Source organism: Gorilla gorilla, chromosome 2, assembly GCF_029281585.2.
Source record: "Gorilla gorilla gorilla isolate KB3781 chromosome 2, NHGRI_mGorGor1-v2.1_pri, whole genome shotgun sequence".
Classification (NCBI taxonomy): Eukaryota; Metazoa; Chordata; class Mammalia; order Primates; family Hominidae; genus Gorilla; species Gorilla gorilla.
The window spans coordinates 85,425,405-85,497,493 of NC_086017.1; the positions used below are offsets into that span (position 1 = coordinate 85,425,405).

General features: G+C 44.7%; 2 pseudogenes; one reads left to right on the forward strand and one right to left on the reverse strand.

The window, feature by feature from the left end:
• Positions 1–24,302: 24,302 nt before the first annotated feature.
• Positions 24,303–24,990, reverse strand: LOC115934036 (small ribosomal subunit protein eS1-like; annotated as a pseudogene).
• A 14,045-nt stretch (positions 24,991–39,035) lies between these two features.
• On the forward strand, positions 39,036–42,790 carry LOC134757975 (endogenous retrovirus group K member 5 Env polyprotein-like; annotated as a pseudogene).
• Positions 42,791–72,089: the final 29,299 nt, after the last annotated feature.

The following is a 72,089-nucleotide window of genomic DNA, read 5'->3' on the forward strand; positions in this document are numbered from 1 at the left end:
CCCAGGTCACTGCCTGTTTCAATAGGTACAGTCCTCGGCCCCACCCACAAGATTCTGACTTGGCAGGTCAGAGTTGGAGATGGGAAGCTACCTCATTACGAGGGATCCCAGTGCATTTTGAGGCAGCTGGTTGTTAGACTGCATTGTAAAAATTACTCCCCAAAGATGTGAAGGGAAACAGAAAGGCCAAGGCAGGCTAGAAAACAACACAAGTAAAACATGAACAAGTTCATTCCAGAAGGAGATTCTCAACCACAGCTGCACGTCAGAATCAGCTGGGGAGATTTTACAAACCCAGTGCCCAGGCTGTGCAACCCAGATCAATTATTACAGAATCTCTTGGGGATGAAACATGGGCATCAGTATTTTGTGTGTGTTTGTGTTTTTTGCTTTTGTTTTTTTTTTTTTTTTGAGATGGAATCTTGTTCTGTCACCCAGGCTGGAATGCTGTGGTGCAATCTCAGCTCACTGCAACCTCTGCCTCCCGGGTTCAACCCATTTTCCTACCTCAGCCTTCCGAGTAGCTGGGATTATAGGCATGCACCGCCACGCCTGGCTAATTTTTGTATTTTTAATAGAAATAGGGTTTCACCATATTGGGCAGGCAGGTCTCAAACACCCAGCCTCACGTGATCCTCCCGCCTTGGCCTCCTAAAGTTCTGGGATTACAGGCATGAGCCATTGCTCCTAGCAGTATTTTTTTAGTGAGGCAAAATTCACATAACATACAAATCCCTGTATGAAACCATACACTTCAGTATCATTAAATACATTCACAATGTTAAGCAATCATCATCTCTGTCTAGTTCCAAAACATTTTCATTAACGCCCCCCGCCCCCCCCCCAAAAAAACCCTGTATCCATCAAGAACCCCACATCCCCTCCCCTTTCCCCCAGCTCCTGGCAACCACTTACCTGCTTTCTGTCTCTATAGATTTGCCTATTCTGGAACTTTCACATAAATGGAATCATGTAATATACATAATAACCAAAAGGTAGCAACAACCAAGCTGGCCATTTGGTTGACGAATGAATAAACAAAATGTGTTGTATCCATACAGTGGAAGTACTGGTGCCTACTACATGGGGATGGACCTTGGAAACATCATGCTAAGTGAGAGAGAGCCTTGTTATTATCTCATCTCCCCAGGAGATTCCAAGGTGCAGCAAAGGTTGAGACCCACTGACAAGCAATGGATATGGTTGGGTGCAGATGAAATAAGGCAGCCAGGGGCAGGAGGGACTTCTCATTGAAGATGACTCTTTGTGGATGCCTAGCAGGGATGGGGAGGAGGTACGATAACAGCAACCCCAATCTCAACACAGCGTGACCGATTTTATCTTCAGTCAGCTGATACATCTCATGGGGTGTGGACACAGGACACTTCTGCCTCCCAGGCTCAAGTGCCTGCCTCAGCCTTCTAAGTAGCTGGGATTACAGGCATGTACCACCATGCCTGGCTAATTTTTGTATTTTTAGTAGAAACGTGGTCTCGTCATGTTGCCCAGGTTGGTCTCAAACTTCTGGCCTCAAATGAACCACCCACCTCAGCCTCCCAAAGAACTGGGATTACAGGCATGAGCCACAGTGCCCAGCCTCCAAATTCTACTTGAAGTTTGACTTTCCACCTCCAGAAAATCCAAACCTTTGCCCAAGTCTCAGTGGGACACCCCGGAGTTAATTTGAGAGAAATGTGCTTTTAAAAACAACTCCAGGCCAGGCGCAGTGGCTCACACCTGTAATCCTAGCACTTTGGGAGGCCGAGGTGGGTGGATCACGAGGTCAGGAGATCAAGACCATCCTGCCTAACACGGTGAAACCCCGTCTCTACTAAAAGTACAAAAAATTAGCCGGGCATGGTGGCACATGCCTGTAAGCCCAGCTACTCGGGAGGCTGAAGCAGGAGAATCGCTTGAACCAGGGAGGCAGAGGTTGCAGTGAGTCGAGATCACGCCACTGCACTCCAGCCTGGACAGCAGAGTAAGACTCCGTCTCAAAAAAAAAAAAAAAACAACAACAACAACAATGATAAAAGATCACCTTTACTGAGCACACACTATCTCAGTCCATCTCTACATCAGCCCTGTATTTCACCAGTGAGGAAGCTGGGACACAGAGTAGTTACGTGGGATGCCCAAGGTGGAACCACTCCTATGAAGTTTCAACACCCTAATGTGAGACCCTTCATGACCTAGCCCCTCTCTTTCTCCAGCCTCATTTCCTGATTCTCTCACTTGCCCTGCAGGCTTCAGCCACACAAACTTCTTGAAAGTCCCTTAAATCTGGCTGAGCGCAGTGGCTCATGTCTGTAATCCCAGCAGTTTGGGAAGCTGAGGAGCATCACCTGAGATCAGGAGTTCGTCAGGAGTTCGAGACCAGCCTGGTTAACATGGTGAAACCCCATCTCTACTAAATATCCAAAAATTAGCTAGGTGTGGTGGAGGGTGCCTGTAATCCCAGCTACTCGGGAGACTGAGACAGGAAAATCGCTTGAACTCAGTAGGCAGAGATTGCAGTGAGCCAAGATCACACCACTCCACTCCAGCCTGGCCGTCAAGAGCGAAACTCCTTCTCAAAGAGAAAAAAAAAAAAAAAAGTCCCTTAAATCTGCTCTATGCCTATCAACCTCAGGGACTTCATTGTGCTGTTCCTCACCCTGAAATGCTTTTCCTCATTTTCTACCTAGTGAATTCATCCCACCCCCTAAGCCTCTCCTTAAGTGTCATCTCTTCAAGGAAGATTTTACTTTTTTAATATAACTATTAAAATATAATTCAGGTACCGTATGATTTGCCCATTTAAAGTGAACAAATCAACGGTTTCAGTGCATTCACAGAGCTCGGCAACCACCATTATGATCAATTTTAAAACATTTTCATCACCCCAAAAAGAAACCCTGTATCCATTATCAGGTACCTGCCATTTCCTCCTCCCACTAAGCCCTGACAATCTACTTTTTTTGAGATAGAGTCTCTGTCACAGGCTGGAGTGCAGTGGCACAATCTCGGCTCACTACAACCTCTGCCTCCCGGGTTCAAGCAATTTTCCTGCCTCACGAGTAGCTGGGATTACATGCATGTGCCACCACGCCCATCTAATTTTATATTTTTAGTAGAGACAGGGTTTCTGTCTTCATAGATTTGCGTGTTCTGGACATTTCATATAAATGAAATCTTATAATATGTGACCTTTTGTGACTGGTTTCTTCCACTTAGCCTAATATTCTCATGGTTCATCCGTGTTGTAGCACGTGTTAGTACTTCATTCCTTTTGATGACTGAATAATATTCCATTGCATGGTGAAACCATGTTCTATTACTCCACTCATCAGTAGACAAGCATTTATGTTGTTTTCAATTTTGCGTTATTGTGAGTAATGCTGCTATGAGCATTTGTGTACAAGTTTCTGCATAGATATATATTTTCATTTCTTTCATAAACTGGAGTGGAAGTGCTGGGTCATAGAACTCTGTGTTTAAGCATTTGAAGAAATGCCAGACTGTAAGAAAGAAAGCTTTTCCTCACCCTGCAAGACTGAGCTCCCTCTCTCCATTTATACGTTCTCTTTATGCCCTTTGCTTCTCTTTCAGAGCAATTCACGTTGACCTGGGTCACCCTCAACTTAAGGCTCAGAACTCCCCTAGACCCTCAGGGCCCACACTAAATGTGATGAAATATGATGCAAGCCACACATTTACTTTTGCATTTTGTAGTAACCACATTTTAAAAAGTAAAACAAAAGAAGTGAAGGTAATTGGAATAATATCACAGATTTAAATAAATCTATCCAAAATACCAGGTCTACGTGTATAAAATATTTTAACATTAGTAAAATACTTTGCTTTCTTTTTATATTAAGGCTTCACAATCTAATGTGTATTTGACACTTCTCGCCCATCTCAGTATGATGGCAGCACCCCATATGGGAGGCCCTCCCATGATGCCAATGATGGGCCCTCCTCCTCCTGGGATGATGCCAGTGGGACCTGCTCCTGGAATGAGGCTGCTCATGGGAGGCCACATGCCCATGATGCCTGGGTGCCCAATGATGAGACCTCCTGCCCATCTCATGATGGTGCCCAGTCAGGCCAGAATGACTCAACCAGACAGATAAGGATAGAGCAGAAGCCTCATTACATCAGTGTTTTTTTTTGTTGTTGTTGTTGTGTGTTTTTTTGTTTTGTTTTGTTTTTGAGACAGAGTCTTCCTCTGTCACCCAGGCTGGAGGGCAGTGGCACGATCTCAGCTCACTGAAACCTCCACTTCCAGGGTTCAAGTGATTCCCCTGCCTCAGCCTCCTGAGTAGCTGGGACTACAGGTGTGCACACCATGCCTGGCTAATTTTTTTTATTTTAGTAGAGACAGGATTTCACCATGTTTGCTGGGATGGTCTCAATCTCCTGACCTCGTGACCCGCTTGACTCAGCCTCCTAAAGTGCTGGGATTACAGGCGTGAGCCACTGCGCCCGGCCTATATGAGTTTATATTTACCTGCTCCCTTCACCAGGGGATCATGCGCTGTGATACTGGGTTTTCTTAACAGCATAAGGAACACTTGCCCCCTTACCCTGTCAAAGAGAATAGTTTTGGAGGGGAGAAGTGGGACCAAAAAAGACGCAGTTTTCATTTGTATTGGGAAATGTGAAAATAAAATTGTCAACTCTTTTAGTTAAAAAAAAAAAAAAAAAGAAAAGAAAACAAGATGTGGGGCTGCCATGTGCAATACCGTGGTTTCCAAGGATCTTCTACTCTGGAGGCAAAGATTATCTTTGCTGAAGCCAGACCAACCTGACAAAAAGACCTTTTGTTTTTTTAATGTGACTGTGTTTTATTTTACAATGTGTAATTCACTTTAGAAGGGCAAAGTACATGTTTGGGGAAGACTATTTAATTTCCTGCATTGATTTAGAATGTTGGCTGATGTTACTATGAAGGGAAACAGCTCTAACAAGTGAGTGCCCCCCACATAGACACAGCTCATGAGTTCAAGGGGAAAAGGAATTGAACAGCAGCTTCCTAATAGCCGGCCTTCTTTGTGGTATGGAAATAATTATCAGCATGTAAAAGACTATATATATATTCAACAATTCTGACCCCCTGCAAAATTCAAATCTACAACTGATTTGCTTCCTGGGCTCCTGAAAACAACTTTGTCAAAATTGTTCAGAAATAAAATCACCCAATCGTTGCACCTTGGGGACGCAGGATAAAGCAAGTCAGCCATGACCAATGTGGAGTCGGCCATACACAATTACATGCAGACCTGCAGGGCATTGAGTCCCTGCTATGGTACCTCCCCAGTCAGGCCCCCATTGCCTGGGCTGCAGCCAGAAGGATTCAGGCACAAGTGAATTCAACAAATACTTATTTAATTGTATTGGTGGTTAGAGGGTTGCAGTTGATTAAGGCACATTAATGGATCCATGTCCTCCCTGTATCCAAGACTCTGCCATTTGTCTCTGCAGTTCCTCCCAGTGAAGAATCAGAGTATATTTCTCCAGCCCCTAATGTTGCGTTTAGTCATGTGTCTAGCTTTGACCACTGGAATATTAATCTGCATGACCAAAAACTTAGAAAGTGTGCATTCATTTGTGCTCGCTCACTCCTGCTATCACCATGAGAACAAGCCGAGGCCAGAATGCTGCTTCCAGAAGAAGACAAGAGACATCAAGTGCAAAGTCAAGCTTCCCAGCCATGCTCATGCCAGATTAACCAATCCTCAGCTGACCCATAGATCCATGAAAATAAACAATTGTTGTATTAAGCCACTGAGATTTGGAGTGACATGTTATGCAGCATTGTGTGACAACAACTAACTGATACAAGGGTCGCCATCCTTTATCTCTGTAGATTTTAACCAAGTTTAATAGCTAGATGGAGATCTTCTAGTTGCCCTTATTTATAATGAATATGACTGTAGAGCTAATTTGGCCTGACACTACCAGTAACCTACCCAGAAATTCAGAAATACTTTTTTCTCCAACCCGCCCCAACCAACCTTTTTTCTTTGTTTGTTTTTGGGTTCTCCTTCTTTGCCTAGGCTAGAGTACAAGTGGTACAGTCAGAGCTCACTGTAACCTCAAAATCCTGGGCTCAACTGATCTTCCCCTTCAGCCTCCTGTGTAGCTAAGACTACAGACATGTGCCACCATGCCTGGCTAATTTTTTTATTCTTTGCAGAGACACGGTCTCAGTATATTGCACAAGTTGGTTTCAAACTCCTGGCTTCAAGCAGTCCTCCTGCCTCATCCTCCCAAAGTGCTAGGATTATAGGCATGAGCCACCACACCCAGCCTCTTCTTCTTTTTAAATAGAAACCCTATTTTATTCTGACCCTGGGTTGCTTTCTTTTTTTTTTTAAGAAAAAGTTGACCCAGCCCCAGGGAATAAATTCTGACTGTTCTAAACAGGGTTGGCAAACTATGGACCAGGGGCCAAATCTGGCCCTCTGACTGTTTGTATAAATTAAGTTTTACTGGAATAAACCCAGGTCCACTCATTTATGCATTGTCTACATATGCTTTTAGGCTACGATGGCACCACTGCGTCACTGCAACAGAGGTTATCTAGACCAAAAGCCTAAAATATTACCGTTTGCCTCTTTATGGAAAAAGTTTGCCATTCCCTAGTCTAAGGTTTAGAGCCTGAGCTTATCAATTTAGCCTAATCCTCCTTACCAGTGACTGGCTCAAAACAAGTCTGTGATTCCATTCTGACTGTTCTACTGAGGGAATTCCCCCTTCTTCTCATGCAGAGCTGATGAGGGTAAGTTGTATTAATAGGACATATGCTCAGGTTTTCTGAAAAATACTTTTATCTAGAAATGCTTAGGAATATGCTGGTGCCTGAATGTAGTATCTGGGGGCCTGGAGATTGACTCACACTGCCTCCAGAGCTAGTGCTCACACTTACTACTGAGAGGCCTGAGGAAACGCCTGCCTACCCACCACCAGAACCTGCACACATCACCTGGAGAACTAGAGATCAGACTGCCACACACACCACCCAGGAGCCCAGTGGCGCACCTGCCCACCTGGCCCAGTGTTGCCACTGCCAGCAACCAAAGAAGCCACCTGGGGGCCCAAGGATTGGCACATGCAGACAGGCTATCATCAGTGCCCATATACACTGCCCATGGTCCCTAGTATTGACAAACCTGGTCCACCACCACTACCACTGATGCTGAAGGACAAGACTTCCTGGCATCCCCATCCTCAGCAAAGCCTCACCACAGCCTCCAGCAACAACTGCAGTCTGGCCAGGCATGGTGGCTCACCCCTGTAATCCCAGCACTTTGAGAGGCCAAGGTGGGTAGATCATGAGGTCAGGAGTTCGAGACCAGCCTGGCCAACATGGTGAAACCCCATCTCTACTAAAAATACAAAAATTAGCTGGGCATGGTTACACGTGCCTGTAGTCCCAGCTACTCAGGAGGCTGAGGCAGGATAATCACTTGAACCCAGGAGGCAGTGGTTGCAGTGAGCTGAGATTGTGTCACTGAACTCCAGCCTGGTGACAGAGCTAGACTCCGTCTCATCAACCACACAAACACACACAAAAACAAACAAACAAAAAAACTGCCGTCTAAGCCACTGAATGACTCAGAGACACCACTCATGCCAATTACAGCTGAAGAAATCATATGCAGACTATACCACTGTACCCACCCAGAATCAAAGCCAAAGTGTGATATCCAATGAACATTGTAGATACAGCTATAAGAAAAGGTCTTTCCCATATAAAAGCCAATCCATAAAATTGGAAGAAGTGACTGTTATGACAGAGGCACAGATAGTCACATAAGGATGCAAGAAATATGAAAAAGGAAACATAACATCTCCAAAGAAGCACAATAATTCTCCAGCAACAGATTCCAATGAAAAGAAAATCTATGAAATGCCTGAAAAAAATTAAGAATAATGTTATTAAAGAAACTCAGGGAGATACAAGAGAACACAGATAATGAATACAAAAAAATCAGGAAAACAATTCATGATCTGAATGAGAAATTCAACAGAGATAGACAGCATAACAAAGAACCAAACACAAATCCTGGAAGAGAATAAATCATTGAAAGAAATACAAAAGATAATTGACAGCTTTAACAATAGACTAGATCAAGCAAAACAAAGAATTTCTGAACATGAAGACTAGTCTTTTAAAATAATTCAGTCAGACAAAAAGAAAGAAAAAAGAATGAAGCAAGGCTACATGACATATGGGACACATATGTGACCAAAAGCTGAAATTCTGGGAGTTCTGGATGGAAATGAGATGGGTAAAGGCATAGAAAACCTATTCAATAAAATAATAACTGAAAACTTCCTGAAAGCTTCCAAATACAGGAAGCTCAAAGATTACCAAATAAATACAACTCAAAAAGGTCTTCTCCAAGGCACATTATGGTAAAATTGTCAAAAGACAAAGAGAAAATGCTAAAAACAGCAAGAGAAAAGCATCAAGTCGCTTAGAAGAGAATCTCCATCAGACTAACGGGATTTCTCAGCAGAAACCTTACAGGCTAGGAGAAAAGGGGATGTATACTACAAGCAAAAATAAAGAAAAAAAAAGTAAGCCAAAAATACTATACGCAGCAAAGCTATCCTTCACAAATGAAGGAGCCTGGCACAGTGGCTCACATCTGCAATTCCAGAGACTCAGAAGGCTAGGCAGGAGGATCATTTGAGCCCAGGAGTTCAAGGCTGCAGTGAGCTATGATCATGCCACTGTACTCCAGCCTGGGTGACAGAGTGAGACTCCATTGCTAAAAAAAAAAAAAAATACATAAATAAAAAAGTATTTCCCAGATAAGAAAAAGACTGTTTGTTTGGGTCTTGTTTGTTGTGGTCCTAGGGGAAATGCTTAAGAGAATCGTACATTGGGAAGCAAAAGAACAATATCTACCATCATGAAAATAGATGAAAGTATAAAACTCACTGGCAGAGCAGACACACAAAGAAGAAAGGATTCAAACAACACCACTAAAGAAAACCACTGAACTGCAACCATAAATAATGAGAGAAAAAAGGAACAAAGGTGTATTAGTCTGTTTTCACACTGCTGATAAAGACATACCTGACTGAGACTGGGCAATTTACAAAAGAAAGAGGTTTAATGGACTTACACTTCCACATAACTGAGGAAACCTCACAATCACGTTGGAATGCAAGAAGAAGCAAGTCATGTCTCACCTGGATGGCAGCAGGCAAAGAGAGAGCTTCTGCAGGGAAACTACCCTTTTTAAAACCATCAGACCTTGTGAGACATACTCACTATCATGAGAACAGCATGGGAAAGACCAGCCCCCATGACTCAGTTGCTTCCCACCAGGTCCCTCCCACAACATGTGGGAATTCAAGATGAGATTTGGGTCGGGACACAACCAAACCATATCATTCTGCCCCTGGCCCTTCCCAAATCTCATATCCTCACATCTCAAAACCAATCATGCCTTCCCAACAGTCCCCCAAACTCTGAAATAAGTTCAGCATTAACTCAAAAGCACCATCCAAAGTCTCATGTGAGACAAGGCAAATCCCTTCCTCCTATGAGCATGTAAAATCAAAAACAAGTTAGTTACTTCCTAGATACAATGGGGGTATAGACATTGGGTAAACACAGTCATTACAAATAGGAGAAAATTGCCAAAACAAAGGGGCTACAGGCCCCATGCAAGCCCAATATCCAGTGGGGCAGTCAAATCTCAAAGCTCCAAAATGATCTCCTTTGACTCCATGTCTCGCATGCAGGTCATGCTGATGTAAGAGATGGGCTCCCATGGCCTTGGGAGAAAAAAGGCCACAGCCCCACTCCTGTGGCTTTGTAGGGTATAAACCCCCTCCTGGCTCCTTTCATGGGTTGGCATTGAGTGTCTGCAGCTTTTCCAGGCACACAGTGCAAGTTGTCAGTGAATCCACCATTCTGGGGTCTGGAGGATGGTGGCCCTCTTCTCACAGCTCCACTTGGTGGTGCTGCAGTAGGGACTCTATGAGAGGGCTCTGACCCCACATTTCCCTTCTGCACTGCCCTAGTAGAGGTTCTCCATGAGTGCCCTGTCCCTGCTGCAAACTCCTGCCTGGATGTCTAGGCATTTCCATACATCTTCTGATATCTAGGCAGTGGTTTCCAAACCTCAATTTTTGACTTCTGTGCACCCATAGGTTCAACACTATGTGGAAGCTGCTAAGGCTTGGGGCTTGCACCCTCTGAAGCCACAGCCCACGTTGTACCTTGGCTCCTTTTAGCTGCAGCTTCAGTGGCTAGGACTCAGGCACCCTAGGCTGCTCACCGCAGGGGGGCCCTGGGTCCAGCCCAGAAAACCATCTATTTTTCTTAGGCCTCTGGGCCTTTGATGGGAGGGGCTGCCATGAAGATCTGTGACATGTCCTGGAGACATTTTTCCCATTGTCTTGGGGATTCACATTGGACTCCTCGTTACTTAAACAAATTTCTGCAGCCAGATTGAATTTTTCTTGAGAAGATGGGATTTTCTTTTCTATTGCATTTTCAGGCTGCAAATTTTCCAAACTTTCAGGCTCTGCTTCCCTCATAAAACTGAGGGCCCTTAACAGCACCCAAGTCATCTCTTCAATGCTTTGCTGCTTAGAAATTTCTTCTACCAGATACCCTAAATCATCTCTCTCAAGTTCAAAATTCCACAAATCTCTACAGCCGCGGCAAAATGCCACAAGTCTCTTTGCTAAAACATAACAGGAGTCACCTTTGTGCCAGTTCCTGACAAGTTCCTCATTTCCATCTAAGACAGCCTTGGCCTAGACTTTATTGTCCATATAACCATCAGCATTTTGGGCAAGTCTCTAGGAAATCTCTTCCTAATTTTCCCACATTTTCCTGTCTCCTTCTGAGCCCTCCAAACTGTTCCAACCTCTGCCTGTTTCCCAGTTCCAAAGTCACTTCCACTTATTCAGGCATCTTTTAGCAACACCCCACTTCTGGTACTAATTTACTGTATTAGTCCATTTTCACACAGCTGATAAAGACACATTCAAGACTGGGAAATTTACAAAAGAAAGAGGTTTAATGGACTTACAGTTCTACATTGCTGGGAAGGCTTCAAAGTCATTGTGGAAGTCAAGGAGAGGCAAGTCACATCTTACAGGGATGGCAGCAGGCAAAGAGAGAGCTTGAGCAGGGAAACTCCTCCTTTTAAAACCATCAGATCTCACGAGACTTATTCACTATCAAAAGAATAGCATGGGAAATACCTGCCTCCATGATTCAACTACTTCCCACTGGGTCCCTCCCACAACACATGGGAATTCAAGACGAGATCTGAGTAGGGACACAGCCAAACTGTATCAAAAGGATATACAAAATAACCAGAAAACAACAAAATGACAGGAATAAGTCCTCACCTATCAATAATAACTTTGAATATGGGTTAAATTACCTACCTAAAAGATAGAGACAGGCTTAATGGATAAAAAATGACCCAACAACGTCTACAAGAAACTCACTTCACTTGTAAAGACACACACAGACTGAAAGTGAAGGGATTGAAAAAGATATACCACACAAACAGAAATCAAAAGTAACCAGGAGTAGCTAAACTTACATCAGATAAAACAGACTTTAAGTCAAAAACTGTAAAAAGGACAAAGAAGGTCATTATATGGTAATAAAGGGATCAATTCAGCAACAAAATATAACAATTCTAAATATGCATGCAACCAACACAAGCACATCCAGACACACATAGCAAATATTATTAAATCTACAGGGAAAGATAGAGTCCAATACAATGATAGTTGAGAACTTCAATATCCTACTCTCAGCACTGGACAGTTCATCTAGACATAAAATCAACAAAGAAACATTAGATTTAAGCTGCACTTTAGACCAAATGGACCTAACAGATATTTTCAGAATATTTCATCCAGCAGCAGCAGAATATACAATCATCTCATCAACACATGGAACATTCTCCAGGATAGACCATATGTTAGGACACAAAACAAGGATCAACAAAATTTTAAACATTAAAATCATATCAAGTATCTTCTCAGACCACAGTGGAATAAAACTTGAAATCAATAAGAAGAAGAAATTTGGAAACTGTACAAATACATGGACATTAAACATGCTATTGAATGACCATTGGATCAATGAAGAAATTAAGATGGACATTAAAAATTTTTTTAAACAGAAAATGGAAACACACCATGCAAAACCTATGGGATACAGCAAAAGCAGTACTAGGAGGAAAGTTTATAGCAATAAATGCCTACACCAAAAAAGTAGAAAGATTTCAAATAAACAACCTAATGATGAACCTCAACGAACTCAAAAAGCAAGAACAAACCAAACACACAATTAGTGGAAAGAAAAAATAATAAACAACATAGCAGAACCAAATGCAACAGAGACAAAAAAGAAATGCAAAGAATCAACAAGATAAAAGTTGTTTTTTTGAAAAGTTAAACAAAATTGATAAACCACTAGTGAGGCTAACCAAAAAACAAAAACAAAAAAGGAGACCCAAATAAATACAATCAGAAATGAAAAAGGAGACATTACAACTGTTACCAAGGAAATAAAAAGGATGATTAGAGGCTATTATGAACAACCATATCCTAACAAATTGGAAAACCTAGAGGAAAGGGATAAATTCCCAGACATACACAGCCTACCAAGATTGAACTAGGAAGGAACAGAAAACCTGAACTGACCCAAAATGAATAGCAGGTTTGAATCAGTAAGAAAAAGTCTCCCAAAAGACAAAAGCCCTAGACTAGGCTTTTATGCTGATTTCTACCAAATTTATAAAGAAAAACAAACACCAATTCTTCTCAAACTATTCCCAAAAATTGAAGAGGAGGAAATTCTTCGTAACTCATTGTATAAGGCCAGCATTACCCTGATATCCAATCAAGACAAGGACACAACAAAAAGAGAAAACTACAGGCCAATATTCCTAACGAACACAGATGGAAAAATTCTCAGCATAATACTACCAAGCCAAATCTAATGATGAATGAAAAAGATAAATATACCATGATCAAGTGGGATTTATCCCAGGAATGCAAAGATGGCTTAACATACACAAATCAATACATGTGATACATCACATCAACAAGATGAAAGGCAAAAACTATCTGATCATCTCAGCAGATGCAGAAAAATCACTCGGTAAAACTCACCATTCCTTCAAGATGAAAACTCTCAACAAATTATGCATAGAAGGAACACTTCAAAATAAGAAAAGGCATATATGACAAATCTACAGCTAACATCCTACTCACTGGGAAAAATTGAAAAGCCTTTCCTCTAGGAACTGGAGCAAGACAAGGATGCCTACTTTCACCACTCTTATTCAACACAGTATGGTACATCCAAGCCAGAGTGATCAGACAAGATAAAGAAATAAAAGGCATCCAAAATGGACAAGAGGAAGTCAAATTGTCTCACTTTGCAGATGACACAATCTTATACTTGTAAACAGAAAAACCTAAAGACTCCACCAAAAAACTCTTAAAATGGGTAAATTAGGCTGGGCATGGTAGCTCATGCCTGTAATCCCAGCACTTTGGGAGGCCAAGGTGGGTGGACCACCTGAGGTTGGGAGTTTGAGGCCAGCCTGGCAAACATGGTGAAACCCTGTCTCTACTAAAAATACAATTAGTCAGGCATGGTGGTAGGTGCTTGTAATCCCAGCTACTTGGGAGGCTGAAGCAGGAGAATCACTTGAACCAGAGAGGTGGAGTTGCAGTGAGCCAAGATTGCACCACTGCACTCCAGCCTGGGCAACAGAGTGAGACTCTATCTCAAAAAATAAAAAATAAAAAAATTTTAAAAAACGGATGTATAATTCAGTAAAGCTTCAGGACACAAAATCAACATACAAAAATCAGTAATGTTTCTATATACCAGTAACAAACTAGCTAAAATAGAAATCAAGGAAGAAATTCTATTTACAATAGCTACAAAAATAAAATACCTAGGAATAAACTTAACCAAGGATGGGGGGAAAAAAACCCAAAAAACCTCTACAAAGAAAACCACAAAACACTGATAAAATAAATTGAGAAGGACAGGAAGAAATGGAAAGGAATCTCATGCTCGTGGGTTGGAATAACTAATACTGTTAAAATGACCATGCTACCCGAAGCAATCTAGGGATTTAGTATAATCACTATCAATTATATTCTTCACAGAAACAGGAAAAAAAAAAACCTGAAATTCATATGGAACCACAGAAGACCCCAAATAGCCAAAGCAATACTGAGCAAAAAGAACAAAGCTAGAAGCCTCACATTACCTGATTTAAAAATATACTGTAAAGCAGCCGGGCGCGGTGGCTCATGCCTGTAATCCCAGCAGTTTGGGAGGCCGAGGCGGGTGGATCACAAGGTCAGGAGATCGAGACCATCCTGGATAACATGGTGAAACCTCGTCTCTACTAAAAAAAAAAAAAAAAAAAAAAAAAAAATTAGCCAGGTGTGGTTGTGGGCACCTGTAGTCCCAGCTACTCGGGAGGCTGAGGCAGGAGAATGGCGTGAACCCGGGAGGCAGAGCTTGCAGTGAGCCAAGATTGCGCCACTGCACTCCAGCCTGGGCGACAGAGCAAGACTCTGTCTCAAAAAAAAAAACAAACAAACAAAAAAACAAACAAACAAGCAAACAAAAAATATAAATATATATATACTGCAAAGCTATAGTAACCAAAACAGCTAGTATTGGTATTAAAACAGACACAAAAACAAAGGAAACAGACTTAAGAATCCAGAAATGAATCCACATATTTACAGCTAACTGATTTTCAAGAAAGCTGTCAAGAACATGCATTGAATAAAGGACAACCTCTTCATTAAATGGTGCCAGGAAAACTAGATATCCAAACACAGAAGAATAAAACTAGACCCTTATCTCTCATCACTTACAAAAATAAACTCAAAATCAATTAAAGACTTAAGTGTAACAGCCACAACTATAAAACTACTAGAAGTAAACACAGGAGAAACGCTTCAGAACAAACATTGTATGGCTAACACTTAAAAAGTACAAGCAACAAAAACAGACAAATGGGATTATATTAAATTAAATACCTTCTGCATATCAAAAAAAGCAACAAACAGAGTGAAAAGACAACACCCCTTCCTTACACCATACACAAAAATTAACTCAAGATGGCTTGAAGACTTCAATGTAAAACCCATAACTATAAAAACGCTGGAAGACAACCCAGGCAATACCATCCGGTACATAGTGATGGGCAAAGAGTTCATGGTGAAGATGCCAAACACAATTGCCACAAAAGCAAAAATTGACAAATGGGATCTAATTAAATGAAAGAGCTTCTGCACAGCAAAAGAAACTATCAGAAAATAAGGACATTTCTCAAAAGAAGATATACAAATCACCAAGTTTATGAAAAAATATTCAACATCACTAATCATCACGGAAATGCAAATCAAAACCACAATGAGATATCATCTCACACTTGTTAGAATGGTTATTATGAAAAAGACAAAGCACAACAAATGCTGGCAAGCATGTGAAGAAAAGAAAATTATTGTATATTGTTGGTGGGAATGTAAATTAGCACAGCCATTATGAAAAAAAGTACAGAGATTTCTCAAAAAACTAAGAACAGATCTACCATATGATCCAGCAATCCCACTCCTGGGTATACATCCAAAAAAAAGGATATCAGTGTATCAACGGGATATCTGTACCCCCATATTTACTGCAGCACTATTTACAATAGCCAAGATATGGAATCAACCTAAGTGTCAATCAATGGATGAATGGATAAAGAAAATGGGAATATACGCACAATAGAATAGTATTCAGCCACAAAAAAGAATGAAATCCTGTCATTTTCAGCTAAATGTATGGAATTAAAGGTCATAATGTTAGGTGAACTAGGCCATGCACAGAAAGAAAACTATTGCATGTTCTCACTTATATGAGCGGTTTATGCTCCTGGAAATCAAAGCAGGGGCCATGTTTCAGGTCAGTAGGGTCAGGGATAGAGACCGCAGTTATGGACTTGTGTGCCCTGGAGCTATATAAAATTGATATCACGGAGATAAAGAGTAGATTGATAGTTACCAGAGGCTGGGAATAGGAGGGGTTTGAAAAGAGGTTGATTAATGGATATAAAAATATATAATAGAAGGAATAAGATCTAGTGTTCATTATCACAGAAAGTGACTACAACAATTTGTTGTATATTTCTTTTTTTTTTAATTTCAATAGTTTTTAGGGAACAGGTGGTATTTAGTTACATGGATAAGTTCCTTAGTGGTGATCTCTGAAATTTTGGCATACTCATCACTAAAGCAGTTTACCCAATGTATAGTCTTTTATCTCTCACCCCCTCCCACCTTCCCCCTGAGCCCCCAACGTCCACTGTTTCATTCTTGTGCCTTTGCATCATCATAGCTTAGCTCCCACTTACGAGTGAGAACATGCGATGTTTGGTTTTCCATTCCTGAGTTACTTCATTTAGAATAATGGTCTCCAACTCCATCCAGGTTGCTATGAATGCCATTATTTCATTCCTTTTTAAGGCTAAGTAGTATTCTATGGTATATATATATATACATAAAATACATTTTCTTTATCCACTAATGGGCATTTGGGCTGGTTCTATAGTTTTGCAACTGTGAATTTTGCTACTGTAAACGTGTGCAAAAGCATCTTTTTCATATAATGACTTCTTTTCCTCTAGGTAGATACCTAGAGGTGGGATTGCTGGATCAAATGGTAGATCTACTTTTAGTTCTTTAAGGAATCTCCATACTGCTTTCCATAGTGGTGGTACTAGCTTACATTCCCACCATCACTGTAAAAGCGTTCTCTTTCACCACGTCAGTGCCAACATCAATTTTTGCTTTTTTTGTTTTTGTTTTTGGTTGTTTTTTTTTTTTTTTTTTTGAGATGGAGTCTCACTCCGTTACCCAGGCTGGAGTACAGTGGTGCGATATCAGCTCACCGCAACCTCTGCCTCCCAGGTTCAAGCAATTCTCCTGCCTCAGCCTCCTGACTGGCTGGGATTACAGGTAACTGCCACCATGCCTGGCTAATTTTTGTATTTTCAGTAGAGACTGGGTTTCACCATGTTGGTCAGGCTGGTCTCAAACTCCTGACCTCCTGATCCACCCACCTCGGCCTCCCAAAGTGCTGGGATTACAGGTGTGAGCCACTACACCCGGCCCTATTTTTGCTTATTTTACACGTGGTATTGCATTGTGGTTTTGATTTGCATTTCCCTGGTAATTAGGGATATTGAGCATTTTTTCATATGTTTGTTGGCCATTTGTATATCTTCTTTTCACAATTGTCTATTCATGTCTTTGGCACACTTTTTGATGGGATTATTTTTTTCTTGCTGATTAGAGTTCCCTGTAGATTCTGGACATTAGTCGTTTGTCAGATGCAGTTTGTGAAAATTTTCTCCCACTCTGTAGGTGATCTGTTTACTCTGCTGATTATTTCCTATGCTGTGCAGGAGGCTTTTAGTTTAATTAAGTCCCATCTATTTATCTTTGTTTCTGTTGCATTTGCTTTTGGGTTCTTGGTCATGAACTGTTTGCCTAAGCCAATGTGTAGAAGCATTTTCCAATGTTATCTTCTGAATTTTTATGGTTTCAGACCTTAGATTTAAGTCTTTGATCCATCTTGTGTTGATTTTTGTATAAGGTGAGAGATGAGGATCCAGTTTTATTCTTTTACATGTGGCTTACCAATTATCCCAGCACTATTTGTTGTATAGGGTGTACTTTCCCTACTTTGTTTTTGTTTACTTTGTCGAAGATCAGTTGGCTGTTAAGTATTTGGCTTTATTTCTAGGTTCTCTACTCTATCCCATTGGTCATGTGCCTATTTTTATACCAGCACCATGCTGTTTTGGTGCCTATAGCCTTGTAATATAGTTTGAAGTTGGGTAATGTGATGCCTCTAGATTGGTTCCTTTTGCTTAGTTTTGCTTTGGCTATGCAGACTCTTTTTTAGTTCCAAATGAATTTTGGCATTTTTTTCTAGTTCTATAAAGAATGATGATGGTATATTGATAGGAATTGCATTGAATTTGTAGACTGCTTTTGGCAGTATGGTCATTTTCACAATATTGAGTCTACGCATCCATGAGCATGAAATGTGTTTCCATTTGTTTGTGTAATCTATGATTTCTTTCAGCAGTGTTTTGTAGTTTTCCTTGTAGGGGTCTTTCACTTCCTTGGTTAGGTATATTCCTACGTATTTTATTTTTACAGCTATTATAAAAGGGTTTGATTTGATTCTCAGCCTGGTAGGTGTTGGTGTATAGCACTGCTACTGATTTGTGCACATAGATTTTGTATTTTGATAAATGGATTTATTGTATATTTCTAAATAGCAATAAGATTTGAAATATTCCCAACACAAAGAAATGATCAATGTTTGAGGTGATTAATATCCTAAAGACCCTGATTTGATCATTACACATTGCATGCATGTACCAGAATCTCACATGGACCCCATAAATGTGTACAATTATTCTCTATCAAAAACGTTTTTAAGAAACATGCAGGAATACACTGTACCTCTTCCTTGCTGTCTCTGGATATTGTCACAGGAGGACTTGACATGCGGATTGTGGCAGCCTCTGTGACCAAGAGCAGAAGACAATAGCAGCATAGAAAGCTCAAATGAAAAACCTAACATCTCAAGCTACTAATTTAGCCAACCTTGGCATCAGCTATCTCTGGTATTAGTACATGAGGTGATAAGCCCCCACTGTTCAAGTTGGGTGGCCATCAATTGCTGCAGAATAGAAGTTAATGAGGCTTCCTACTCCTGGATCCCCTACTAGACCCTGACATACCCATTCAGTCACAGGCAGAAAGGGAAGCAGAGGGTAAGGAGACCTGGCTGGCTGTGCCAGACGCAGATCTTACCTGTCCTCCTTAGAACACTCAAAGCTCAATTGGTTAACAAAAAAAGGAAAAAGACAGTAAGGAGTAAAACACTCCCTAGATGCAACTTAATCTAACATCTCTATACTTTAAATTTTCTGAACATACATAGAAATCAGACCACTACTTCTGCAGAACATTTTACTGGTAAAAAGAACAGCCCACATGAGGGAAAACTGATTTGGTGGAAAGACAACAGAAACAAAACATGGGAAATAGGTAAGGTGATAACATGGGGGAGAGGTTTTGCTTGTGTTTCACCAGGAGAAAATCAGCTTCCTGTTTGGATACCCACTAGACATTTGAAGTTCTACAATGAACCCATCAGAGATGCAAATGAAAGTGCCTTCGCAGAGACAGAAAACCCGCAATCGAGCGTCATCGACTCACAGGGTGAACAAAATGGTGATATCAGAAGAACAGATGAAGTTACCATCCACCAAGGAAATGGCACATGTGGAGAGCCAGGGAGAGGAAGAGAAAGAAAAAGAGACAGAGATCAGAGAGAGACACAGAAAGTGAGACTGGGGAGAGAGGTAGTGTAAAAGAGAGAGAGAGAGAGACTGTAAGAGAAGGGAGACAAAGATAAAAGGTGCGAGTCAGCAGGTGAGGAGAAAGACTGAAAACTATGAGAAATAGCAACTAAGACACAAAGGACGTGGGAGACTGCCTGCGTGCCGCAGCACTCACACCGTCCTCTTGCCCCCTGTCACTTGGGTTAAGACCACCGGAAATTCCACTATTGCAAATTTTGTATTAATCCTTGTATGTCTGTCCTTTCTATTGTTACTCTACAGGTGTATCCAGCAGCTCAAGAGAGACATCGAACAGCGAGAAGGGGCCATGATGATGGTGGTGGTTTTGCGAAAACGAAAAGCAGGATATGTAGGGAAAAGAAAGAGAGATCAGACTGTTACTGTGTCTACACAGAAAGGGAAGACATAAGAGACTCCATTTTGAAAAAGACCTGTACTTTAAACAATTGCTTTGCTGAGATGTTGTTAATCTGTAGCTTTGCCCCGGCCACCTTGCCCCCAACCACTTTGACCCAACCTGGAGCTCACAAAAACATGTGTTGTATGAAATCAAGGTTTAAGGGATGTAGGGCTGTGCAGGATGTGCCTTGTTAACAAAAAGTTTGCAAGCAGTATACTTGGTAAAAGTCATCGCCATTCTCTAGTCTCAATAAACCAGGGGCACAATGCACTGTGGAAAGCTGCGGGGACCTCAGCCCTTGAAAGCTGGATATTGTCCAAGGTTTATCCCCATGTGATAGTCTGAAATATGGCCTCGTGGGATGAGAAAGACCTGACGGTCCCCCAGCCCGACAACCATAAAGGGTCTGTGCTGAGGTGGGTTAGTCAAAGAGGAAAGCCTCTTGCAGTTGAGATAGAGGAAGGCCACTGTCTCCTGTCTGCCCCTGGGAACTGAATGTCTCGGTATAAAACCTGATTTTACGTTTGTTCAATTCTGAGATGGGAGAAACTCCGCCCTATGGTGGGAGGCGAGACATGTTTACAGCAATGCTGCATTGTTATTCTTTACTCCACTGAGATGTTTGGGTAGAGAGAAACATAAATCTGGCTTACGTGCACGTCCAGTCATAGTACATTCCCTTGAACTTCATTATGACATAGATTCTATTGTTCACATGTTTGTTGCTAACCTTCTCCTTATTATCACCCTGCCCTCCTACTACATTCCTTTTTGCTGAAATAATGAAGATAATAATCAATAAAAACTGAGGGAACTCAGAGGCCATTGCCAGTGCAGATCTTTTGTATGTTGAGCGCCGATCCCCTGGGCCCACTGTTGTTTCTCTACACTTTGTCTCTGTGTCTTATTTCTTTTCTATTTCTCATCCCACCTGACTACAAATACCCACAGGTGTGGAGGGGCAGGCCACCCCTTCATTATGAGATTACAGGCATGAATAACCCCACCTGGCCACCTAACTCACTCTTGAGAGGCCAGAAGTGATGCTGGAAATTTCTTCCTCTGTGGGTTAAAAAGGGAAAATTAGGGAGAACACAAGGCATGAAAGATGCAGCGATGGATATGTCTATATGAAGCTTCTGTCTGCATCCAGTAGAAAATGCATTTCTAGGCACCAGGTTTAAGAGCGAAAACCTGGAGTCTTGTCTGTTAGCATTCTCCTTCCCCACAAACCAGAGAGGGAACACGTTTTGCTCCAGCACACCCAGATGTAGGAAACGTCACATTCCTATTTCTGTAACTTCAGTTAAATCTGCTCTGAGTTCCTGGATGCCTGGCAGGTGGAGAATTCAATCTTGTCATTACCAGCATTCCTTTCCCTTCTCCATGGGCTTATGTAAGAATTCTGGGCTTACACACTGTTGGAAAGCCAGGCAGGAACTACATCCCCCAAACTCTCCATTCTTCCAGCTGCTCATGATCCACCAGCCTTTTTTGGGCCATCTGCTATAACAAGACCCTCCTCACAACATCATTCCACTGACCCACAGGCTCAGCCCCGGGACCCTCACTATAACAGGTCTCCACTATGCATAGGAACTCACAAAAACCTTCTCTTCATCTTGCCTTCCTCTGATATCCAGCCACTCCCCCACTTCTCACCTTAAACACAGATGGCAGCTCCTTCCCATCGTTCCAAGCCTTGGGGATTGTCCAGCCAAATTCTCTTTAGACACCAAAGCTTCACCCGCCCTCTTCAGGGAGGTGATGCAAGGGCATCTGAGATCTTTGGAAGCCCAATTCTGGCCTCTCTCTGGGGTGGGCTGAGAGTGGGAACTAGACTCTCTTTTCCAAGTGCCATGTTTATCTTGTTCATCATTATATTATTTCCAATGCCTGACACAGAGTAGGCACTACAGACTGAAACATAGTAGGTGCTATTAGTGTCTGCATAATGGGACTCTTGAGGTTGAAGCTATTAACAGAAACCTGCCAAGCAAAAGGATGGAAAACCAACCACCAAAAAAAAAAAAAAAGAGAGAAAGAAAACAATCGTGGCTTTGAGCTCTAAACACACAAGGCACCAGCCCAAGTTTGGGCAATTTTAATACAACAGCCACTTTGCCTCCAAACAAACTAGCACTGGAAACCTCCCTCTGCCTCTTAAAGAGAACCAGTTTCTCTTTCTCTAAGTGGGCAGCATTTCTCCCCAGTGGCAGTACCCAGCCCACTGCCACCAGCAAAGGACTGCATCCAGGAACCAAAAGCTTGATAGTTTAAAGAATATATTTTATAGGGAAAAACAAAGTAACAGCCACATAAATCTGGAACTACCACCACTTTCCAGAGGCCGAATCCCATTTGTGGAGTCTCTTGCGTGTCAAGCACCTTGCAGTCAGCTCAACTACATACTTTTGGGATTCGTTGCAGAGAAGAGTGAAGGTTATTTGCAAAATAAAGGAACCAGGGCTCAGAATTCCCAGAGCAATCCATGACAGAGGAGGTGAGTAGAAAAGGGAAGGGTGAAGTCAAAGGAGAGAAGTCAATGAGTTGGCCAACACCAATCAAGGACCATGAGACCCTCTCCATGGCCCCACATCTCAAATGCAGTCAACAAAACCCATCAATGCTTGGTGTAAGTGTTGTATGCTCCCAGAAATGAAAGCAGGGGCCACATTTCAGGTCAGTAGGGTCGGGGATAGAGGCAGCGGTCATGGACTTGTGGGCCCTGGAGGATGGGATGATTCTGAGACATTGAATCCCTACACTGATCTCAGTAGAAATCTCAGGTAGGGCTTCAACATTCGTGGACCAAGGACTCTGTGGGCCTGAGAGCAACAGCCTTGGTGCATGTCCCATCTCCATCAACCTCAACTGGGGCTTTGAACAAGTTACTTATTTTTTTAACTAACGTTATTTTAATTGACAAATCATAATTGTACACATTTATGTGATGTTTTGATATGTGTATACAATGTGGAATGATTAGATCAAACTAATTAACATGTCCATCCCCTAATTTACTGACAATTTTTATGATGAGACATTTGAAATGTACCCTCTTAGTTATTTTGAAAGATACATTATTATTGACTATAGTCACACTGCTGTGCTATAGATTTCAAAGCATATAATCCGGCAACCCAACTTCTGGGTATAGATAGAAAAAAATCGAAATCAATATGTCAAAGGGATCCCTACGTTCCTATGTTCACTGCAGCACTATTCACAATACCCAAGATATAGAATCAACCTAAGTGTCCATCAGTGGATGAAAGGATAAAGAAAATGTACTATATACACCCAATGGAATACTATTAACCCTTAAAAAAGAAATAAATCCTGTCATTTTCAACAACATAGATGAACTTGAAAGACATTGTGTTAAGTGAAAGAAGCCAGGCACAGAAAGACAAATACTGCATGATTTTACTTATATGTGGAATCTAAAGAAGTTGAACTCACAGAAATAGAGAGTAGGACAGTGGTTATCAGGGGCTGGGGTGGAGGAAAGGTACGGGATAGGAGACACTGGTCAAAGGGTACAAAGTTTCCAATAGGAAGAATAAGTTTTGAAGAAGCTAAACTCCTCTGAAAGCTCAGTTGCTCATCTGTAGAGCAGGGACACATCATTAACCTTTTAAGGATGTTGCTGTGAGTAAGAGATGGTGTTCAGCACAATACCTAACGCACAGTCAGGTCTCCTTAAGCTTGAACCTGCATCGCCATGACCTCTACATCTCAGGACAGAACGGCTCACAGCCAGTGTCTCAGTTCCCAGTGAAAAGTGGATCCCAGACCAGGCTGAACAGCAGGATCCCTAGGGGATACCCCACCCTACTGAGTCAGAATCACCAGAGGTAGAGCCTGGGTTTGTATGTATGTATGTGTGTGTGTGCGTGTGTGTGTGTGTGTGTGTGTGTGTATGTATGTATGTATGTATGTATAAGAGACAGGGTCTTGCTCTGTAGTCCAGGCTGGAGTGCAGTGTCACAATCATAGCTCACTGCAGCCTCAAATTACTCCTGGCCTCAAGCTATCCTCCCACCTCAGCCTTCAGAGTAGCTGAGATTACAGGCGCATGCCACCAAGCCCGGATACTTTTTTTTTTCTTCTTTCTTTTTGGAGAGAGTCTCACTCTGTTGCCCAGACTGGAGTGCAATGGTGCAATCTTGGCTCACTGCAACCTCTGTCTCCCAGGTTCAAGTGATTCTCATTCCTCAGCCTCCTGAGTAGCTAGGATTACAGGCATGCACCACCACACCAGGCTAATTTTGCTTTTTTCATTGTTGTTTCTTGTTTGTTTTTCACAAATAGGACTTCTTATTTGCCACTGTTTTAAGTCTGAACTTTAAACAGATTCTTGGACTGGTGGTTCATATCCATCAGCTCATTGAACTTTAGCATATGTCTCATCCCTAGTGGGTTTTCCAGAACTACAACCGTCACCACGAAGCTCCATGTCTTTCAAACCCAGGGTTCTCCAGCATTTTTACTTTTCTAATGAAGACATCATGGAGAGAATAAATTGGCAAGCCTTTTCTACATCTTTGCCAATGTTGTCTGGAATCAATTTATTAACCACTTCTTTCAAGTCATTTGTCTGCACCTCTCAGGTCATGATTTCCATCATCTTCTTCTGGATTTGGCAGACTGTTGGTGCTGAGCATAAGAGGTCTTCAGTATCTGATTGTTGTGTTTTTTAGTAAAACCAACACAAAACAGATGAAATAAGTAACCATCGGTAGTCTTGACATCAACATGAGCTTCAATCATTGTTGAACATTTTTCAACCATGGAACATATTTTGTCACAGGTAAGACCCATGCCATAGAAGTTAGTCAGGCAGTTTTTGCCCTGAACATCTTCAGTAATCAGCTTGAATTTTCTAAATGCAACTTAATCATTCTGCAAATCAGCAAGACTCATTTCAAACACAAGACCCTTGAGATCATCAGATGCAATTTGGGTTCCTTGGGTCCTGGTGACCAAGTCTTTCCAATATTTCTTATATTGAACATAGCATGTGCTTTCACATCATACTGATCTTTCTTAGAAAATTGATCAACTGTTTTCTTCTTAACTCCCTTTTTTGCCACCTTTCATAAGGCACTTGTTCTTAACAACCGCCATGGTGCTGCTCAGAGTACCAAAAGCCTAAATTTTATATTTTTCATAGAGATGGGGTTTGACCACGTTGGCCAAGCTGGTCCTAAACTCCTGATGTCAGGAGATCTGCCCGCCTCAGCCTCCCAAAATGCTGGGATTACAGGTGTGAGCCACTGCACTCAGCTGATATTTATTTTTTCTTTTTTTGTAGAGACAGGGTCTTGCCATGTTGCCAAGGCTTGCCTGGAACCCCTGGCCTCAAGCAATCCTCCCACCGCAGCCTCCCAAGGCACTGGGATTTCAGGTGTGAGCCACCATGCCCAGCCTGGAATCTATTTTTAAAGCCAATCAAGTGTTGAATAAAATTGCAACTTGGGCTGTTTTTTCTTTGCATTTTTTACATTTCAATGGTTTTTAATATATTCAGAGATATACACAAACATTACCGGTCAATTTTAGAACATTTCATGACCTCAAAAAGAAACCTCATACCCTTTAGCTAACACCCCCTATCCTCCCATGCCCCTACCAGCCCTAAGCAACCACTAATTGACTTCCTATTTCTATAGATTTCCATCTGAATGAAATCATGTAGAATGTGATCTTTCATCTGTTTTGAAGGTTCATCCACGCTGTAGTGTATGTACTTTCCTCCTTTTTGTGATCAAATAATACTCCACCATGTGGGTAGACAACAATCGGTGTATCTCTTCATCTGGTGATGGGCATTTGGATTAATTCCCTCTTTGGTTATTAGGAGTGATGCTACTGTAATTATTCATGTACAAATTTTTGTGTGGGCCTGTGCTTTCATTTTTGAATATGAAAATATGGCACATCTCCACAGAAGACATATAAGTGGCCATTAAGCACATGAAAAGATGCTCAATGAAATTCATCATCAGAAAAAACAGAAATCAAAACCACAATGCGATACCATGTCATACCCATAAGCATGGCTAGAATCAAAGATAGAGAAAATTGGTCTGGTGCAGTGCCTAATGCCTGTAATCCCTGCACTTTGGGAGACCGAGACAGGTGGATCACCTGAGGCCAGGAGTTTGAGACCAGCCTGGCCAACATGGTGAAACCCTGTCTCTACTAAAAAAATACAAAAATTAGCCAGGCATGATAGCAGGTGCCTATAATCCCAACTACTCGGGAGGCTGAGGCAGGAGAGTAACTTGAATCTGGGAGGCAGAGGTTGCAGTGAGCTGAGATTGTGCCACTGCACTCCAGCCTGGGCGACAGAGCAAGACTTTGTCTCAAAAAAAAAAAAAAAATACAGAAAATAACAAGCGTTGGTGAGGATGCAGAGAAACTAGAACCTTCATACACTGCTGGAAGGAATTAAAATGGTGTAGCCACTGTGAGAAACATTTTAACAACTTCCCAAACAATTCTACATAGAGTTACCAAATGACGCAGCAATTGTGCTCCTAGGTATAGGTCCAACTTGGGCTCTTTTAATCTGTGGAAAATGAACTGTGGGTACTTGGCAAGAACAAAGAGGGAGAGAGGCAGAAATGGTGCTATGAGGGCACATTGATTGGTCTCTAGTACACACGGTTCCTACTGCAAATGGTCTCTAAATGACTTCATCAGTTGCTCATAAAAAAAATCACCCTCTGCTCCAATCATGGAGGAAGAAGTATGGATTGGACCTGGTGAGCCACGGTAAGACTGACTGCTAAACTTTATGAATGACGAGGAGATTTGCACATATAATCTTGACTGTACTAGATTTTTTATTTTATCCACTGTCTTTGAAAACCTAACTCTTGACTAAGAACTGACTTTCCTGTACTTGTTGTTGACTCTAATTTCCAATTCCACATAGTCCAAAGATAATGTGCTGAAAAATCTCTCAAAGGAAAAATGCTAAGAATACAGGAACAGTTATACGGCAAATTTTGCAGAATTAACACAAATTGTACTTGTAGGTACGAAGCACAAAACATTTTCATGGGTAAGGAAAAGAGTGCTCTTCATTCTAGTAGAGGCTGCAGGATGAAGCCGATCAAGGTGCTTGCCCAGCCAGACCTTGGGCTCTTACCAAGTTTGTGTTAGAGTCAACTCTGATGGAGTCTCTATCCCAGTCATCTTTTTTTTTGACATGGAATCTCTCTCTGTCTCCCAGGCTGGAATGCAGCGGTGTGATCTCAGCTCACTGCAACATCTGCCTCCTGGGTTCAAGCAATTCTCCTGCCTCAGCTTCCCAAGTAGCTGGGACTACATGTGCATGCCACCATGCCTGGCTAAGTTTTGTATTTTTAGTAGAGACGTTTCATCACGTTGGCCAGGCTGTGCTCAAACTCCTGCCCTCAAGTCATCCGCCTGCCTTGGCCTCCCAAAGTGCTGGGATTACAGGCATGAGCCACCATGCCCAACCTCAGTCATCTTTTTATCCTCCACACCTGGCAAGTTCTAGACACACTGTGGTTCCATACAAGTTTGTTGAATAAATAGGAGACAGATAGAAAGTGGGAACTCTGGAAGTAGAGAAGATTCCAGAAATTGTGCATATTTCCCAGACTGTGGCCAAATTCCTCAGTCCTGCCAGAGTTTCTCTATCTCAACTCAAACCTAATGTGTGGTCCCAGGCACAGTGACTCACACCTGTAATCCCAACACTTTAGGAGGCTGAGGTGGGCAGATCACTTGAGGCCAGGAGTTTGAGACCAGCCTGGCCAACATGGTGAAACCCTGTCTCTACTAAAAATACAGAAATTAGCCAGGCATGGTGGTATGCATCTGTATCCCAGCTACTCGGGGGGCTGAGGCACAAGCATTGCTTGAACCCAGGAGGCGGAGGTTGCAGTGAGTCACAATTATGCCACTGTACTCTAGCCTGGGCAATAAAGCAAGACTGTCTCAAAAGAAAAATAAAACCCTTATGTGTGGGCCTTGTTACAGAATTAATGTTTATATGGACAATATGTACATGGGTGTATGTTAAGAGCATGAGTCATCCACAAGATTTTAGCAAGGTCCATTTAGAAATCTCAATGCTTTGGGCTTCCAATTGCTTTGCTGCCTCTGTCCTCAGAAGGAGGCCTCTCCTTGCATGTAACCAGCAAATCCTTTATGCAGAGGTGTACACAACACAGTCCTCTCCTTGGCTATGACACCTTGAAAGACTCCTCTTGGTGGCCTCTGGTGCTCATTTCAGAGTAGTTCAAATTAAGGTGATCAGCTTTCATTCCAATCACTCTACAAATCACTCCTATTATGACCAATTTTTCTAAATGCTTTATTGAATTATTACTTAAAGAAATGCGCACATAGAAGAGATCAACACAGTACTTTTCTTACAAACCAAACATACTGCTCAGAAGCAGTGGCTCATGCCTGTCATCCCAGCACTTTGGGAGGCCGAGGTGAGCAGATTGCTTGAGCCCAGGAGCTCGAGACCAGCCTGGGCAACATAGTGAGACCCCCCTCTCTACAAAAAATAAATAAATACAAAAATTAGGCAACAGTGATGGCACATGCCTGTAGTTCCAGCTACTCAGGAGGGCTGAGGTGGGAGGACTGCTTGAGCCCAGGGGGCAGAGGCAGTAGTGAGCCATGATGGTGCCACTGTGCTCCAGCCTGGGTGACAGAGCAAGATCCTGCCTCAAAACAACAACAACAACAAAAAAAAAAACCCTGAACATCTCCATATTACCGACACCCAATTCAAGAAGCAAAATATTGCAGCCCCTTCCAGGATATTCCTGGGGTCTCTTCCATCTCTACTAACCCCTGACTACAAACAGCCTCCACCTATTTCACCTGACATTGTACTTTATGAAAGCAGCAGTTCTCAGATGGGGCTATTTTGCCCTCTGGGGACATTAGGCAATATCTGGAGATGCCGGGGTTTGTCTCTACTTGGGGGGAGTTGTGTTACTGCATCCAGTGAGTCCAGGGATCCAGGGATGCCACTCAACATCCTAAAATGCACAGGGAACCCCCACACATAGAACAGAGAAATTGCTGAGCCAAAATGTCAGCAGTGTCACAGCTGACACCCTGACATACACACAATCACACACTGTCTGCTCTTTCGTGCTCAGGATCTCTTTCATTCTAATCATCTCATAGGAAACAGAAATGTCATCTGGAGGTAGGTAGAGTCCAAAACAAAGAAGATCCAGAGTTTCTTTTTTAATCAGCCTGGTGCCTTTAGAGCTAGGATTTAGTTTCCATTCTTTCTGTCTCATTTTCAAGTGATTTTTCTTCAAGTGGCATCTGCTGGGCTCAAGACCCGGAGATCCCCACAAAGCTGAGATTCACATGGGAATTTTTTACACACCCACACAGGTATACACTGCCATTTACATGCAGATATCCACCCACAGATACACACATCCGGAGACCAAGACAGAAAGCAAACTCCACCATAAAAGCACGGTTCCCCAAACACGAGAAACGCACCATTCACTCCAGGGAGGTACCTATTTGTTTAATTCAGCCTCTGAGAGTCAGGCTGTTGCCAAGCCCAGCTCTGAAAGTGTTCCCCTCTAGGAAAGAGAGATGGATTTTTTCTTTACTCGAGAATATAGATCTAAAAAAAACAAACACTTCTGCATCTCAAAGCAGGCTCTACCTCCTGAGCTACACATATCGATCAGCATTTTATTGTCAATTTTCTTTTATTTGAACTGGAGAGAAATATAACCTAATTATGTTCTTACTGACACTTTGGAATCAGTTACACTAAACCAATTCTTTGGGTTCTCATGATTAATGTGTTGAATTTGGGGGACAACAAAGCAAAATCATTGGTCATGTTTTAATATAATTAGTACAGGATATATCTAAGGGGTTCAAGTATCACTGTAGCAAGAAGCTCATTCTGCAGTAAAAGGAGGATTCTACCACTAGGATTGAGTGAGGGTGGTTCATGGCTGCACCGTTTCATCAATGTCTCTTCAAGAGTCCATGGAATGTGGAATGGGAAAGACTGAAATAGTCCAAGTTTTGGCTAAGCTTCTATTAAGGGGTGTTAGGAGCTGATAAAATAAGCTGGTCTTTATAGACATCCCACACTATAGTTCTCTAAGCTACAGATTCTCAGATTTTTCTATCTTATAAACCAGTAAAGATATTTTTTTAATTTGAGAACCAACATAAGGTTGCAATTTTTTTTTCTTTTTGGTAAGAAGGAACTTTTTTAAACTACCAGTTTCACACACACACACACGCACACACACACACACACACACACACACACACACATATACACACAGAAATTCCAACATGATTGGTCAGAATAGGTGAGGTTTTGCTGCAATAACAAACAACTCCTAAATCTTGGTAACTTCAAACATCATAGGTTGTTTTTCTCACTCATGCTACATCTGCAGGGAGGTAAGGGGTGCTCTGTTTTCCATCAAACTTGCCCTAAGACTAAGGCTAATGGGGGTTGCATTACCTCGAGTATCACCAAGCAGGGAACAGAGGGAGAAGAATGCTAGAGAGTCTTGTACTAAGAATTAAATGCCCCAGGCTAGAAGTCTCACAGTAAACCTCTGCCCCCAGCCTGTTGGCCAGAACTAGCCACATCCCCTCTCCCACCATAGGGCAATGCATGCAGACAGGAAAATTGGATACATTACAAATTTCTACCCCATGGCATTTCATAAAAGGGAAAAAATGCAAATACAAAAATGTTTTAATAGAATATATACATTTTTAGAATACAGAACAATCCTCCAAAAAGGACAGTTGGTGGTCTTTCACCAATGGGCACATTTCTGTGACATTTTCTCTGTTTTTCCATTTTATCCTTGACCTATGAACATTTTATACAGATGGCCCAAAGAACACCATGTGGGGACCACTGCTCTAATCAGGTGATGAAAACGGCCCCAAGAACAGAGCACAGTCTCTTTAGCAAAGACCCAGCAGGGCCAGGGTGACCATGTTCTCACCATCAATGTGCAGACATCCACCTGCAGCATCCTCACATCCCAACATCAAACCGTGGCTCTTTATAGCTTGATTCTAATGCCCTTTGGTCTTCATAATCACTGTAAAGCTCTCTGGCCCCAAGATCTAACATCGCCACTCTAGCTACATCCTGCAACTGTTCACCTCTCCTGCCTCCTCATCCCTCTAAACTTCTCTTCACAACCTCATGTTTCCTTCTTGCTTTACCTTCCCGCTCAGCCTGGACCTAACAGTCACCTTCTTCTTGTAATGTGCTCCTAAACTCGTTCTTCCCTGCTTTCAACCACACCCACCTGGAAAATCTCCATACCCCGTTGATGACTTGCCTCGCAACTGCCTAAGGGCTGCTGAATGATACTGGAGAGAATCACATCATGGATCTGGTAGTTCCACTAAATAATCTCACCATCCAACTCTAGGATAGACTTCACTTCTGTTCAGCAATATTTTTAAGCGTCACAAATAAATTCCAAACCATATTTGCTATAACAATTGACTTTAAACCTCTTCCATATCTCAAAGCCCCCCAAACCCATCCCTAGGGGTTTCAGAGCCCAGAGTTGAGTTCTCTCAACTCACTTCCATCTCACCCCTAGATCACTGTATCTTGACCCTCTTCCTCTGCCTTTCCCATGTTATAAGGAGAAGCATCCTTCTCCTTTCCCAAGCTACCTTCTCCACTTGTGCCTCATTTGAGACCTCCCTTTATCACCCATTCCCTTGGAACTCCCATGACTCACCACCTTCACTTGTCATTTCACTCATAAATATTTTGCACCATGTATGTGCCAGGCGTTTAATATATAATCATGCTTAAGTCTGCACATGCTAACAAGAAAAACCTTGATTATCCCTGCTATGCCCTCAAGTCATTACCCTCCCCGTTCCTTTCCTGTGTTCCCAAACTTTGTTGATCTTCATCAATCCCTCTGATGCAGATGGCTCCGAAGTTTGCACCCTATTAGGTTGGTGCAAAAGTAATTGTGGATTTTGCCATTAAAAGTAATGGCAATAATAGCAATTATTTTTGTACCAGCCTAGTATCTTTTCTCCTTCTACCAAACTTTGTCCCTGAGCCATCTCATCACCTATAACTACCTCCTCCATGCAGTTGATTCCCAGATCTGTATTATTCTACTGAAAGTCCATTACCAAACTTTCTCAGCTAGAATAACAGAAGGCCAATTAGAATTCATGATACCATTTTCCCACCACCACCACCACCAAAACCATCGCCCTGCCATTGTTAGCAAAACCATCTCTTGAGTGGAGCTCAAAGATTTGTAATCTCCCATTCCCCAGAAAGATAACTTCAGACTCAGCCTAGAAGTAAAGATCCTCCAGATATGGCCTCAACGACCCTCCAACCCATGTCCCCAGTGCATCCCTTTGATGGCCCCTTCAGTGGAGTCAAAATGGAGTGAGTGTTTTTCTTTTCACATACTCCTGGTGTTCTTCCACGAATACAATTTTCACCTCTTGAATATTTTCAAGGATTCTCCATGCTACACACAGTGAAATCCAAACTCCCCATCAGGAACCCAGTCTTCCCAAAACCTCTTTGTACTTTTCTGCCTCCACACTTTTCCTTGGGTCATCCTCTTCTCTAATATAACCTTGTGTATTACTCTAGGTTCTCCATAGAAAGAGCAGAGAGATAGAGGTACAGCTATACACATAGAGAGAGACAGACTGATTTGTTGTAAGGGATGGCTCACATGGTTATGGAGGCTAAGGAGTCCTGGAGTCTGCAGCCAGCAAGCTGGAGACCCAGGACAGCCAATGATATAGTTCCAACTCGAGTCCACATCTAAAGTCAGGAGAAGATTGATGTCCCAGCTCAAATATAATCAGGAAAAAAGAGCAAATTCTCTGTGACTCCACCTTTTTGTTTTGTTCAGGCCTTCAGTGGATTGGATGAGGCTCACCCATATTGGGGAGGACAATCTGCTTTATTCAGTCTACCAATTAAATGTTATCCTCATCCAGAATACCTCAGAGACACACCCAGACTAATGTGTAGCCAAATATCTGGGCACCCCACAACGCAGTCAAATTGATACATAACATTAACCATCATGTCTTGCTTCTACTTTCTCCCCATTACTGCATGTCCAAATCCTTCCCTTATTTCAAGGCTTAGTTCAAATGTCACCTCTTAACTAAGCCTTCCCTGCTAACCCCAAATATTAATAGAATTGGTTTCTCCCTTCTCTGATATCTCAAAATACTTTGTGTGTTTCTCTTTTACTGTATTTATTACAAACTCCCTTATAAATCGAGACAGTGATTCCCAGAAAAATTATCAAAAGAGTATAAAAGAAGTCTTCTTTGAGTGTGAAATATCTCATGGAATTTAACACATGGCCTCTTCATGAAGAAACTACTGGGAGAGAAGAAGACAAGCTGGAAGAGGCCAGGGAAAGGGGGTTAGTACAAGCGGGGTTAGTACAAAACTTTTCTCCGTCTCTCATCCCACCCGACTAGAAATACCCACAGGTGTGGAGGGGCAGGCCACCCCTTCATCTGGCGCCCAATGTGGGGCCTTTCTCTAGGGTAAAGGTACACTAAGAACATGAGCATTGAGGACAGCCGACGAGAGATTCCTGAGTACGTCCACAGTCAGCCTTGCAGTAAGCTTGTGTGCTCGGAGGAATCCAGGGTAACAATGGGGCAAACTGAAAGTAAATATGCCTCTTATCTCAGCTTCATTAAAATTCTCTTAAGAAGAGGGGGAGTTAAAGCTTCTACAGAAAATTTAGTTATGCTATTTCAAACAATAGAACAATTCTGCCCATGGTTTCCAGAACAGGGAACTTTAGATTTAAAAGATTGGGAAAAAATTGGCAAAGGACTAAAACAAGCAACTCGGGAAGGTAAAATCATCCCACTTACAGTATGGAATGATTGGGCCATTACTAAAGCAACTTTAGAACCATTTCAAATAGAAGAAGATAGCATTTCAGTCTTTGATGCCCCTGAAATCCGTGTAATAGATTGTGAAGAAGAGGTAGGAACAGAGTTTAAGAAAGGAATGGAAAGTTCACATTGTAAAAATGCAGTACAGCCTGTAATAGCTCAGTCAATGCAAAATGTTGATTATAATCAATTACAGGAGGCAATATATCCTGAAACATCAAAATTGGGGAAAGGAGGTCCAGAATTATTTGGGCCATCAGAGTTTAGACCACAATGGCCACCATCTCCTTCTCCCGCGGTTCAGATACCTGTGACATCACAATCTCAAATGCTAATCCAGGCACAGTATCTACAATAGCAGCCAGTAGAAAATAAAACCCAACCATCGGTAGTTTATCAACACCAGCCGCCAGCCGAATTTCAGTATCGGCCATCTCCAGAAGTTCAGTATGGATCTCAGGCGGTGCGTCCTGTGCTAAATAGCAAGACACTATATCAACAACCCACGGCGATGGCGTTTGATCCTACAGCACCACCTAGTGGACAAGATAGTGCACTGCATGAGACGACTGCTACAGCCAGAAAACAGGGAGATCTTGAGGCATGGCAGTATCCGGTAATGTTACAACCCATACCGGCCGGAAAAGGGAGTCAAACAGGAGCATCTGTCTGAACTGAGGCTAGATATGAATCTTTCACCATGAAAATGTTAAAAAATATAAATGAAGGGTTTAAACAATATGGACTCAACTCTCCTTATATGAGAACATTATTAGATTCCATTGCTCATGGAAATAGACTTATTCCTTAAGATTGGGAAATTTGGTTAAATCTTCCCTCTCACTCTCTCAGTATCTACAGTTTAAAACCTGGTGGATTGATGGGGTACAAGAACAGGTATGGAAAAATCAGGCTATTAATCCTGTTGGTTATATAGATGCAGACCAATTGCTAGGAACAAGTCCAAATTGGGGCACTATTAACCAACAATCAGTAATGCAGAATGAGGCTATTGAACAACTAAGGGCTATTTACCTCAGGGCCTGGGAGAAGATTCAGGACCCAGGAACCTCCTGCCCTTCTTTTAGTTCAATCAGACAAGGCTCTAAAGAGCCATATCCAGACTTTGTGGCAAGGTTGCAAGATGCAGCTCAAAAATGCATTGCAGATAATAACACCCGAAAAGTTATTGTAGAAATAATGGCTTATCAAAATGCAAATCCAGAATGTCAATCGGCTATAAAGCATTAAAAGAAAAGGTTTCAGCAGGAGTTGATGTAATTACAGAATATGTGAAGGCTTGTGATGGGATTGGAAGAGCTATGCATAAAGCAATACTAATGGCTCAAGCAATTACAGGGGTTGCTTTAGGAGGACAAGTTAAAACATTTGGGGGGAAAATGTTAGAATTGTGGTCAAATCGGTCATCTAAAAAAGAATTGTCCAGGCTTAAATAAACAGAGCAAAAAAAAGGAGGCACCTGGCCTGTGTCCAAGATGTGGAAAAGGAAAACATTGGGCTAAGGAATGTTGTTCTAAATTTGATAAAAATGGACAACCATTGTCGGGAAACGGGAAGAGGGGCCAGCCCCAGGCCCCACAACAAAGTGGGGCATTCCCGATTCAGCCATTTGTTCCTCAGGGTTTTCAGGGACAACAACCCCCACAGTAAATGCCACCATTTCAGGAAATCAGCCAATTACAACAATATAAGAGTTATCCCCCGCCACAGCAGACAGTGCTGCAGTAGATTTATGTTCTACTCAGATTATTTCTTTACTCCCTGGAGAGCCTCCGCAAAAGATTCCTACAGGGGTATATGGCCCACTGCCAGAAGGGATGGTAGGCCTTATTTTAGGAAGATCAAGTCTAAATTTAAAGGGAGTCCAAATTCATACTGGGGTAATTGATTCAGATTATAAAGGGGAAATTCAGTTAGTGATCAGCTCTACTGTTCCCTGGAGTGCCAATCCAGGTGAGAGAATTGCTCAATTACTGCTCTTGCCTTATATTAAAATTGGAGATAGCAAAACAGAAAGAACAGAAGGGTTTGGAAGTACCAACCCTGCTGGAAAAGCTGTTTATTGGGCTAGTCAGCTCTCAGAGAATAGACCAGTGTGTACAGTTACTATTCAGGGAAAGCAGTTTGAAGGATTAGTGGATACTGGGGCTGATGTTTCTATCATTGCCTTAAATCAATGGCCAAAAAATTGGCCTAAACAAAAGCCCGTTGCAGGACTTGTTGGTGTGGGCACTGCCTCAGAAGTGTACCAAAGTGCCAAAATTTTACATTGTCTGGGACCTGATAATCAAGAGAGTACAGTTCAGCCTATGATTACTTCTATTCCAATTAATTTATGGGGCCGAGACATATTAGAACAGTGGCATGCAGAGATTACTATTCCAGTCTCCCTATACAGCGCCACTAGTCAAAAAATTATGACTAAAATGGGATATCTCCCTGGCAAAGGACTAGGGAAAAATGGAGAAGGCATTAAAGTTCCAATTGAGGCTAAAGAAAATCCAGAAAAAAAGGGGATTAGAGTATCCTTTTCAGGAGTGGCCACTGTAGAGCCTCCAAAACCCATTCCATTAACTTGGAAAATAGAAAAGCCTGTATGGGTAAATCAGTGGCCACTACCAAAACAAAAGCTGGAGGCTTTACACTTATTGGCAAAGGAACAATTAGAAAACGGACATATTGAGCCATCATTTTCGCCTTGGAATTCTCCTGTGTTTGTAATTCAGAAAAAATCAGGCAGATGGCGCATGCTAACTGATTTAAGAGCCGTTAATGCAGTAATTCAACCCATGGGGCCTCTCCAACCTGGGCTGCCCTCTCCAGCCATGATTCCCAAAGATTGGCCTTTAATTATAATTGATCTGAAGGACTGCTTTTTTACCACTCCTCTGGCAAAACAGGATTTTGAAAAATTTGATTTTACTATACCAGCTATAAATAATAAAGAACCAGCCACCAGATTTCAGTGAAAGGTGTTGCCTCAGGGAATGCTTAATAGTCCAACTATTTGTCAGACTTTTGTAGCTCAAGTTCTTCAACCAGTTAGAGACAAGTTTTCAGACTGTTATATCATTCATTATGTTGATGATATTTTGTGTGCTGCAGAAACAAGAGACAAATTAATTGACTGTTACACATTTCTGCAAGCAGAGGTTGCAAACGCAGGCCTGACAATAGCATCTAATAAGATTCAGACCTCCACTCCTTTTCATTATTTGGGAATGCAAGTAGAGGAAAGAAACATTAAACCACAAAAAGTAGAAATAAGAAAAGACACATTAAGAACATTAAATGACTTTCAAAAATTGATAGGAGATATTAATTGGATTCGGCCAACTTTAGGCATCCCTACTTATGCCATGTCAAATTTGTTCTCTATCTTGAGAGGGGATCCAGACTTGAATAGTAAAAGAACATTAACCCCAGAGGCAACTAAAAAAATTAAATTAGTTGAAGAAAAAAATTCAGTCAGCACAAGTAAATAGAATAGATCACTCAGCCCCACTCCAACTTTTAATTTTTGCTACTGCACATTCTCCAACAGGCATTATTGTTCAAGATACAGATCTTGTAGAGTGGTCATTCCTTCCTCACAGTACAATTAAGACTTTTACATTGTACTTAGATCAAATGGCTACATTTGATCAGGCAAGATTACGAATTCGTAATCAGGCAAGATTACGAATTCGTAATCAGGCAAGATTACGAATAGTAAAATTGTGTGGAAGTGACCCAGATAAAATCACTGTTCCTTTAAATAAGGAACAGGTTAGACAAGCCTTTATCAATTCTGGTGCATGGCAGATTGGTCTTGCTGATTTTGTGGAAATTACTGATAATCATTACCCAAAAGCAAAAATCTTCCAGTTTTTAAAATTGACTACTTGGATTTTACCTAAAATTACCAGACATAAACCTTTAGAAAATGCTCTGACAGTGTTTACTGATGGTTCCAGCAATGGAAAAACGGCTTACACTGGACCAAAAGAACGAGTCATCGAAACTCAATATCACTTAGCTCAAAGAGCAGAATTGGTTGCTGTCATTTCAGTGTTACAAGATTTTAATCAGCCTATTAACATTGTTTCGGATTCTACATATGTAGTACAGTCTACCAAGGATATTGAGACAGCTCTAATCAAATATAGTATGGATGATCACTTAAATCAGCTGTTTAAATTGTTACAACAAACTGTGAAAAAAAGAAAGTTCCCATTTTATATTACTCATATTCGAGCACATACTAATTTACCAGGGCCTTTAACTAAGGCAAATGAACAAGCTGATTTGCTAGTATCATCTGCCTTCATGGAAGCACAAGAACTTCATATCCTGACTCATGTAAATGTAACAGGATTAAAAAACAATTTGATATCACAAGGAAACAAGCAAAAAATATTGTACAACATTGTGCTCAGTGTCAAGTCTTACACCTGCCCACTCAAGAGGCAGGAGTTAATCCCAGAGGTTTATGTCCTGATGCACTATGGCAAATGGATGTTACACATGTACCTTCATTTGGAAAATTGTCATTTGTCCATGTAACGTTGATACTTATTCACATTTCATATGGGCAACCTGTCAGACAGGAGAAAGTACTTCCCATGTTAAAAGACATTTATTATCTTATTTTGCAGTCATGGGAGTTCCAAAAAAAATTAAAACAGATAATGGGCCAGGATATTGTAGTAAAGCATTTCAAAAATTTTTAAATCCGTGGAAAATTACACATACAACAGGAATCCCTTATAATTCCCAAGGACAGGCCATAATTGAAAGAACTAATAGAACACTCAAAGCTCAATTGGTTAAACAAAAAAAGGAAAAAGACAGTAAACAGTATAACACTCCTCAGATGCAACTTAATATAGCACTCTATACTTTAAATTTTTTAAATATATATAGAAATCAAACCACTACTCCTGCAGAATAACATTTTACCGGTAAAAAGAACAGCCCACATGAGGAAAAACTGATTTGGTGGGAAAATAACAAAAATAAAACATGGGAAATAGGTAAAGTGATAACATGGGGGAGAGGTTTTACTTGTGTTTCACCAGGAGAAAATCAGCTTCCTGTTTGGGTACCCACTAGACATTTGAAGTTCTACAATGAACCCATCAGAGATACAAAGGAAGGCGCCTCTGCAGAGACAAAAAACCTGCAATCAAACATCTTCGACTCGCAGGATGAATAAAATGGTAATATCAGAAAAACAGATGAAATTGCCATCCACCAAAAAGGTGGAGCCGCCGACCTGGGCCCAGCTAAAGAAGCTGACACAGTTAGCTAAAAAAAAGCCTGGAAAACACAAGGGTAACACAAACTCCAGAGAATATGCTGCTTGCAGCTTTAATGATTGTATCAACAGTGGTAAGTCTCCCTATGTCTGTGGGAGCCGCTACAGCTAACTATACTTACTGGGCCTATGTGCCTTTCCCACCGTTAATTCGGGCAGTCACTTGGATAGATAATCCTATTGAAATATATGTTAATAACAGTGTATGGGTACCAGGCCCCACAGATAAACGTGGCCCTGCCCAACCTGAAGAAGAAGGAATGATGATAAACATTTCCATTGGGTATCATTATCCTCCTATTTGCTTGGGAAAAGCACCAGGATGCTTAATGCCTACTATCCAAAATTGGTTGGTAGAAGTACCTACTGTCAGTGGCACCAGTAAGTTTACTTATCATGTGATAAGTGGAATGTCACTCGGGTCACAAATAAATAATTTACAAAATTCTTCCTATCAAAGATCATTAAAATTTAGGCCTAAAGGGAAACCATGTCCCAAGGAAATTCCAAAAGAATCAAAAGACCCAAAAGTCTTAGTTTAGGAAGAATGTGTGGCTGATACTGCAGTGGTACTACAAAACCATAAGTTTGGAACTATTATAGACTGGGCCCCTCGAGGCCAGTTATATTATGATTGTATGGGCCAGACCCACTCGTGTTCACAGGCTCTATCTGTCTGGCCCATTAATCCAGCCTATAATAGTGATTTAACTAAAAAACTAGACCAAGTTTACAGAAGGCTAGAATCACCCTATCCATGGAAATGGGGTGAAATGGGGATTACATCACCCCGACCAAAGTTAGTTAGTCCTGTTGTTGGTCCTGAACACCCAGAATTACGGAAGCTTACTGTGGCCTCATACCACACTAGAATTTGGTCTGAAAATCAAGTTATGGGAACAAAAAATCATAAGCCATATTATACTCTTAACCTAAATTCCAATCTGACAATTCCTTTGCAAAGTTGTGTAAAACCCCCTTATATCCTAGTTGTAGGGAACATAGTTATTAAACCAGATTCCCAAACTATAGCCTGTGAAAATTGTAGATTGTTTACTTGCATTGATTCAACTTTTGATTGGCAGCATCGTATTCTGTTAGTAAGGGCAAGAAAAGGTGTGTGGATCCCTGTGTCCATGGACCGACCGTGGGAAGCTTCTCCATCTGTACATATCTTAACAAAAGTATTAAAAGGAGTTCTAACCAGATCTAAAAAATTCATTTTTACTTTAATTGCAGTGATTATAGGTCTTATTGCAGTCACAGCTACTGCTGCAGCTGCTGGAATTGCTTTACACTCCTCTGTTCAAACTGCAGAATATGTGAATAAATGGCAAAAGAATTCCTCAAAATTGTGGAATTCTCAGACTCAAATAGATCAAAAATTGACAAATCAAATTAATGATCTTAGACAAACTGTTATTTGAATGGGAGATAGGCTCATGAGCTTGGAATATCTTTTTCAGTTACAGTGTGCCTGGAATACGCCAGATTTTTGTATTACACCTCAAGTCTATAACGAATCTGAACATCACTGGGACATGGTTAGACACAATCTACAGGGAAAAGAAGATAATCTTACCTTAGATATTTCTAGATTTAAAAAACAAATTTTTAAAACATCAAAAGCCCAGTTAAATCTGGTGCCAGAAACTAAGGCAATGGTAAAAGCTGTTAATAGCCTCACAAATCTTAAGCCTGTCACTTGGATTAAAACTATTGGAAATTCCACTATTGCAAATTTTGCATTAATCCTTGTATGTCTGTCCTCTCTATTGTTAGTCTACAGGTGTATCCAGCAGCTATGGAGAAACAGCGACCAGCGAGAACAGGCCATGATGACGATGGCGGTGTTGTCAAAAAGAAAAGGGGGAAATGTAGAGAAAAGAAAGAGGGATCAGACTGTCACTGTGTCTATGAAGAAAGGAAAGACATAAGAGACTCCATTTTGAAAAAGACCTGTACTTTAAAAGTTGCTTTGCTGAGATGTTGTTGATTTGTAGCTTTGCCCCAGCCACTTTGACCCAGGCACTTTGGCCCAACTTGGAGCTCACAAAAACATGTGTTGTATAAAATCAACGTTTAAGGGACCTAGAGCTGTGTAGGACATGCCTTGTTAACAAAACACTTACAAGCAGTATACTTGGTAAAGGTCATTGCCATTCTCTAGTCTCAATAAACCAGGGGCACAATGCACTGTGGAAAGCTGCAGGGACCTCTGCCCTTGAAAGCAGGGTATTGTCCAAGGTTCCTCCCCATGTGATAGTCTGAAATATGGCCTCATGGGATGAGAAAGACCTGACCGTCCCCCAGCCTGACACCCGTAAAGGGTCTGTGCTGAGGTGGATTAGTAAAAGAGGAAAGCCTCTTGCAGGTGAGATGGAGGAAGGCCACTATCTCCTTCTTGCCCCTGGGAACTGAATGTCTCGGTGTAAAACCCGATTGTACATTTGTTCAACTCTGAGATACGAGAAAAGTTGCCCTGTGGCGGCAGGCAAGACATGTTTACAGTAATACTGCCTTGTTACTCTTTACTCCACTGAGATGTTTGGGTGGAGAGAAAGATAAATCTGGCCTACGTGCACGTCCAGGCATAGTACTTTCCCTTGAACTTAATCATGATATAGATTCTTTTGCTCACATGTAATTTGCTGACATTCTCCTTATTATCAACCTGCTCTCCTACTACATTCGTTTTTGCTGAAATAATGAAAAATAATAATCAATAAAAACTGAGGGAACTCAGAGGCCAGTGCCGGTGCAGGTCCTTGGTGTGCTGAGCGCCGGTCCCATGGGCCCACTGTTGTTTCTCTATACTTTGTCTCTGTGTCTTATTTCTTTTCTCCATCTCTCATCCCACCTGACTAGAAATACCCACAGGTATGGAGGGGCAGGCCACCCCTTCATATGAGGAATTCAGAAATGGTTTGATCAAGGTTGAAGACCTAAAAAGAGGCTTTTCTCTCGGACACCAAGTCCCCATCTCATGCGTGGTTGAGTTAGTAGAAACTGAGGATGATGCTTCTTCCTCCAGCATTGGTATCCCATGGTTTTTGTTCAGTAGATGAAGTACCTCCATCCCCCAACATCCCCAAGCTCAATCCCAGTTTCCTCACATACACATTTTTTTTTTTTTGAGACAGAGTCTCGCTCTGTCACCCAGGCTGGAATGCAGTGCAGTGGTGCAACCTCAGCTCACTGCAACCTCCACCTCCCAGGTTCAAGTGATTCTCCTGCCTCAGCCTCCTGAGTAGCTGGGATTACAGGCATGCACCATCATGCCTGGCTAATTTTTGTAATTTTAGTAGAGATGAAGTTTCATCATGTCGTCCAGGCTTGTCTCAAACTCTCGGCCTCAAGTGATCAGCCCACCTCAGCCTCCCAAGTGCTAAGATTACAGGTGTAAGCCACAGTGCCCAGCCTCCTCACTTACACTTTTACAGAAGATCTGATCATACCCACTCCGCAGAAGTCAGAATGGCCTCCACGTGGTGTTAAACGGGAGTGAAAACTTGAGTTCAATCAACTGAGGGTGACACAGAAGCATTTCCCCCAAAATGCTTTTGGCAGCTCTGCTGATCCATAACCTGGCTCCATTTCAGGGCAAGACCTCCACTTAAGCTGCACTGGCTTCCACTAGAGTAAATCACATTAACTCATGGCAAACACAACTGAAGGGCAAAAAGAGTCTTTTTAAAATGATTTTTGTCTCTCACTTACCAACACACGCTGGCCTCCCTACAGCCTGACTCCATTCAGCACCTGTTCCACTGAGCACCCACTGAAAGCTCAGCTCATGAGCTGAGATGATGCAGACATCAAGGAGCTTACAATCTAGGGGAAGAACAGACCTGAATACAAGTGATGACAATACAAGAAGGAGTCAAAGAGCCCAACTTGAAGTTTCAGCAGAATAGCACCAAAGACTAGTTCCCAACCCAGCTCCCAGAGCCAGAGCCAGAGCCAGAGCCAGGCTGGCTGCATGAGATCAGATGGGAGCTTTTGCAAACATAGGTCCTAGCTGAGCCCCTAATCATCAAACTGGGAGTCCCTGGGAGTGAGCTCCAGGAACTGGTTTATTTAATAAGCACCCACACACGCATGATTCTGATGTTCCTAAGGGTTGTAGAAACATGGAACTATAGAAAACACTGAAAAAAAAAGGCACTAAAAGAAACCTATAAATATTCACTACCATCCCAGGCATCATGAGGACGCTCCACATGCACTATTTACAATACTTAGAATAACCTGCAAGGGAAGCATTCATTCATGACGATGGGCTTTATCGGGATCAGAGCTAGCCCTGGGAATGCTTGAACCTGTGCTGAAGGTCACCCCCTCCTCCCCACAGGAGGGGGCTAACATTAAGGAGCAGGGGCCAAATGGGAAATGGAGTGTCCTTTTATTATGAGACCACAGTGAGAGACTTTTTTTTTTCAAGAGTCTCGTTCTTGCCACCCAGGCTGGTGTGCAGTGGTGCAACCTCAGCTCACTGCAACTTCCACCTCCTGGGTTCAAGCGATTCTCCTGCCTCAGCCTCCTGAGTAGCTGCGACTATAGGAGCCCACCACCATGCCTGGCTAATTTTTGTATTTTTAATAGAGACAGGGTTTCACTATGTTGGTCAGGATGGTCTTGATCTCTTGACCTCATGATCCACCTACCTTGGCTTCCCAAAGTGCTGGGATTGCAGGTGTGAGCCTCCACGCCTAGCCTGAGACTTTCAAGTAAAGCCACAATGGACCACAGAGCTTAGACATCAGGGCTAACATGGAATCTCTGTCATTAAATCTTGAGATCTTATTATCTTTGCTCAAAGAAAAAAATAATCACAATTGACATTTTGAGAAGACATCTGAATGTAAACTTGATCTTAGAGGATATTAAGGAATTACTGGTAATTTGATTAGGTATGACAATGATCATATAAAAAATGCCCTCATGTTTTTAGAGGGAAAGTAAATTATGTAGGGGTGAATACCATGATGGAATTACATAACTACTGTAAACCATTTTTTAAATACTCCAGAAAAACAAATGGAGTAAATATTGCAAACGTTAATAGTTTTTAAACCTATGTGATGGGTATATGATAGCTCATTAAACTAGTCTCTCTACTTTTATGTATATTGAAAATTTTTCATAATAATAATAATAAAAAAACCTTGGCCAGGCACAGCAGCTCATGCCTGTAATTCCAGCACTTTGTGAGGCCGAGGCGGATGGAGGACTGCTTGAGCCCAGGAGTTTGAGACCAGCCTAGGCAACATGGTGAAACCTTATCTGTACAAAAAATAGACAAATTAGTCAGGCATGGTGGTGTGCACCTGCAGTCCCAGCTACTCAGGAGGCTGAGGTGAGAGGATCACCCGAGCCCAGAAGGTCAAGGCTGCAGTGAGCCAAAGTCATGCCACTGCACTCCAGCCTCGGCGACAGACCCTGTCTCAAACAGACAAACAAGCAAACAAAAACTCTCTTGATCCCATTTCCCAAAAAAATGATTTTTTTGACATCTTACCATCTCCTGGCTTGGTGCAGAGTACAGGAAATCAAGACAAAGTATAGCACACAAGGAATAAGGAGGGAGGGAAGTGTGGGGGAGGCTGACACTGTGGACTCTCCCAGCTCAGTCGACCCATGCACCTTGCTTCATGGAAGAAAGGAATGGAAGATGAATCCTGCCTTTAACACACAGTGACCTTCCTCACTAGTAAATGTGCCTCCAAAAGTGTCCAAGAACTCAGTGCCAGAGCCAGGCTGGCTGCATGAGAATCACCTGCAAGCTTTTGCAAATATAGGCCCCTACTGGGTCCAAATGTATTCATCTCTTGGAGAGGAGGAGAGAGGCAGAACAAGGAAAAGGATGGGAAGAGACCAGCCTTGTGCACGGGAGGATGCTGGGATTCCTCCTGCGCGTTTAGCGCAATGCAACCTATTTTACAAGGTCACAGAAGCTCAAAGAGGTAAACCTGCCCAGGTTCTCATAGTTTGTAACTGGCAAAACCTGCCCAAATCTCTGTCTCTAGAGATATTTCCACTTGCTTAAACTCTGGAGCTGTCTTAGTTGTAAAGATGACAGATTCCACTCATCACTCACTTTTGTTTGCAGATATTGCCTAAGGTCCCTTGTGAATCTTTAGGTCAGGGCTGTTTTTTTGAGTTTTTTGTTTGTTTGTTTCTTGGTTTTTTTTACAAAGCAATCTTGTGGAAAGAACCCAAAGTGGCTCCCCCGTTTAAGACCCTATAAACAGGGAGACCAGAGTCTGGAGTCCTGGTCTGGTTTCCACACCTTCCTTAGATTTCCCTGTGTGTAAAATCCAACAACAATCTTTGACAAATTACCTCCCCTAGGGGAGAGATGGAGGAAGTGTTAACTTTGCTTTTTTTTTTCTTTTTTTTTTTTCTGTTTTCAGACAGAGCCTCACTCTGTCACCCAGGCTGGAGTGCAGTGGCGCCATCTCAGCTCACTGTAACCTCTGCCTCCTGAGCTCAAATGATTCTTCTGCCTCAGCCTACTGAGTAGCTGGGACTACAGGCAGATGCCACCACACCTGGATAATTTTTGTATTTTTAGTAGAGATGGGGTTTCACATATTGGCCAGGCTGGTATCGAACTCCTGGCCTCAAGTGATCCGCCCCCCTCAGCCTCTCAAAGTGCTAGGACTACAGGCATGAGCCACCATGCCCAGCCACTTTGCTATTTTTTTTTAATAGACAGCTTCGAAGTCCAGTATGAGTTCACAGATTAGGAAACATCACAGGCAAAGAAGAACACTTTGCATTCAAATAGCAGAATGTTTTCATTTTCAAAGAGCTGTCACCTGCCATCTAATCTTGTCTTCCTAGCAGTCCTGGGAGAGAAGCAGATGTGGTTTCCAATCCTACTTTCCAGAAGAGGAGACTGAGGAAGAGGCTTGGCAGATACACAGAGGACATGTGAGGACAGGTGAAGGTCATGATCATTGTCAGCCTCCTCCCCCAACTTGACATTCCCAGATCTGGTGGACTTCCAGCCAGAGGAGACAGAAGGACTGGATCACTCAACTCTGCCATGGGTGCCAGGACCAAATTTTTCCCTGGCTAACTCGGTCACATCCTGTCTGGGATCTCCAACTACTACCCATCCAACAGGTCTCAGCTAAAACAGCAATTCAACGAGGAACATTTTTCTGAGGCTCCAGGATTGGGCCAGGCCCTCTCCATGGCTCTCTGCCTTCCCTCTACTGAAGAACTTAGCACCTATATGCCACTGTTGGTTCAAACATGTGTCTTTCATATGCTCTCCACGTTATCTGCAGCATCTGCCAAGAATAATAATGAATGGTAAAACCTAATCTCTATTGAGTGTCGATGATGCACTTTTAACGTGACATCTTATTTAATCCTCACTATATCTGCAAGAGTAGAAGCTATTAATAGCCAATTTTCAGATAAGAAAATCAAAGCACAGTTTTTATAACTTACCCAAGCAGCTAGATAGGAGGCAGCTCAGTTTGAGCCCAGGGAATCATATTCTAGAGACCGTGTTCTCAATTACTAGAGCAGGTACCTCCCCAGAATCTAGCAGGTGGTTAACGAGTCTTTGTGGAACAAATGAACAGAAGGACAAGCAGATGGATGGATACATAGGTGGGTGGGTGGTTAGATGGGTGGATGGAAAGATGGGTGGGCGGGCAGATGGGTGAATGAATGGATGGTTGAGTCGGTGAAGGGATGGCTGAGTGGGTGGAGAAATGGATGAGTGGGTGAGGGGGTGGAGGGATAGATAAATGGATGGACGGGTGGGTGGATAGATGGGTAGATGAGTGAATGGGTGGATAGATGGGTAGATGAGTGAATGGGTGGATAGATGCATGCTGAGTGGATGGACAGATGGGTTGGTGGGTGGGTAGGTGGATGATAGTTGGGTGCATAAGAGAGTGGGTTGGATAGATAGATGGGTGGGTGGGTGGATAGATGGGTAGGTGGGTGGATGGATGTATCCGTGTCTGGATGGATGGATGGATGGATGGATGGATGGATGGATGGATGGATGGATGGATGGAAGGAAGGGTGGACGGATGGATGGACAGATGAACAGATGGACTCGAGCATTTATTCGGGGTCCTCCAAATAATTGATTGATTTCCTAGGGTGTCTCATCACCTGCAGGTGGGTGGGCAAAGGGGCTTGCCTCTGTAATACTCATGATTATGGGTAGTACTCAGCCTTAGTCACCACTCTCAGAACACTTTATTGACTAGGAAAGTCAAAACTGGCATTGACAACTAATGCAAATTACAGCTATAACCAAAAGAAGATGGTGAGCTGATGACAGCTGGGCAACCAATAATCAATAACTTGGCTGTGTCATGTTACTGCTGTGCTGGGCAGGTAGAGCCAGGGGTTCCTTAATCCCTCTATCACATTGAGTATGCTTATCAAGACTTCCCCAACCATGGGGACAGGGATCTTATCAAACACTTGCAGTTCACCCCAAAAGGCTCACCCTCTTTGTTCCACCTGCACATGACCTTCAGCTCAAAGACATTTCCAGTCCTCCAGGTCAGCCCTTCTTCCAGCCTTTGAATTAACCCTGATGACTGCCTGCCCATTAGGTATCTTCAGCTTTCATCACACAGCCTTTTCCAAGGCTTTCCTTCAATCCAGCCCTCACTAAACGCTGGAACTCTTGTTGACAAAATCCAGAACAAGCTGGCTGGGGGATACAGGTGGGAAGCAGGCTGTAGTAAAGGGGAAAAATTCTAAGCAATCTCGAACACAGAAAAGCAACTGAACAGGTAAGAGAGAGGCAGCCAAGAGAAGAAGTGTCAATTTTGCATAACTGTAGCTGAAGAAGATCAGGGGGGCATGGCAGACCACAAGATAAATATGAGATAGACTCCTTTTTAAAAAAGTATAAACACCCACCATTTCCTATTGACAACTGTGCTTCAAATATTGCTAAGGTCTTTACTAAAGGTGAGTCAGAAAAACTGAGTATTTTATGTAATACAGTAAGAAGGCCCATAGGCAAGCATGTCCCTGACACCACCTTCTAGGATAACCCCTGGGATTCTGGTTACACCTGTCCTAAAATTGTCTCTTACTCCTGCTGTTGGAGAGCTACCATGAGAGAAGAACCATAGTGAATTGGTTAAGAGTGTGCACCCAGCGACCAGCCAGATGGCTTCAAACCATCACTACCTAATACTGAGCAAGTTACATAATGTTCCTGAGCCTCAACTTTCTCATCTGTAAAATGGGTATGACATCATTCATTAATCAAATTCTAGGTGAGCATATACTAAACACCAGAGATACAAATAAGAATCAGGAACAGACATGGCCCTGGTCCTCATGGTGACCACAGTCTTGAAGGGGAAGGATGACATGCACAGAAATAGGAATCCATAGCTGAGCTAGTGTCTACCACAGAGAGGCACCTTGTGTCATGAAAGCAGATAACAGGGGGTTGCTGTGACTGAGTCAGTGTGGCCAGGAGTCCCTGAGGATGTAGTGACTCCACTGTCAGATGAGATTGTGACCAGGTGAAGAGGCAGGGAGAGGGAAAATCTTTCCAGGCAGAAAGAGCAGGATGTGCAAAGGCCCTGTGGCAGGAAAAGAGCAAAGGAAGTGCAAGAGCCTGAAAGAGGCCAGAGAGAACAAGTGAACATGTGGATAATCACAGCACCCACCTCATACAGGACTTGCAAGAAATTGAGACCCTGTCTGTAACAGATTCAGCAATGACTAAATAGAAACTATCTCCTAAAAGCACAAGATGAGGCTCCTTGGTGGTATTTCCCATGTGAGGCTGCCATGGACTCAGAGGCCAAGTTCAACCTGCCTGTAGACAACCTCCAAGCCAGCTGGACACACATACACCCTCAGGCTCAGGATACCCAGGACAGAGTCCTGGATGCTTGAAGTCATGATAAGTATCCAGAATGACACAGAATTCCAGCCAGCCATGGTGGCTCATACCTGTAATCCCAGCACTTTGGGAGGCCAAGGTGGATCACCTGAGGTCAGGAGTTCGAGACCAGCCTGGCCAATATGGTGAAACTCCCTCTCTAATAAAAATACAAAAATATTAGCCAGGTAAGGTTGTGGGTGCCTGTAGTCCCAGCTACTCAGGAGGCTGAGGCAGAAGAATCGCTTGAACCCAGGAGGCAGAGACTGCAGTGAACCGAGATTGCACCATTGCACTCCAGCCTGGGCAGCAAAAGTGAAACTCTGTCTCAAAAAAGAAAGAAAGAAAAGAATGACACAGAATTTGCTAAAGGGGGAGAAAGGGCTTTCTTCCAAAGCTGGGCCTGGTTTCTACAGAGTCTTCCAGGTGAAAATTAAGCAGCTCTTCATAAGCACCTCAGAGGAGAACCCCTCACCCTGATGAATCAGGCACACAGGCGGATCCAAGACAATTGGCTGTGTGCGTGTGAACAAGCCTATGGTGGAAATGCAGTGCTTTACTTGTTTGGGGTGGTTTAATCACCAGGAGGGAGAAGCTTCTAAAGCAGCATTCAGAGGTGGCTGTTGCCTGGGTTTTCTGGAAGGGGGAGGTGGTGAGGATGAGGGCTTCCATTTCATCTGCAGGCCCCTTGCAGAAGGAGCTGGGGAAAGCTTTGCAGCCATCTGCACACTGTTTGCCATCTTGTCTGACTGGGCAGCCGAACTCCAGATGGCGGCAGATGGGATAGCTCTTGCTACCGTATTTGGAGAGAGATGGCAGGGAAGTCAGCCCCCATGAAGAAGACAGGAGCAGGCAGGTGCTGGACAGTGCTGTCCAGGCACCTGGGGCTGAAGTGTCCAACCCCACAGCCTCTAGGTGCCACTAAAGCAGCCCAAGAGGGTCTTCTCTGTCCATCTCCATCCTGGCACCTACAGACACTTGGAGAGAGTCCTTCACATGGGAACTCGCAAATGCGCACTGATAACCCCCACACGGAACTCTCATATGTAGCAAGTGAAAAGACAGGATGCCAGTTAAACTTGAATTTCCAATAAACAACAAATCATTTTTTAGGGTAAGCAGTTCCCAAATATTGCATGGGATATATTTGCACCAAAAAAAAAAAAAAAAGTTTAATGAGAAACTCAGGTTTAATTGGACCTCCTGTATTTTACCTGGCAAGCCTAACCCTGCATAAACACATCCTCAAGCTTGAAACTCAGAGAAGCCACGGCCGTGCTCACACACGTGCACAAACCCATATGCCTTACAGAGTCAAGGGCTGTGATGAGGGGGTCCCCACCCTTGCACACTTCCCTGTCCTCTGTCTGGGCTCAGAGTGAACAGGGGGTCACCTTGCATCCACATCTAAGCTGGGCTTGGAGGTGTCCTAATGAAGCAGGATGCTGACCTGCACTTCCCCAGCTCAGCGGGGGCTGCAGCCAGGCCTAGCTTCCAGTCTCGGGCCTAGAACACACAGCACAGCCCCAGACCTTGGCAAGAAGGCGACATCTCAAGGGCCACTGGTTCAGGACCTATTAGAAGCCCCACTTCTTTCCTCTGTTTCTGCTGCCATTGCCCCCTTCTCTGACCCTGCTACCCAATCACTCTATAAACACAGCAGGTACTAGGGGTGGCTCTGGGCTCGGCACTAAAGACAATGCCCCTGGTAAAGCCACAGTCTAGCAATGACAGTCAACCACGTATCAGCAACAGCCTTGCCCCACACGTGCTGACTGCGCACAAGGGCGGCGCTGTGAACGTGCTCTCAACAGTGATCTTACTGAACCCTCATGGCAGCTCTAGGACGCAGACAGTAGCATCACATTATCCCCATTTTACTTATGAGAAAACTGAGGCCTGAAGAAGGCAAACACAGGCCTAGGGATTTGCAGTAACATTGCCAGGAATGTATGAGAAAGCAAACTTCTCCAGAGTGAAGCAGTCTGCCAAAGCTCAGAAGACAGAGTCCCTGTTAGCAGGGGCTGGGGGGACTGGGGACAGACAAGCAGGTAGGGGCTGGATCCCCCCAGGACACCAGGGTGCAGACTGGTGTGAGTAAAAGAAAGAGAGGCGGTCGTGCCGTCATCTGCAGAAGATGATGTCTACAGAGGACAGTACCATGTGAGACCTTGGGGAGCCGGATGACTGGATGGAATTTTGCACAGGATGCAAATTAAGCACAGATCCCCCTCTGACCTAGACAGCCCACCTCCAGGAACATCTCACAGAAATGCACGCACAGAGCAGCAAGTGATGTGTGCAAGGAAATTCATCAGAACACCGTCTGTGATTGGGAAAAGGCGGAAACCATCCAAAGACGTATCGGTGCAGGGCTGGTTAAACGAAACGTGGTGCATCCACACATCAGAATAACTGCTGGGAGAAGAAGGTGGTACACAGGTTCCAACATGAGACAATGTCAAAGACATGCTGCCTGAAAACCAGGCTTTCCAAAGAATAAATATAGCATTATTTCATTTTTATTTTTTTAAAAAGGTTACAATAAACACTTATGTGCAAATACATGTGCTTGCATGCACAGAGGGAAAAGGTGTGGATAGGAACAGAAAACCAAGCTCTGCGTGTTCTCACTCATAAGTGGGAGTTGAACAATGAGAACACATGGACACAGGGAGGGGAACATCACACAACAGGGCCCATCGGGGGTGGGGGACAAGGGGAGGGAGAGCGTTAGGACAAATACCTAATGCATGCGGGGCTTAAAACCTAGATGACGGGTTGATAGGTGCAGTAAACCACCATGGCACATGTATACCTATGTAACAAACCTGCACGTTCAGCACATGTATCTCAGAACGTAGAATAAAAAATAAAAAGAAATCAAATAAAAAGTTGTGGAGAGGTATACCCCAACCCTTCCCAGTGTTACCTCTGAGAAGCAAGATCAAGAAAATCAAATCGAGAGGAAGTTTTGTGTTTTCTTTTCTATATATAAATTTTTTATTTTTTTTATTTTTTTTGGAAACATAGTCTCGCTCTATTGCACAGGCTGGAGTCCAGGGACACAATCTCGGCTCACTGCAACCTCCTCCTCACTGCAACCTCCTCCTCACTGCAACCTCCTCCTCACTGCAACCTCCTCCTCACTGCAAACTCCTCCTCACTGAAACCTCCTCCTCACTGCAACCTGCTCCTTCTGGGTTCAAGTGATTCTCTTGCCTCAGCCTCCCAAATAACTAGGATTACAGGCATGCACCACCAAGCCCGGCTAATTTTGTATTTTTTGTAGAGACAGGGTTTCACTATTTTGGCCACCTGGTCTCGAACTTCTGGCCTGCCCGCCTTGGCCTCCAAAACTGCTGGGATTACAGGTGTGAGCCACCATGTCTGGTCTGCATTGCTTGAATTCTCAGACCACATGGACCCTCTCATCTGACCCAATTGCAAGAGTCCAAGGCAGGAAAGGCAGAAGGCAGGGGCTTACCCCTCCATCAGGACAACATAGAAGAGAGTCAAAAAAGAAAAACATGAATGGGTCAGTCAAGAGGGCCGTGCACGTGCCCTCCCAGGCACCTACACCTTGCAACTTAAGCCAACAGGCTTTCAAGAGACAGAGTCTTCCTCCCCAGAGACTAGCAAGGACACAAGCCTTGGCCAGGCCCTTCGAGGAGGATGGTCTGAGGGACAAGGTGGGGTGCACAGTCAGGGGTGGCAGGAGGAAAAGAGGACAGGAAGCCAAGGAAACCAGGGCACCCCATGCTTCCTGAAGGCCACCAGAACAAGGCGCCACACAGAGCCCCTGCATACCTGTTTCTACAACAGCCTGAACACAAGGAAAAGGAAAACAAGGAAAATACACAAAGCCCCGACTCACCTGGAGCAGGTTAAATAAAGGTGTGTGACTTTGTCTTCATGTCCTTTGGAATTGGAAATCCAAGCTTCCTCTCCTGTGCCTTTAAGGCCCTGGCTGCTGCCCCACAGCTCCCTTCTCTTCCCTCCTCCTCCTGTCCTCTTTTTTTTTTTTTTTTTTTTTTTTGAGATGGAATCTTGCTCTGTTGCCCAGGCTGGAGTACAGTGGCACAATCTCAGCTCACTGCAACTTCCACCTTCCGGGTTCAAGCAATTCTCATGGCTCAGCTTTCCAAGTAGCTGGGATTATATGTGTCATCACTTCTGGCTAATTATTGTATTTTTAGTAGAGACAGGTTTTCACCATGTTGGCCAGTCTGGTCTCAAACTCCTGGCCTCAGGTGATCCCACAACATGCCTCCCAAAGTGCTGGGATTAAAGGTGTGAGTCACCATGCCCGGGCCTCTTGTCCTAACTCTGAGATCTCTTTGCAGTCTCCCCCGAGCAGCTTTTCCTGGGCCCGCCCTGCCCTCCTCCAGAGCTGCACTCTCAAACCACCCCCCAATGCCCCCTGGCCCTGGCTCCTGTCCCGGGGCTCTGATCCTCAGCTGGTGAGGTCTAGAGGGTCAGAGGGAGCCAGACTCCCTAGAGAAGCTAAGGCAGGAGCCCTGTGCTTAGGCAGGAGCTTAGCTAAGATCAGGCAGGAGCCCTGTGGGTAACCTGCCCCCTTCCAGCTGGGGCTGAATAGAAGGGGGAAAGGCTGCCTCCAGAATACAGGGCTCTCAGAGGCCCTGGGGATCTGTGCTGGCAGTCAGGAGGACTGTCACCTCAGTGCAGTTGCCTGCAAGGAGGGCTGTGCAGGAAGCTGCATATTGCTCAGAGAACAAAAAAACTAATTAAATGCACCATCTGGTTATTAGGATGAGCTTTTGAGGCAGACACTTAAATATGCATGCCTAGATATTATAAAACTTGGGGGAAAAGTTAATTTCAGTAACGCCAGTTCTTGTGCTCGCAGAAACCATTCTTTTATCTCCCTTCCCAGTAATCTGGGGGCTCCATGCCTCAGAGTGGCAGCGCCAAGACAGCTGGCCTCACTGGGTTTTGTAAGCTGTGCAAGGTAAGATTCCAAGCCCTTGCCTGGAGACCCATCTTAGGAAAATGTTAGAACAGGGCAACAAATTGCCATGTCCTCCCTCTTATCTCTTCCCCATACAAAAATCAGAAAGCACCCTAGCCCAGTGCCCAGCCACAGTGGTGGGGAAACCCCACTCAAAATCCTGGGTTGTGCCCCTGACACCAAAGACCTGCAAAATTGGGACTCACCTGCTGCAACCCTAGCCCAGACCTGTGTACATTTCAAGGGTGGCCGGACTCATGGCCGCCTGGGACATCAGGGTGGTACAAAGTCCTCTTAACCTAAGACTGTCGGGGTACAAGGATCAGCATTTTTTTTCCCTTTTCTTGAGGGCCAGATGGTAAATAGTTCAGCTTTGCAGGCCATAGGTCTCTGTCCCAACTATTCAACTCTCCATTGTAGCAGGAAAGCAGCCACAGACAATATGCACTGAAATGGGTGCGGCTGTGTTCCAATAAATCTTTATTTTTATGAACAGGCAGGGGGCTGGTTCTGGCCTGTGGGCTACAGCCTGCCTCCTCTGCTACAGCGTAATCTCCAAGGACCCATCCATCTCGTAGACCAGCAGCTGGCACACAGGAGCTGCTCAGATACTTGAAGGAGGAATGGAGAAGGCAAGCAGCCCCCAGTGCGCAGCCGTGAGGGTCTCCCAGCAGCACGATCCTTTGCCATCTCATGCCGAGGGACAAAGCCAGAGCAGGGTTCTCCACCAAAGCTGGGTTCTCCTCCAAGGAAATGTGATAACAGGACAGAAAGCATCGTGGAAGGATAGGGGCTTTGGAGTCCCACAAACCACAGTTTGCAAGACCAGGAGCAACCTGCACTTCCTTGCACACACCCTGGGTGGGTGCTGGAGCATCTAGACTTAGAGTGAATCTTTTCCCCCTCCTCCGCCAACTGGCCTCCATTACACTTCCAGCAACAATGTGTCGTATGTACACAATGGAATACTATTCAGCCTTCAAAAAGAAGGAAATCCTGCCATTTGAGACAACATGGATGAGCCTGGAGGATATTATGTTAAGTGAAATAAGCCAGGCACAGAACGACAAATACTACATGATCTCACCTATATGTGGAATCTAAAAAAGTTAAACCCGGCCAGGCACGGTGGCTCATGCCTGTAATCCCAGCACTTTGGGAGGCTGAGGCTGGCAGATTGCTTGAGCCCAGGAGTTCGAGACCAGCCTGCATAACATACCAAGACCCCATCTCTACAAAAAAATACAAAAATTAGTGGAGCGTGGTGGTTCATGCCTGTACTCCCAGATACTCAGGAGGCCGAATTGGGAGGATTGATTGAGCTTGGGAGGTCAAGGCTGCAGTGAGCCAAGATCACAATCCTGCACTACAGCCTGGGCAATAGAATGAGATTGTCTCAAAAAAAAAAAAAGAAAGAAAAAGAAAAGAAAAAAGTTGAATTCACAGAAGCAGAGTAGAATGATGGTTGCCAGGGTGGGGAAGTGGGCAGATGCCAAAGGACACAGAATGTCATTTTTAGAGAAGAAGAGTAAGTTCAGGATATCCATGGGGCAACATGGTACCTATAGTTAATAACAACATATCATACACTTGGAAATCACTAAGATAGTAGATTTTTTAAGTGTTCTCACCACAAAAAAATAAGTCTGGGAGGTGATATGTTATTTGGCTTGATTTAGCCATTTCGTAATGTATACATACTTCAATCACATCATGTTGTATACCCTCTTGTACATAATTTTTGTCAATTCAATAAATTCAACAACTCCAAAAAACAAGATATTCTCTTTACAAAAATAATTATTAAAAATAAAATTCAGAATTCTATTTTATTTATTTATTTATTTTTGAAACAGAGTCTTGCTCTGTCACCCAGGCTGGCTGAAGTGCAGTGGTGCGATCTCGGCTGACTGCAACCTCTGTCTCTCAGGTTCAAACGATTCTCCTGCCTCAGCCTCCCAAGTAGCTGGGATTACAGGTGTGTGCAATCACACCTGGCTAATTTCTGGGGTTTTTTGGTAGAGACAGTTTCGCCATGTTGGCCAGGCTGGTCTCGAACTCCTGACCTTAGGTGATCCACCAGCCTCGGCCTCCCAAAGTGCTGGGATTACAGGTGTGAACCACTGCGCCTGGACAGAATATAAAAGATTGTTTAATTCAACTAAAACATTAAAACATAGATTATTTCTATAAGTGGTAATTGTTCTAACATGTTTTGGCCAAAATAGTCTCCTTACCCATCCACAATTAAATGGTTAATTGACATTTGATTGGATTTTGATAAGTTTTCAAATCATGATTGACTTTTCCAATGTACAGTAAAATGTGTTTGAAAATATTTCATAAAAATTAATATTTAAAAATGGTCAGGCATGGTGGCTTATGCTTATAATCCCGCACCTTGGAGGCCAAGATGGGCCAATCACTTGAGATCAGGAGTTTGAGACCAGCCTGGCCAAACCACATCTCTACTAAAAATACAAAAGTTAGTCAGGCATGGTGGCATGCACCTGCATTCCCAGCTACTTGGGAGGCTGAGGCAGGAGAATCCCTTGAACCTGGGAGGTGGGTTCCCCAGGCTTACAGCAAAACCCCCATCTTGTCTGTCTCCACTCTCATCCCAGGCAATCGTGGTCATTTTCACAGCCTCAACCACTGTCTACCTGGGATGCCTCCAAAGCCCAAGTCTCCAGCCCAAACCTGCCTTCCTAGCCCCAGACCCATCTGTCCTGGCACACATTGCCCCCTGGGTCCCAAGCAACATCAGCCAATGAGTCCAACGTCAACTTCCTGTCCTTGCCTGACACTGCCAGCCCTGAGATCAGACTTGACCATTCACCTCCAGTACCTGATAGGTCTATCAGTGCTTTGGAACATATCCCACAAACATTCCCCAAACCAGGCACCGGACTCCACACATCAACACCGTCATGTGAGTCACCAGCATCCCTGGCAGGGACCCCTGTCCCAGCCTCCAACTCATCTCCTTCCTGTCCCTTGAGTTCTGTGTCACATTCCAGTGGCCACAAGAAGAAAAATGACCACCTTAATGAAATTAAAAGAATTGAGAAGACATTTCCCTATGGTCCAAAGTCTTTCCAACTGAGAAACACATATCAAGACCCAGACTGCCAGCCCTGTGGTTAAATGTTCCTGAAATAATTAAAGCCCAGGGCAACACAGCCCCCACTCCACAAGTACTCCCAGCACAGTAAGACTTGCTTCTCTGCAGGGGCTTGAAATGTCCAGTGTGTACCCTGCCCCTCTCTGTCGTAGCTAACAGGAATGTGCTCCTTGTCTTCTTCCTGCTCAAAGGACCGTCCACCAACCTGCGCAGGGGGTGATGGGAGAACTTCCCACCATTTCCCACTTATGCACTGCATTCCTCAGGAGCCTGCCTCACAAATTACAAGAGCGCCATGGCAGACACACCACGTTCCAGCAGGTGGCCATGTCTTCATGTCAGCTTGAAAGATCATCGCCAGGGAAATATCTATATCTCGGCAGAGAGAGCTTCAGCCTGTGTAGTCCAGCTGTGCTCAAATGGAAATCCAGAAACCCAGATGTTGGTCAAAACACCCTGTCTTGGAGAGCCGGCTCTGCAGGTCCCCAGTGTGGGAGTGAACTGGGTGGGCCACCTGCCCTGCCTGCCCACATCACTGCCTCCTGGAATCCTGGACCCTGAGAACCAGGGGGATGTGGTGGGGAACAGGCAAGTCTTGTGCAGAAATCCAAGATGCCACCCAAATCCACTCTGCAGTCCAGGTGGGTGATACTCTGGTCTGCACCACACCAGCGCATGAGGGAATGGAGGATGGAGTCTAGACAAGCCAAATGTAAAAAGATATTGCCCAAGTATTTTGTGCTTTGTCTGTGTTACAATGCTATGCCTAGCCCAGCATGGTGGCTTACACCTGTGATCTCAGCACCTTGGGAGGCCGAGGCAGGCAGATCACCTTAGGTCAGGAGTTTGAGACCAGCCTGGCCAATGTGGTGAAACCCCATCTCTACTAAAAATACAAAAATTAGCCAGGTGTGGTGGTGGGCACCTGTAATCCCAGCTACTCAGGAGGCTGAGGCAGGAGAAACACCTGAGCCCAGGAGGTGGAGGTTGCACTGAGCAGAGATCATGCCACTGCACTCCAGCCTGGGCAACAGAGTAAGACTCCGTCTTAAAAAAAAATAAAAATAAATAAATTCTATGCCCAGCATTTTCCATGTACTGTCTTATTATCTCAGTAAATCCCATATAAACTTCCTATGAAAGTGTATCTCATTTATCTCCATTTTATAGATGAGAAAACTGAGGCCCCTGGAGTAGTATTAATTTTCCAAGACCGCATGCTCATAAAGGGTACAGCAGGGACCCAAGCTCGACACTCTCACCCTCAAACATTTCCACAAGTGTAGACCAATGGCTCTCAACTGGGATGGTTTTGCTCACGTACCACTCACTTGCTCCATGGCATTTGAAACCGTCTGGAGACATCTGGTGTAGCCAAAGCTGGGAGGGTAGAATGGCACCTAGAGGATGGAGACCAGAGATGCTGCTAACCATCCTACAATACACAGGACGCCCCCCCCCCACCACCACCACCACGAATGGTCTGACCCCAAGTGTTGTGACTGTGCGAAAGCTGAGAAACCCAGGTTTCTCCTCAGCAAGAAGGGAAAATACCTGCAACATGGATGCACCTCTACAGGAGCCCCAGGCTGACAATAACCTTCCTGATCTGGTTTCAACCCTGGATGCTTTTACCTGGTGCATCCATCAGGGATTTCAGGGACTCCAACGAGTTATTACCCTTGAATGCTCGGTTCCGCCTGGCAACCCAGAAATCTCTGCCGAGGTGCCTGGTCTTGAGGAAGGCTCAGCAAGTGGTTGAGGTTGATAACCAAATACCTAGGAGAGACTTTTCTCTCCCTCCAGGAGCTGTGGGTCAGACACACCCTGGGATCATTCACAAGCGGTCAATAAAGGCTTGGGGAGGGCCAGATTTTCTAGGACTTTTCAATGGGGTGGGTGTTTGTGGATACACAAGAAGCCTGTGAAACTTCTGATATTGGCAGGAAATCAATGCCCCCCAACCTCCACACTCCACCCCCTCCCCACCTACCCACCATAAACACGTGCCCTGCAGCAGGACTTGGCACTCAGGGGCTCCTGGGGGCCCGATTTTCCTGTTAAAACATCCTCTAGCCACCAGCGAATAAAGCAACCCGTTGCCACCCAACCACAAGATCACAGCCTGGGAGCCACTCTAAGGGACATCCAGTCACATTAAAACCTCAGCCATCCAGAGCACCAGGCCTGGTGATGAGAAAGAACATTTTATCCTTAAAAGCATCTGAATGCCCATGCTGCTTCTTACAAAGAAAAGTCCAAAATAATCTATTAAAGAATGAGGAGGGTTTTGACATTTTTACCAAGTTAATGGTCTACGCAGACAAAATCTCATAAAAGCGTACTCTGTTCTTCTTGATCCACTCAGATATGGCCTGTGAGTGAAGAAACGAGCTCTCCTCCTCAAAGAAATTGCTGCTGATCCTCACACCAGCCTGACACTGCTTCATGGGTTCTTCAAAGAGAGTATTCCCATAGAAACGAAAAGGGAACAGGAATGTGTCTGGCGGGCATTGTGGGCAGCAGTGGGCTTTGGGCCAAATTTTAAGTTTGAAAATCAAGATTCCCTCTTTTCAAGCGGCCGCTGGACTGAGCAGATACAGACACCGTGAAAAGAGGGTGCCATATTCAGATTCAGGAAACAAGGATGGTTTCTGTTCAGTTCCTGCATCATCCTTCAGGTCATGCGATTCCCATTTCCCTCTGTGGACCAAGAAATTCAGTGGGGTTTCTGCCTTTTAAATATTTCATTATCAATATGTCATCTTTTTAGCCTCCAGAAAGCATTTTAACATGGAGATTCTGGCTTAAGACACTTGTGGGTCTGTCTCTCTCTCTTTTCCTTGAAACAGGGTCTCACTTTGTCACCTAGGCTGGAGTGCAGTGGCATGATCACAGCTCACTGCAGCCGGACCCTTCCAGGCTCTAGCAATCCTCCCACCTCAGCCTCCCAAGTACTTGGGACTACAGGCACACACCACCATACCTGGCTTTTTTTTTTTTTTTTTTTTTTTTTTTTTTGGTAGATATGAGGCTTCACCACGTTGCCCAGGCTGGTCTTAAACTCCTGGGCTCAAGCGATCCTCCCTCTTCGGCCTCTCAAAGTGCTGGGATTATTGGCTTGAGCCACCACGCCCGGCCAAGAACCTTGTCTCTTGTGATGCACCCCAGAACAAAACTTCACTGCAAAAACACACCAAGGCATGAGTTTCAGTCCTAAGTCCCATTTATCCACCATACACTATGTGCCAGGCACAACGCTAAGTGCTTCTATGGACGAGCTTCCCTTAATCTCAGTAGTAACAACCCCAGGCAATGGGGCCTGTTGACCGATCCATTTGCCGCTGAAGACAGTAAGGCTCAGAGAGGGTAAGTGGCTTGTGCCATGTCAGCCAGCTAAGGAGGGGCAGAACCGGGTTGCAAACCCCAGCCGCCTGGCTCCAGACTCGCGTTCCCAAGGTCCCACTACACTTGGTCACTCCACTGCATTCTGGTATCCTGGTCTTTGGCAGAGTCCACGTAAAAAAGGGAGGTAGAGAGAGTGAGAGGGACTTCACGCAATCAAGTTTCCCGGCGTTACACTGCCACCGTAATTGTGTCCCCGACCAGGACCTCTCCCTTCTCATCCTTTCCGTGATCGGCCCTGGAAAACCTTCCAGAGAACTGTCCTCCTTCTCCCGGGATCTCAGAGAAAATTCACCTGAGCTCAGTGTCCAGGTGACCCAAGCTCTGAATGCAGTAAAGTGCACGGGGAGATGAGGATGTCACCATGAGCAAGCCTCCCAGACAGCATCCGGGAGCAACCCCAAGACTGGGCAGGGGGAGCTCTGATGCAGCCCACGGCGAAGAGGGCTGCCCGTGCTGCCTCAATGGATTCAGAATGAAGGCCGCCCTCTCTCCCATGTGGGGCTCATTAACTACGAATCAAATTATTAAGACGAGCTCAGCTGAGAAAATGGTCAAACATAAAATCATGTGGAAGGAACAAAGAGGTCAACCCCATTATCCATCAAAAACCATTAAGGTGGCGGCCCTCACTGAGGGGTACAGCTCTCCAGCAGGCCCTCATCTGCCCTCCAAACCCACGTGCCTCCCCAGTGGAAGGCCAGCAAAGCCACACAGGAAGAGTTGGGGTAGGAAAGCAGAAAGTGAACCCCAGGAGGCCAGGCTGGCCACGGAGCCCCATCGCACACACACAGGCCCGGTGACTCAGGGGCCCACGTGTGCAGGACACCGGGAGCTCACAGGGACAGCGTCCCGGGGGATGCAAGGAACTTTGCCTCTCTGTCCCTCTCCGTAGGGATGGAAAGTGGAGAGCGATTTCTGGGATGGAAGCCATCTGCCTCCTCTCAACTCTTGCTGCCCAACCAGAAAGGGAAGAAAAACAGGAAGATGCTGGGCAGGTGAGGAGCTGGGTGAGCGCCGCCAGCCCGCAGCCCAGCAGAGCAGGGCTTGGCCAAGCCTGGCGCCAGGGACTTCTCCCCTACCCCCACCACAAGCCTCTCGCCAGGTGAGAGGCACCGACAGAGTCCCAGACAGATGCCCCAGACAGGATGCCCAGAGCAACCCCCGCCCCTTCCCTCTGCGGGGGACCCCCAGGACGCGGGGCTCCCCCTCCCCTTTTGGCTAGCCGCAGAGTCCAGCTGGTCTCCCGGCCAGGGACGTCGTGGGAGAATCAGGAAGTCGAAGCCACACAGCCGAGAAGGGGCAGCTGGCGTCTCGGAGGCCGTCACGAGCTGTCACTCCGCGCCCGCCGGAGTTGCCGCTCAGTTACCAACTTCAACCCGGGGCCGGCCACGGAGCCTCCCGCCGCCCCTACCCCGTGTCCCTGGCACCCCTGGACCCCCGCGCCCGCGTCACTTACTCCTCTGCCCTCGCCACCTGTCTGGGTGCCGGTATCCTCCCTGCCCGGCCGCGGCGCGTCCTCTCCGTCCTCGCAGTCCTCGGGCTGTGCGCTTCCCCCACTCCAGCAACAGCCGCAGCCCCTTCTCCTCGGAAGGGACGTCGTCCTCCTCCCTCCTGGGCCGGCCATCCCTGCCTCGGGGCTTGGCAGTGTCTTCGGAGCTGCCGGAAGGACTGGCCATGGCTCCGGGGGCTCTGCCTCCACTTGGGGAAGAGGAAGGACCCGGCGCGAGCGGCCTCTCGGCGGAGCTGGGGCGTCTGAGCGCGGGCTCGGTGGGTAGGCGCGGCGCGGAGCTGGGCATCGGGGCCGGCGCGGGCTCCTCCGCGGGCAGCTCCTGGCTCTCTGGCGCCCTCTGCTGGCCGCTCGCGCGCACCGCGGACACGCCGTGCCAGGGCCTGCGCCGCGCTCACCTGCCCCGGCCTAGGCGGTCGCTGTCCCCTGCCCGTGGCCAGGCCCGCTCCGGCCAGGCCCTGCACCTCCTCCCCGCCCCAGCCAGGTTGCACCCCGATGGTCTCCCTGCCCAAGGAGGAGAGAAGAGAAAGGACGCCCGGAGAGGGTGGACATCGGCCACAGCCACCTTGTCTTTGCTCTTACCCTGTGTCTTGCATGGTTTGGAGGTGGTGGGAAAACCAAGGCTGCTCAAAACTCGTGGAGAATTCTGCCTGCAGGATGACAAGAATGCACCTTCGCATTGCCTACCAACAGATCTTTTTTGAGCATCTCTGTGGACCAGGAGTGGTGATGGGGGAGGGGATATTGTGGTGAACATGACAGGCATTGCCTTCACCCACTGGGGCTCAGCGCTGGGTGAGAAGGCATTGAGAACGGATATTGTCAATCGGGCAAAAGGAGACCAAGGAGAAGTGCTGGGTGCATGGGAACTGAAAAAGACAGGAGGCTCAGCAGGTCTTGGAGCTGGGAGAGGGACAGCAGCAGCGGCTGTTCCAAAGGAAGCAACAGCTGAGAGAGGTCTCAGAGAGCTGTTCTCAGCCCAGTGGAGCATGTTCGGGCAGAGGGAACAGCGTGTGCAAAAGCCCAGAGGCTGGGAAAGAAGCAGAAAGAGGACTGTGGGGCTGGAGCTTGGTGGGCAAGGGGAGAGAGGTGTGGTGGGCAGACAGATTGCCTGGGACCCAGCCGTGCAGGGACAGAGTAGATAGGGGATCCTTGCAGGCCCCCAGCCAGGGCTCAGGCACAGAGACAATGCAGGTGGGCAAAGGGAGGAGATGTGGGGAAATATTTTGGAGGCATGCCCTGATTAATGAGCCCAGGATGCATCCTTAGTGTCAGTGTGGAGCTCCTTCCTTGGCTGTGTGATGAGCTGAACCCGGGGGTATTTTCTGGACATTGAGGTGCTACACCAAGAGTCCAGGACAGGCTAAGTGAGCACCAGCAGCTCCTGGCCTACCTCAAAAGCAAGAGAGACAGGGGAGACTGGGGAGGCTGGGGAGGAAGGGGAAGTCAGGAAGGTAGGAGAGGCCAGGGAAGCAGAGGAGGCCAGGGAGGCAGTGGAGGCAGGAGAGGCTGGGGAGGCTGTGTCCTTTCCATGATTCTGCCCAGGATCCTAGGCCCCTGTACTCCCTGAGCTTCCCCACCCCAAGCACTGGAACCATGTTGCACAATGGTCTCTCCACTAAGCTCCTGATGGCGGCCCCTATCCTGCTGTGCTCCCTATTTCAACCCTAACAGCTCTCACAGTGGGCAGCACATAGTAGGTGCTCAGGAAACACTGGTGGGAGAGCACATGGGTCTGCTCAGCACCTTCCTCTCTCCTCCAGCTCTCCCCTGTCATGAAATAATTCTGATAACGACACATGGGCTTTGAGACCCTCTTCTATTACTTTCCATATGCTAATCCATCTATACCTCACAGCAGCCCTGGGGGTGGATGCTATTAGGATGCCCATTTTACAGAGGAGGAGACTGAGGTACAAAGAGGGTAAGTGACATAGGCACACTACAGGGGCCGGGGCCAAGTGATTGCAGCACTCAATCCCCAAAGGCAAGGTGGACGCAGTTACCATAAAAGACAGCAGCGTCAAAGCTGCAACCAGAATAGCCTGACTCGCAGAGACCTATGGTGCCAGCTGATCGTGGCATTCCTAGAAGTGAAATAGATAAGAAGCCTGCCACATTTTTACTTGATCTGTGTTTGCAGAAGAGTTCTAGATCAGGTGAGTAGAAGTCTAATCTGAATCATAAAGACAGAGTCACAGTCCCCAGTCAATTCCCAGACATAAGCCAGTTCACAGACCTGGAGTCCCTCATCTGAATGGGAAGCCAGCTCCCCTCCAGAAAGGACTCTGCTCCACTGCCAAAAATTTATACTGTCAATTTTTCTCCCAGCCTGCCCCCGAAGGAATACACAGCCTTTTACCAGGCTGACTGAACAGGGGAAAAGGAACTCATGAGATCTGTGCAGGATCACTGGACACAGGCTCTGAACTGGCACTAGGGTGAGACTAGGGTCTACCAGTCAGAATAGGCATTTTGGAGGTCAGGTGAATGTTGGTGCAAGTTCATGTCATGATAGAACCATTGGGTCCCCAAATCCATTCTCTGGTTATATACAAAGGGGCCATGCTGAGATTCAAATTCAGGGCATCCAACATAGAGGCTGTGCTCTTACTCATGAAACATGCTGACACTAGTAACCTATTTAAAAATGCAAACACCTCCTGGGGCTAGCCAGAGTCCTCCAAACAGTCACGTAAATTGGTTCTTTCAAGGATTTCCTCCTACCCCCTGCTGAGAGCCAGTTGCAAGGAGAGACTAGGGAAGGGCATTGGGTAACTTTGTTGCTAAAAGCTCGTTTGGATAAAGACGTTTGGGAAAAGAAGCAAATAGAATTCAGCAGAAGAGGTAAGAAAGTAAGTTTATGTTTGGCCAGGCACGGTGGCTCACACCTGTAATCCCAGGACTTTGGGAGGCTGAGGTGGGCAGATCACGAGGTCAAGAGATCGGACCATCCTGGCCAACATGGTGAAGCCCCATCTCTACTAAAAATTCAAAAATTAGCTGGCCATAATGGCACAAGCCTGTAGTCCCAGCTACTTGGGAGCCTGAGGCAGGAGAATCACTTGAACCCAGGAGGCAGAGGTTGCAGTGGGCCGAGATCATGCCACTGCATTCCAACCCGGCAACAGAACAAGACTCCGTCCCATAAAACAAACCAAAACAAACAAAAAAAAAGGAAGCTTATTTTTAAGCCTGAACAAGTGTAGTGGTTTAGGCATTCTGCAAATACGGCCCCAATCAGGCTACAAGATGTTGTGGCAGCAACACTTACACCCAGTCACTCCTGGCTGGCTGAGCCACTTTTCAAAACACCCTTGCACAGCTGTGCAGAGGGGCTGGATCCACTGGCAGCGGGCAGAGCCATAACTCACACTGTCACCACTCCCCTCAAACCCTTTCAGTAAGCACTTTATTTATTTTTTTTGAGACGGAGTCTTACTCTGTCATCCAGGCTGGAGTGCAGTGGTGCAATCTCGGCTCACTGCAAGCTCCGCCTCCCAGGTCCATGTCGTTCTCCTGCCTCAGCCTCTCAAGTAGCTGGGACTACAGGCACCCACCATCATGCCCGGCTAATGTTTTGTATTTTTGGTAGAGACGGGGTTTCACCGTGTTAGCCAGGATGGTCTCGATTTCCTGACCTTGTGATCCGCCCGCCTCAGCCTCCCAAAGTGCTGGGATTACAGGCTTGAGCCACCATGCCCCGCCTGGTAAGCACTTTTAATCAATGCAACAGGAATAAACATTTGCTGCAGAGCGGCAATGTGCAGGGAGGAACATGGTTCCACTCAGCCTCAGAAAGCAAAACCTCCTGGCTGTTTGCATCTATGCGAGAGCTCGCAGGAAAAGCCCTCTGTGTGGCTGCCAGCCTCACACACTCTCCCCAAGGGATGAGTTTCTCTTTCCATGTTAATCTATGCCCTGACGTGCCATCTGTCAACCACCACACCATTCTCCGTTGACATTTTAAAGGATCTTTGCCCTGTGAATAGTCACCAGCCCTGCCCTGCAAGCCCCCAAGTGACATTGAACTTAAATGAGAGAGAAAACAGGTTTCGGGGTGGATTTCAGTTCAGCATCTTGGAGTCTCTGTGTGGACATGAAATCTGTCTCCCCAGCTGTAGGCTGTATCCTTGTTTGTCATCTGGTTTGGTTCTTGGGGACTTGGAAATGCGTGGGCACCTTTGCAATTTGTCAAGAAGCTGCACAGCCCTTCCAACAAAGGCAAGCAATAGGAACAGAAGCCCAAGGCTTCAGATCAAGGTGCGACTTAAAGCAGCCTCAGTGTAAAAGCAAACAGGATTCAGAGGGATGCTTAAGGCAGAGTCTAGTCCCCAGGGCAGCTATAAGGCAAAGAGAAAGAGAGAGAGATAGACAGAGACAGAAAGACAGAGAGAGATGGGAGGAGACAAGAGGCACCCAGGCCTCTGCATCAAAATCCCTACAAGAGGGGCTTCCTAAAAATGCAGGAGGCTGAGGTGGGCACACACAGAAGTTCAAGACTAGCCTGGGCAACATAGCAAGACCCTGTCTTTACAAAAAATACAAAAATCAGCCAGGTGTGGTGGTGTATGCCTGTGGTCCCAGCTACCCAGGAGGCTGAGGTGGGAGGATGGCTTGAGCCCAGGAGGTAGAGGCTGCAGTGAACCGAGATAGCACCACTGCACTCCAGCCTGGGCTATAGAGTGAGACTTCATCTCAAAAAAATTTAAAAAAATTTTCAAAAAGGATCACCCTGGCTACTTGAATGGATGGTAAGAAGGTAAGAGCAGAAGCAAGGAGACCAGCAGTGAGATTCTGTAGGTGGGAGTCCACAGTGGCTCAGACCAGGCTGGCGCTGAAGACCGGCTGGATTCTGTATATATTTTGATGATGAAGCAACTCACTGACTCTTGAAGAGTGGGCTCTAGGAGAATGTATTTTTAACAAGCTCTCAGAGGATTCTAATGCAGGCTGAAGTTGAAGAACTCCTGATTTAGGTGAAGCTTCTGTTTCATCCTTGGGGAAGTACCTACTGACTTTTCTCCGAGCCACCTCAAAAGAGGCGCTAGACAAGATGTGCTCCAATGTCTGAACATGTGTGCACAGCTCTAGAGCCAACCTCAGGACACTGAGTCAAAGGTTAGGAGTACAACAGTAAACAACCACCATCCTCTTTTTGATGAGCTTTGCATTTAATGAGAGAAATAAAAAGCAAAAAAAAAACATTTTCAACTCAGAATGGTAAGAGTTATGGTGACAGTATGCCTGGGGCAATGGGAGCACAAAGAAGGGGCACCCAATCGGCCAGGTGCAGTTGTTCATGCCTGTAATCCCAGCACTTTGGGAGGCCAAGGTGGGTGGATCACTTGAGGCCAGGAGTTCGAAAACAGCCTGGCCAACATGGTGAAATCCTGTCTTTCTAAAAATACAAAAAAATTAGCCGGGTGTGGTGGCGGGCACCTGTAATTCCAGATACTCAGAAGGCTGAGGTGGGAGAATTGCTTGAAGCCAGGAGGCGGAGATTGCAGTGAGCCAAGATCGTGCCACTGTACTCCAGCCTGGATGGCCAGAGCAAGACTCCGTCAAAAAAAAAAAAAAAAAAAAAGCCAGGAGATGGGTGGGCATCCAATCTATATCAGGTGGTCAGAAATACTTCTCCATCACAGTACTCCTAAGTTGAAGACTAGGAGATGGTAGGAATTAGCCAGGTTGATAGGAAAGGTGTGGAAGATCATTCCCAGCAGAGGGAAGAGCATGTGCAAAAATCGAGACGTGAGAGGGTGAGGAGCTGAGAGATCTTCATATAATTGTAAAAAGTGACTAATGTAGAGGTAAGTTGGAGCCAAATCTTAAAGGCTCTTTGTCATGTTTATCCTGTAGACAAAGGGAGACAGTAGATGTTTTTAGGCAGGGGAGTAATGATCCCCTTTGTGCTATAAAAAGAGCAGTCTGGCTGGAGGAGAGTGGGAGGTGAGTAGACCAGGTAGAAGGCTGCAATACACCAAGTGAGACAAGATGGTTGGCTGGACCAAGGCTGTGGCAGTGAGGATGGAGAGGAGACAGTAGGCTAACTTGACTGAGAAAGAGGGAGGAATGCAGGATGAGGCCCAGGTGTTTTGGAAGCTGGGTGGATGGTGGTGTGAATCTGATGTGGTGAGCCCAGACAAAAAACGAAATCAGGAGATGAAAGGTAAGATGAGGTCAATGCAAGACAGAGAGCCAAGTGGAGATAACCAGTGGGCAGTTGGATTCATCAGCCTGGAGTTATACAGAGAGCTCTGGAATGGAAATAAAGAGGAAAGGACTTTGGGAATAGGTGAATCCTCCCAGAATAATGTGTAGAGAAAGGAGAATAGAACACAGGGGACAGAAAAAGGGAAGAGCTTTGTTTTTAAAACCAACCATCCATCAGACATCTTCTAATAAAACACTTGTTAGAGGTTTCCTCAGTGTGAGTTATTCGGGACCAGAGCTAAAGACCATATTCCCAATAAAATCACTGCTGGGAAGGTCTTCATGAAAACATTTAATGCTGCTTTTAAAACAACAACAACAACAACAAAAAGGCTTTAGCTACCGCACAGACCCTGCAGCAATTTTTCGGCAAGAGTCTATCAAACACGAATCTGATCTGACTCAAGGAGATGTCATATCAAGTGTAAAAATCCAATTCCAATGTCCATAAGAGCCTTTCTGCCAGGAACAAGACCCTAATCCAGTTGAAGTGATTTTCTATTGACTAATAGGCTGAGAATACACAGGTTGTTGGTTTTTCAGATTTCCCTCCCTGTGCCTTCATGCCAGCTGTGAAAGAGTCAAAAGGCTCCCAACTGTCAAAGTAAAAATGACACTTGGTCACAGAGGAAACAGATTATAGGTCAATCACCTTGATGACTTTTTAACTATGAGGGGACATTAATGTTACTGAATAAGCAAATCTGTTTGCATAACCAGATTTTTATAGGCTACTGGGAATAAAGGCTTTCCTAAGTGGGTGATTTGTACAGATAGCCTTTGGGTCTCTGATGGAACAGCTCTGATGAGGAAATGTTCCTTTAATTATATGGAAGGCCAATTACCACGTTATAGCAACATTGTTTTGCATATTGCATATAATTTCACCATTTCCATAGCTTCAGCACTATAATTCTGGAGAAAATTCAAGCACCAAGAAGACACTTGAGGCACATTATGCTGGAGATAAAAATGTTTTAGCGAATTCAATTTAAGCTACAACATTAAAGTTATTTTGTTGAATAAAACATAATGCAATAATGAGCTTGTGTATGTCAACTCTATAGTGGAGGTAATAATAGCTAGAGAGAGTATGTTCCGCCTCCTCTTTTTCATGCTCATTCGAGTAATAGATAATGCTATAGAGAGAACCTTTCTCTAATATGTGCTTCATCCCAGGCTAAGTGTGTTTTGTGCAACTGTGCTTCATGAAAAACAAAAAGTAAAGGAACTAATTTGGGAGCCATTCACAAAAGTGCTACCACTTGATGTTATTTTATACTCTGAGATTTCTTATTCCCAGTGCCTACCAGGAATGGACTTTCTGGAGAAGCTCAGATTAATCACTCCTTATGAGAGGTGACAGTGTGCTGGCAGCCCTCACAGCCCTCGCTCACTCTCAGCACCTCCTCTGCCTGGGCTCCCACTTTGGTGGCACTTGAGGAGCCCTTCAGCCCGTGGCTGCATGATGGGAGCCCCTTTCTGGGCTGGCCAAGGTTGGAGCTGGCTCCCTCAGCTTGCACGGAGGTGTGGAGGGAGAGGTGCGAGCCAGAACCGGGGCTGTCCCTGGCACTTGCCTGCTGGCTGGAGTTCCAGGTGGGCATGGGCTTGGCTGCCCCACACTAGGAGCGGCTGGCTGGCCCTGCCGGCCCCAGGCAGTGAGGGGGCTTAGCACCTGGGCCAGCAGCTGCTGTGCTCAACTTCTCACTGGGCCTTATCTGCCTCCGCATGGGGCAGGGCTTGGGACCTGCAGCCCTCCATTCCTGAGCCTCCCCTGCTCCATGGGCTCCTGTGCGGCCCAAGCCTCCCCGACGAGTGCCACCCCCTGCTCCACGGTGCCCAGTCCCATTGACCACCCAAGGGCTGAGGAGTGCAGGCTCATGGTGAGGGACTGGCAGGCAGCTCCACCTGTGGCTCCTGTGTGGGATCCACTGGGTGAAGCCAGCGGGGCTCCTGAGTCTGGTGGGGACTTGTAGAACCTTTATGTCTAGCTAAGGGATTGTAAATACACCAATCGGCACTCTGTATCTAGCTCAAGGTTTGTAAACACACCAATCAGCACCCTGTGTCTAGCTCAGGGTTTGTTAATGCACCAATCAACACTCTGTATCTAGCTACTCTGGGGGGGACTTGGAGAACCTTTGTGTGGACACTCTGTAACTAGCTGGTCTAGTGGGGACGTGGAGAACCTTTGTGTCTAGGTCAGGGATCGTAAACGCACCAGTCAGCACCCTGTCAAAACAGACCACTCAGGCTCTCTGTAAAATGGACTAATCAGCAGGATGTGGGTGGGACCAGGTAAAAGAATAAAAGCAGGCTGCCCGAGCCAGCAGTGGCAACCCGCTGGGGTCCCCTTCCATGCTGTGGAAGCTTTGTTGTTTTGCTGTTTGCAATAAATCTTGCTGTGGCTCACTCTTTGGGTCCACACTGCCTTTATGAGCTGCAACACTCACTGAGAAGGTCTGCAGCTTCACTCCTGAAGCCAGTGAGACCATGAACCCACTGGGAGAAATGAACAATTCCAGACGTGCCACCTTAAGAGCTGTAACACTCACCACGAAGGTCCACAGCTTCACTCCTGAGCCAGCGAGACCACGAACCCCACCAGAAGGAAGAAACTCCAAACACATCCGAACATCAGAAGGAACAAACTCCAGACACGCCACCTTTAAGAACTGTAAAACTCACTGTGAGGGTCTGCAGCTTCTTTCTTGAAGTCAGTGAGACCAAGAACCCACCATTTCCGGACACATTTTACTTGGCACTGGGAGGTCTGTATGGAGCAAGTGAAGAAATCAGCAGAGTGAAGATAGAGGGAGAACAACATGATGGGGGAAAGGCAAAGTTACAGCCATGTTGGTTTCAATTCTGCCACTGATGAGTGAGACCCATGACCTCCTCTCTCTAGGAATCTGTTGTTCTTATCTGTAGAGTGGAGGAATAGAGGGGCCTTTTAAAGTATTAACATTTCCTGACCTATCTGTAAAACACTTTTATTCAAACTGATGGGAATCTTGACTACTTTGCCAAGAGGACATAATAATCATCAAGCTGAATGCACCAAACAACATTGCCTGAAACTATCTAAGCAAAAACTGAGAAAGTTACACAGGACAGACAAACCTCCTATAAGAGTAAGAACTCTTTAGCACATGCTTAGTGTGTCAAAGACAGTGCTGTGTTCACACCATTCCTCTTCCTGGACATGCAGAAAGGCTACATTTCCGAGCCTCCCTTGCAGTTAGTTTGGAGCCACATGACTGCATTTCCACCAATACGAATGTAAGAAATCACTTCTGGGCCAAGGTTATCAAAGGCAAGTTTGAGCTATGTTCCCTCTCTTCCTATCCATATGGCTACAAGTGAAAAATTCTGAGATGGCAGAATTAAAAGATGGAAACCTCCAGAATCTCTGAATCACTGTTGGACAAGGGCCCCCAAGGAGAACCCCTGCCCTGCACCAGACTATGCTATGGGTGCCAACCCACTGAGAATTCATGGTTTATTTGTCTCAGAAGCAGTCTATTGTTACACTGACTAACATCCTAAGGTTTGAGAGAACTAGCATATTGTTAATTGAAGCTAGATTTCAATTACACTGAGAACCTTATCTATTTAAAAATAAAAACCCTCCTAAAAAAAAATCCACATTCCTTTTAACCACATGTGGCACATTTGCAAAAAAAAAAAAAAGAAAAAAAAAACTGGCCACATATTAGGCCATAAAGAAGTCTCAACAAAATCCACTATAGGATTGACATTGTCCAGACCATGTTTCCCTGACCATAATGCAACAAAATTAGAAGTGAACAGCAAGAA